This window comes from Neltuma alba, unplaced genomic scaffold, assembly GCF_004799145.2.
Source record: "Neltuma alba isolate B1F8T4 unplaced genomic scaffold, ASM479914v2 tig00010187_pilon, whole genome shotgun sequence".
Classification (NCBI taxonomy): Eukaryota; Viridiplantae; Streptophyta; class Magnoliopsida; order Fabales; family Fabaceae; genus Neltuma; species Neltuma alba.
The window spans coordinates 136,813-197,760 of NW_021635127.1; the positions used below are offsets into that span (position 1 = coordinate 136,813).

Below are 60,948 nucleotides of genomic sequence, written 5' to 3' on the forward strand. Positions count from 1 at the left end.
TTTTTTTAGACTGAGAATAATGTGACTTGTTTATGATGAGATTTCAAGCAACATGTATCGTACATTAGTGCAAATGTAACAAGTTCATTTTCATGGCTGTTAATTATATGGAGAACAGAAGCAGTAATACTAATTTCATATTTTAGTGTATGCTATTTTTTAACAGACGCTAGCTGTAATAATTATTATTAAACTTAATGTTTTTATTTTATGAAGAAGTTGTACCTAGGAAGGGTTAGTATATATGCGTTCAAACACACAAAGAAGTACTAGAGTGATCCCATATACATTTGTATGAAGTTTGAAATGATTTGTATTGCTCATAGCTTGTAAATTTGATGTCTAAAAGTTTAGCAAAATTAAATGTGTACCACCTTATTTTTATAAACCCTGATATACTTCAGATATTTCACAAATCAATACCGTAGCGAGAGTTAGGTATAAACAATTGGCTTAGGCTACCTTGAGGTACAAAAGTTATCGCCTTCCACCCTTATCCTGTTGATTGAATAAACCATAGGCTAACCTGTAGGCTAATACCCACTCCAATAGTATTTTGTATATCCATCCACGTGAATGAAACTATCCAAGTTCACCAATACATGATATATATATATATATATATATGCATATATATATATATATAGGGCCATATGTATAGAGCATAGGATCATAAAATGATCCCCTTTCTTAAAGAACCAACCTAGAAAGTGTCACATGTCTCAAAATTCTAATATAATCCAACTAAAAGAGGACCTTAATAGTTACCATTGACTATGCATTGAGTGAGCATACACCACGTAGTAAAAGAATTCGTCATATTTGCAGCAACAACATCGTCAACTCAATAACAACCCAACTGAGTGCATCAATAACACATATAATCAAGCAATGTCCTAGAATGTTTCAAACCATAATGGTTGGTTTTAACACAATATTCCTCCTATAGGGTGTCTTATTTGCGAAAAGGTATATCCCTAGGAGTGTGCATAGACCAGACTGGACTAGGTTTGTTATCAACTCGAAGTCTGGCCCAGTAAAGACCTCGGACTGAAAAAGACAACCCAAGGTATGGTCCGGTTCAATACCAATCTGAGATCAGGTTGGACTGGATTTGGTCCTCTGGACTGCCTAGACTGGGACCTAAATTTTTTTTTTTTTAAAATTTTTTTTTTCAATAGTAGACAAGATTGTAACTTACTATATAAAATTTTGCACATATTTTAATCCAAAGTTCATCAAATTTGATCATCCCCTTCCAATTTCCAAATAATGTCATGTTTTATTAATTAATCCTCATTAATATAGATCTTATATTGTAGAAAATATATACGCATACTCATTACTTAGGAAGTTAATAGATAAATCTTGATTATTTGAATAGACAAAAAACTTATATAGAAAAATTAAATCAAATTAAAATTACATAAATAAGAATTTTAAAAAAAAGGGGCTAGATTGGACTGGATTGGACCAACTGGATTGAGGGGCCAGTCCCTAGTCCAGTCTAGCCTGATGAGACCAGCATGATCCAGTCGTTTTCAGGCTAATTTTTTTGGACCAAACTGGATCGGGTTTGCTCGGGTTGGACTGGACCATACCAGACCATTGGGTTTTTACATAGCCCCATGTATCCCTACTACACTTTCTTTTTTCCACCTACAATCATATTTAAATTTAAATTTCTACTAAACTAATTAATTGCTGGAAAAGAAAAATAGGGTGTTACAGAAGAATTCATGTATTTTGCTTTAAAAGTTCATGAAAATGCGCTTAAAATTAATATATCACAATGTGGACGTATAAATTAAATGAAGATGCCTTAAGTTAGTAGATATGACGATTAGATTATTTTAAATTTTGCAAGTTAATAAGTGAAGCTTGCTTTTATCTTTTGAGAAATTAATAGAAGGACAAATTGCAAATTATCCGGTAATTTGGCTAATTTGATTGTGTTAGGAATTTGGAGACCTCATTTTATTTTTCATTTTTTCCGCATAATTCTTATTTATGATAAATTAAAATTTTCACAAATTTGACAAACAATTTTCTAAAATAAACTTGATGAAAAATTTAATCATAGATAACAATTATATTGAATGCGCAAATGGAAAGAGAGGGGGGGAAAATAGAAATCAAGTTTGAATAATTAAAGCATAATCATCATATAGCTAGCTCTAAATATATACAAATAGCATCATTATTCAATAACAATTATGTATCAATTTGGCAGCTGGGAAAAATCTGTCCTTCACTTTCAATACCTTGGAGGAGATTATATTCTGTTGTTGTAGAATATTATTGTACCTCATAAAAAAAAAAAAGAATACTTATCCTATTATTATTTTTACGTACATCTTCCAAATTGAGAAAATGAAAATTTATAAGCTCGTGTGTGCGTATGTGTGTGTGTATAAACAGAAAAAGTAATAATTTCCGAATTTAATATGCTAACGCCGCCTGCTCAATATGGCACAAATAAAAATCTCAAGATCATAGAAAATAGATAATATTAATTCTTAATCAAAATATTTTTCAGAAAACATTATTTGGGCCAACGAAATGTAGGCAAAATACCCAAATTATCACCGTATTGTCTGTATAAAATATGAACCCATCACTATCACTCTGCATGTTCTTACAAGAAGAATTCATTTAATCTTGGAGAATGTTGCATCCTCATTTATGAGTCCAGTATGTTCTTTAAAATAATTCAAAATATAAATTATAATTAAAAGGTAGCATTTCCTGTCAGAAATGTTTTTTTTTTTATCCAGAGAATTTAGAAATACTACTAGATCTATGCCGTTTTTTTTTTCCCCGCCAACTACTGGATGTATGCTGCTCACTACAAAGTAACTTTTTGTAGTAGTGATATTTAAATGGTTAATAATTTTTTTTAAAAGATTGAAGGTATTAAAAAAAATGATGGTATTATTAAAATAAGCCATGTCATCGTTCTTTGGCCTAAAAACGCATAGACACTTGAATGATCACCTGAGAACCAGTTTCAGTGTGATATTTATCAAATCCCAACTGTTCAGATTTAATATGAACGGCCAAGAGATGTAAATTTTTAAATTTGTATTTTTGAAAAATATTTTCATTCATAATCCAAAATAAATGTAATCTTTTAATCCTAAGTTTTTCAAAAACTAATTTTTTATTGAAAAATCATTAGTTAAAAATTTTAAATCTATATCATTAAATCTATATTTGAGTGGTGCATATTTCACCACTATGGTCAGCATTATGGTGCTCATTACTACAATGAATACTGAAACTGATTCAGATCACCTACAAGGATGCAAACTCTTTGTGAAGCTTATCAAATAAAAGGAAAAAAGAAAGGGAGAATTACCATAAGGTTCATAAACCAATTGTCATTTCTGTAGGAAAATGGGCCAGTCCACTCGTGGTGGATTGGACCCAAGCCCATTAAGCTTGGGGTTCTAGTGAAAATAACAAGAAATACGGGTCCTTGGTTGTGATTTTTCTCTTCTTGTTTTTTGAACTGCACAGTGTGGAGGGAACAGTTATGAGAATCATGGATAAGTGAAGGTAGTTAGAATATGAGAAAACTACTGCGCGTATATTTCCCCTTCCCTCCTTTAGTTCATAACAATTACTTTCCGTTATTCTGGCTCTTCCTTCTTCTTTGGCGTATTTGCTGTGAAAATACAGTTTGACTCCGTTACCATGACCAAACTTTCGCGCGTGGCTATTTGAATCTGAGATCATTCGACACTTCAGGTATGCCTGAAACCCATTATTGGTATCAGAGCCTGGTTCATTTTTTTGCTGCCTTATCTATCTGCAAAGCCCGCGTTTTCTTCTCATTTTTACTGCTGCGTTTGTTTTTCTGAGTAATCATCCGGTTATGCGATTTGCTTCAATTAATTATGCAAATCCTCCATTTTATTTCTAGTATGATAGTTTTTCGTGTCTTATATTTGTAATTGGACATACTTGGGTTGAATCTCTGCCTCCAATAAAGTCATCAGTACACCTTTCCTTTTCGGCTGTTGGTTTTTTCATTTTTGGGTTTGCTTAAAATCAATTTTTTAAGCTCCAAAACCTATCCCATTCTGTAGAGGATGAAAAAACAAAGAAGACGATATAAAATGCGTAAAAAACAGACACCAGAAGGCCAAGATACGGAGGAGAGAAGTTTCTAGGTCTGACGGGTTTGTCGAACCTGACCCATCAATCCATCCGGGTCGGTTTGACCCGGTTGGAGGTTGAAGGTGAACAGTGATCAAAACAGCATTATTTTGATCACTGCCCCAAAAAAAAGTTTTAAAAAGAAAAACAAAAGGGGGATAATGAGCTGGTTGGGCTCACTTATTCAGGATTGGACCTGGCCCAATCGGTCCAAAAAAAAATAATTAAATTAAAATTAAAATAATAAAAAATTTTGGTCTAGAAATGCCACGTGACGCATGCCGCCCCATGGCACACCCCTCCGCCACATGGACACCACCACCTGAGAGGTGATGGCGTGCGGAGGCTATTGGCACAACGCGTGTCGCCAGCGGTAGGCTAAAATACACGTGCCAACAACGCGAGTGGGACTTAAAATTTCTTTATTTTCTCGGATTTTATGCTTCTTGGGGCACGTGTAGGCACGTGGGAGCTCCGTTTGAGGTGCAATTTGTCTCTAAAAATCCCTAAAATCAATATCTTCGTTTTGATATATAATTTGCTAATTTTGAGACAATTAAGGATCCATTTATGAGTATTACAGTATATTTTCTGGTATTTTTATATGGATTTAAAAATTCTAGAATATTCAAAATGATTTATATTATTTTGTTTTGGGTGAAAATGAAGAGACTTCTGGTAGCACTAAAAACATCAAACATGGTTCATTAGAATACTCGTACATAGATAATGCAGTTCCAAAATATGAACCTGAGAATGAGGATCCTGAGGAGGACTCTGAAGAGGTTCCTTAAGAAGACCCGGAAGAGTTAATGGATTCCGGACCTGAGTCAGAAACTTTATTCCCCGTTAAACCCCTCCTTGCCGAACCTCATTTGGTCTTTAATGATTCACTTAGTCTTCCCCATCAAACTGAAGTTGAGGAAGGAGAAAAGGTGAATCAACCCTGTACCCCTATTTTAGCTATGAGTATAACTGAAAGAGATGCGGCCAAACTGACAAATATAAAAGGCATCAATGGTGCGCTTGCCAATTACATCTGATACATGACCGATAGGGGTGGAAACAGGCCAGGCCTCACCCTTAACAGGCTCGGCTTGTGGTATTTTCATATGGATCGGCCTGTCAAAGGCTTTTTATTCGGCCTGGACCTAGCTTGTAATAAGACCTGACCTGGTCTGTGGCCTGTTAAAAAGCCTGTTTTTTTAACAAATTTCTAACACACATAAATCAATTTAAAATTACAATAACTCAACCTAAATTATCTAAAATACAAACAGAAAATATGAAATTATCAAATTAACACAATTTGTTCTTGCTAGTTGCTACAATTACAACAAATAATCAAACCACAAATTAAAGCATTAAATCTTCAACACAATTTCTTCTTCTTGTTCAAATACCTAAGAAGAAGAAATCAAATATGCATTAGATCATAACAAAATTTAATAACTAATAAATACAAGAAATAGTATTATTTTTAGAATTCAAAATTTGTATCTTTGGTGGAGTTGACATTAACTAGAACTCAATAACAACAAAAAATCAAAAATATGAAGAATATGTAAATTAATACACTAAATAATCAAAATCCTTGAGAAAAGATAAGACTGCTTGAGAAATGAAAACTTATGCATAATTCAGGAGAGTGAACACTGTCTAATTAACTGCAAGATCTTAGTGAAAAGGGACAATGGCAGTTTGAGACAAATCCGAAGTGAAAACAATCAACAATTGATTCCTGAAGCATACACAAATGGACTTGGCATCTAAGCCCAAAAGGTGGAAAAGTGGTGGTTGGATAACTTCAACCGCTCTAACTTAATATTATGGAAAAAGACATTACATTTATAATAATAATAATAATAATTGAAAAAATTCAAAGATGTATCTGTATATATAGTAGTTGTCTCTTGCAGAAATTCAGTTCAACGCAAAGCGATGAATTGTGCTCTGCTATCGTTCTGATTATTTCCAAATAAATTGCTTCAAGAGGAAAAAGTTACAGACAGGATCGCCTAACAATACAGTTAGTTACAAAAGCTAAGAAATAAAGAAAGAAAAGGGCTTCCAACATTCATGGCTGTTGAGCTGTACCCAGCCCGCAGTACGCAGCAGCATAAAGGAAAGAAGTTTTTGTTCTGTTCCTCACTTATCAAACAAATAACATCTTAAAACAGAGAAGAAAAGAAGAACAAGGTAATAAAAAGAATGCATCAGGTCACAGAAAATTATGCTCACAGCTCAAACTCAAGATCGTCAAAGAATTTTCAAAGACATTAATTTTCAATACCAAGAGAAGGAAACCCATTCTTTTGAAATTACAGATAGAGAACCAAGAAAGGCAGACTGATAATGATGGGGAAAAAGAACTAATGACAAAGACAGTTCAAACTAAAGATTGTCATTGAAGATAAACCAGCATCTATCTATATGTGAAATGAGCCACATACATGAGAATCAAAGAATGGAAGAAACGAATCAATCGATTCAAGTGAACAAGAAGGTGGTGACTAGCTATGTGCATGTGCGACCAGCTGAAAACATCGCTGTAATGCAGTCCGCTGTGAGCCTCTGGTGCTCCGTTCAGTAACTGGCGAGAAGCGATTACCGAAGAAGAATGGAAGAAGAGATCAAGCGAATCAATCGATTCAGCAACCAAGAAGATTCGAAGAAGAATAGAAAAAGCTGAATGTGCCGCTGTGAGCCTCTGGACTCTGGTGCTCCGTTTAGCGATGAAGAACGGATGAATAGATCAAGCCTCTGAATGCAAAGAAGAATGGACAAAGAGATCGAGCCTCTAAATACAAAGAAGAATAGACAAAGTGAGTCTGTGACTATGAGACTCTGGTGCCGTGGTGCGCCGTTTAGCAAATAGGAGTGGGAAGATTCAAAGAAGAATGGAAGAAGCAAATGACCTTGGTGCAGCAAATTTACAATTTTAACCTTACAAAATAATAACAGGCCCAGGCCGCCTAACAATCCTAACATACCTGTTATCAAGCCTAAGCCTGGCCTGATAAGGCAAATAGGCCTTTTTCCAGGCCTGAGCCTGCTTCTATATTTAAATAGGTCAGGCCACAGGCTCCTGACAGGCCGCCTGACCTATTCCCACCCCTAATGACCGATAAGAAGAATACCGAATTCTACCTTAAAGTTATAATAGAATACATAAGAGCAATAAGGGTCAAAGGCAAACCTAAAGAAAAACCCATAAGGAAGTCTTATTGGATTTGGACTATAGAATTAGTATCCTCCTCTATGACCAAAACGCGCAAACTTAGGAAATTGAGGAAAGCAATACTTGATTACCTTTATGTTCATATCAAATGATGTAATATTTGTATTTGCTTTATTAATGTTTGTTATGTTAATTTTTTTGGTTTCATGCATTGTAAACAGACTATATGCTTATTTTATTTAAATGAAATTACTTCAATTATTGTTAAATGATTATTTTGTGAATAATATATGTATGATTTTTATAAGTAGGAGCTTTTAGAAGATAAGACTTCTAAGAGTCATAATTTTTGAAGTGCTTATATAGAATTCTTGATAGGACATAATGATTATTGCTTGTATTTGTGTGATGGGAGGTACAAACGTATGCTCTTGATCATGGATCTTGCAGTGTTATTATTTTCTAATCAAGAACATTATAAGTACATGATATTGTATACTTCACTGTACTATATAACTGAAATGTTCTATAATACGTCTCTTTTTTAGAGAGAACGTAGAATAATATGGGATAAATTTGTCACAGAACTAAAAATATAATTGTTAAACTTAATAAAGGGGAAAAGCTCAACTAGAACAACTGGGACATATGGCACTGAAAGGTCCAATACATCTTGGAGGAACAAGATGTTGTTGAACCTTTAACCACTGCAATGGTCGAACCTGAAGCTAGGAATACAGCCCAACATAGGAGAGGCCAAGAGGCATACCAAGTTTGGAAGAGGAAAAACAGCATAACAAGAATTACGCTTCTAAGTGCAATGACTGATGACATAATGTGCGAATTTGAGAGGCACAAAACTGCACAAGCTATGTGGATAGCATTAGGATAAGTTTGGTGATACTTCTACTACTAAACTTAGGAGGTTAACGATTAAGTTCGATATCTACAAACTTAAGCCAAACAATCCTATGAAGCAACATCTGAGAGAGATGGCCAACATGATCAGAGAACTTAAGGAAGCTGGACACATTTTGTCTGATGAATAGCAGGTACAGGCTGTTATCAGATCACTCCCTGCTAGCTGGGAGCACATGAAGGTTAATCTAACCCATAATGAAAATATCGTTACTTTTAACGATGTAGCTAAGCACTTGGAGCTGAAGGATGAATGTTTAGAGGCTTCTAAGACCTCTGGACAAGGTTATTACACCGAGGATACTGGCACTTCCCAATTAAGACCTAATTCCAAGAAGGGTAAGAAGTTCTAAAAGAAAGGGAAGAAGGGTGGTCCTCAACCCAAAAAGGGAAAGAAACAATTCAAAAGGAAGGGAAAGAAAGGCAGGAAGAATAAGCTAGACCTGAAGAAGGTCAAGTGCTTTGCCTGCTAGAGAATAGGCCATTTCGCATGTGACTGTTCAAAACAAATTGAGAGCGAAAAGGTATTAGTGAATTATATGAATTCACATGTTTCATATGTTTCTAGTACTGTTTTTTTAACGGAACATGTTTCTTCTTCTTGGATTATAGACTCAGGCTCCACAGACCACGTAACCAGGGATCGAGGATCCTTTATCGAGTACCATCAGGTGCCGTATCAAAGCAAGTGGCCGTACGTTGGGAACAACGCGAGGATCAAGGTTAAAGGTTTGGGCACCTACAAATTTACTTTGTGTGGTGGGAAGACCTTGATACTCCATGATGTACTCTATGCTCCCGACATTCGGTAGAACTTGGTTTCTGCTTTATGCCTTTTAGAGTTTGGGTTTGATGTAAACTTTCTTGGTAAAGTTACAGACATTTTAAGCAACTCAGTCCTTTATGGTTCAGCTTTCTTGTTTAAAAAGTTCTTTGTTTTGGATATTGTTGGTGATTTTAATAGTAATGAATGCTTTGCTGTTTCTTCGAGTAACGTTGACATAAACACCTGGCATGCTAGACTAGGACATATTAATCAAAATGGAATGATTAAATTAGCCAAAAAAGGGTTGTTAGGTGCCATTCTAAATATGAAAATTTCACTATGTGAGAATTGTCTAGCTGATGAGGTAACAAGAAAGCCTTTCGATAAAGGAACAAGAGCTGAAAATCCATTGCAATTAATCCATTCTGATATATGCGGTCTAATGAGTATGAGGGCAAGACATAGAGCTTGGTATTTTATTACCTTCATTGATGATTTTTCACGATATGGTCATGTCTATTTGATCTAGCATAAGTCTGATGCTTTTGAGTGCTTTAGACGATACATAAACAAGGTAAAGAATCAAACAGACAATAAGATTAAAGTATTATGCACTAATCAAGGTCATGAATATTTATCTAAACAGTTCAAACAGCTCTGTGAAGAGAAAGGGATAATTAGACAATTGACTATCCCTGGCACTCCACAACAAAATGGAGTTGCCGAAAGAAGAAACAGAACTCTTCTGGACATAGTTAGGTCTATGATGGCCCAAGCAAACCTGCCAATTTCATATTGGGGTGATGCTTTGTTAACAGAAACCTTCATACTTAACCGTGTGCCATCAAAATCAATCGCTTCCATAACCTACGGGTTATGGACAAAACGCAAACCAGATTTGAGCATCCTAAGACCTTAGGAGTCAGCGACGTATATCCATGACGGTTCCCATAAGTATGGGAAATTGGGTCCTAGAGGAAAGAAATGTATCTTCATAAGGTACTCTAAACAATCAAAGGGATATGTTTTCATAGGTGAAAACGAAGATGGAACGGTGACTAAAATAGAATCAAGAGATGTAACATTCATTGAAACTGAATTTCCTAATAGAAGAGATGTTGATTGCACTGTTTCTTTTTATGAGACACAGGAACAAGACAGTGTAGAACAAATTAACAAACCAGAATTGTCTAGGTCTGTCAATTTGACTGGGAGCCAAGAAAGGTTAACACTAAGACCTGAACAAAGAAAGAAAGATAAGCAAATAGCTCCCGTCAGAAGAAGTAACAGGGAAAGTGTTCCCAAAAGACGCTTTCAAATTGAAGGCAAATCTTTTTTAGTTACTCTAGGAGGGGATGATGAGCCCCATTCTGTACGAGAAGCCTTGTCAAGTCTTGCCAAGGAGGAATGGAAGAAAGCGATGGAAGAAGAAATGGACTCAATGAAAAAGAATCAAGTTTGGGTGTTAGTTGATTTTTTTAAAAGACATGAAGCCATTGGGAACAAGTGGGTTCTCAAGATTAAAAGAAAAGTGGATGGATCAATTGACAAATATAAGGCTCGATTAGTGGCAAAGGGATACACACAACAGGAAGGCATAGATTATGAAGATACATTCTCACCTATTATGCGTTTCAACTCTATTAGACTTATTCTGACAATAGTAAACAGTTTAGACCTGGAATTACATCGGATAGATGTAGAAACTGCATTCCTAAATGGTGATCCAAATGAAGAAATCTATATGGAACAACTATTAGGTATCATTGAAAAAGGAAAGGAGAACAAAGTTTGTAAACTTAAAAAGTCTATTTATGGATTGAAACAATCATCCAAACAGTAGTATTTGAGGTTTCACAAAGCAATAACCTCATATGACTTCCAAATGATAAAGGAAGACCACTGCATCTACATTAAGTGGTTTGAAGTTGTCATATTATCCTTATATATAGATGATATACTATTGGCCGGAAATAGTCTAGATTCAGTGGTAGCTATTAAAGAATTGCTTTCATCGAATTTTGAAATGAAATATATGGGTAAAGCAGAGCATATACTTGGAGTTAAGATCCAAAGAAATCACTCAAAATGAATCCTCTCTCTTTCACAAGAGAATTACATCAACAAGATTCTTGAGCGATTTAACATGAAAGACTGCAATCCCATGAGTACCCCTGTTGCTACTAGAGTGGCTTTGAGTCCTGACATGTGTCCCAAAACCAAGTTTGACAAAAAGAAGATGGAAAGAGTTCCATATGCTAGTGCTGTTGGTAGTCTAATGTATGCAATGATGTGTACAAGACTAGATATTGGCTATGTAGTGGGACTAGTAAGCAGATTCTAGTCTAACCCCAGTGAAAAGCATTAGAAAGTAGTGAAGAGGATCTTGAGATACTTAAAGGGCACTTCTAATTATGCACTATGCTACGAAGGAAGCAACCTATGCCTTGTTGGGTACTCTGATACTGATGTAGGTAGAGATGAAGAAGAACGAAGGTCAACTTCAGGTTATGCCTTCTTGCTAAATAATGGTGTTATATGTTGTAGTAACAAGAAGCAAACGTGTATTGCCTTACATTTAATAGAAACTGAGTTTGTGGCATGCACCGTAGCAGTGCAAGAGGCTTTACAGCTGAAAAGGTTTATAGAACACCTTGGATTTGGCAACAAGAGTACCAATCCAGTGTTAGTACACTGTGACAATACTACAGCCATAGCCTATACTAAAGATCCTAAGTATCACAGCAAAACCAAGTACATTGACATCAAGTATAATTTTGTTAGAGATTATATAGCACAAAAGATTGTTACTGTGCAATACATTTTGACCAAATGTATAGTAGCAGATCCTCTGACAAAGCCAATAGGTGAAAAAGTTGTTAAAGAACATGTGCAAGCCCTTGGCATGCATAAAGTGTAATATGTAAACCTCATTGATGAAATTATATTTTTCTGTCATCACTTTATGTGTCTGTCCGAAAGTATACATTGTCTAGTATGTCATACAGGTTAAAAAAGGTTGACTCTCTCACACGACCAACCACCTTTGACACTCAGGTAGAGTGAGCAAAGATGAGATATTTGTGTTCACCAATAAGGCAGCAAAGAGTGCTGATATGGTAGGAAAGAAACGCAAACTTTATGTCGCCTTTGACTAAAGTGTAGCAAGTCAAGATTGTGCTGGCCCTTTAAAAGGAATTTCTAGTACAAGCACCTAAGTGAAGACATCATGCCCACGCGATCAGGGCAAAGCACTAAGTATGAAGTTGAAAGGAGAAAAAGAGACAAGACCCAAAACATCTAATCCACCAAGTGTGAGTGGGAGATGTAGGAAAATAGGTCAGTCCACCCATGGTGGATTGGACCCAAGCCCATTAAGCTTAGGGTTCTAGTGAAAATAACAAGAAATACGAGTCTGTGGTTGCGATTTTTCCCTTCTTGTTTTTTGAACTGCACAGTGTGGGGGGAACGGTTATGAGAACCATGGATAAGTGAAGGTAGTTAGAATATGAGAAAACTACCGCACGTATATATCCCCTTCCCTCCTTCAGTTCATAACAATCACTTTCTGTTATTCTGGCTTTTCCTTCTTCTCTGGCGCATTTGCTGTGAAAATACAGTCTAACTCTATTATCGTGACCGGACTTCTGTTTGTGGCTATCTGAATCTGAGATCATTCGACACTTCAGGTATGCCAAAAACCTATTAATTTCTTATACTGAAACTTGTCATTGCATGCTACTCAATTATTAACAGATTTTAGGGTAATTAAATTCTTTCCTTGCAATTCCCCCAAAAAGAAATAACATATATGGATTGTGCAAAGTCGTTTGAATAGATAAACAAAAAGCTTTGGAGTATGAACTTATGATTTTTCTTCTCATTGATCAGCATCATCAATTAATTACCATGAAACTCTTTCTCCTCCATCGAGTTATTTTTAAACAAAAAAATATGTGTCGGTTTTTTTCAAAATACTCATCATTTTAATTATTAACATATGAAACTATTCTTATTAAATGTACAATAATTTAGGAAAAAAGTTAATAAACATAAAAAAAAGATTGAGATATTATATTTTGAACCAAAACAAATTTCTTAACTAATTTATATAATTAGAATCAAAGGAAGAAGATGATGAGGCTCAAAAAAACACATTCATTGTCTTAAAAAAAAAAAGAAGAAGAGGGGTCATTATTTTTTTTAGTGACAAAAGTTATAACCATGTACACTATTCATTTAAATTAACATAAATATCAAAGACTTCACATGTTGTTCATAGGAATTTTTTTTTTGGGATAAAATATTCATAGGAATTATTATCAAAAAGAGGGGTCATTATTAAATGGGCACATTGTGTACACAGGAATAAATACGTACCATGGTTGGAATCTTGGAGATTCCGTAGGGAGTGAATCTTTTCTTTTTTCGACATCAGGGAGTGAATCATTAATTTATTGACCATTGAATCTTAATTAGAAAGGGGGAATGAATTTTTCATTTATGATGGTCATTAATTCAAATTCATTTTGGTCTACTATTATGCCTTTTTTTTTTGTTGCCAAATGAGATCATGGTTTTTAAAAGCAAGGATGAAAGACAAGTAGTTATTATAGGAATTTCATTAATGCTTTTCCGTTTTATTTTAGGAATTATAGAGATATCTCTTGTAATTTTGAAAAACCTGCATGTTCGTTAAAGATTCTACAATTCCCTCTATCGATGATTAAATTGTAGTAGTACATCAAAACAACTCAAAATTAAATTACTAATTTATGCAACATTCATTTAACATATAAATCCTAATAACTAATTTGTATTAATCATGTACTCTATTCATTTGAATTAAAATAAATATCAAAGACTTCACATATTCATTAGCTCATGCCAACAAATATAGGCTTTAATAATTATCAATAATGCGTTACGAAAATGCGAACGGCTTCTCTACATAAAAGGGACAATCCATTATAAAAGGTGGACGTGGGGATTAAATTTGATAATTGGAATTTGGTAACTTTTATATAAATATAAATGAGTATATATTATTAAAATTTTATTTAAAAGAGCAACAAATATAAAGTAACTTCCTAACATAATTAATTTCATGCATATTGAGCTGCATAGCATATAATTATTCAACATTCAACTAATTAATGCATTTACCCACTTTCTCTTTTTAGTCCTGCTTGAACAAAATGAAAATTTGAAAGCATATATATAACAAAAAAAAACCAATAATTTTATATTTAACATTATTGTGTTTTAAATATTAGATATATCTATGTGTTAGAAAAAATTGAGAAAAAATAAAAAAAGAAATAGAATTCGATTGAGAAAACTTTTCTCTAAAGTGACAATTATTTCAGATCTGAAAATATAAAGTGTCAGGCTCGTTATTCAAGTAGGTACACACTCCACACACACAATTTATGTTAAAAAAATGGACACAATTTTTTATTCATGGCTTAGAATTTAATGAGTGAATCATATCGTTCAAATTATTTACCGTTATTTTCACTATAATGCTACATAGAAAAACAAACCAGAAATGGTTGACTAGGAAATAATTTGGCTAATAAGAGCTTTTGATAACTATAATTATATTCAAACATGGAATTAAATTCTGTCAGGAGTTTATGAACAAAGTCAACTTTATCTTTTAATGAAAACAATGTTACTATATATCCATTTATCCTCCGCGCGTATCTCTACTCATATTTTAGTTAAATTTTCTTTTTTACCATATTAACAATTTTTTTTGGCCAAAGATTAATAATACTTTTAACTCATAAAAGAATAAAACCAACAGTGTTGAAATAAGCAATGGCAAAAAAAAAAACAAAAAACAAAGAAAAGAAAGAGTTGAAATAAGCGACTCTTTATTACTATTTTAAAATAAGCCTCCATCGATATCCTTTTCCATACTTTCACCTGAAGTATGGAAAAGGATTTTAGTAAACTAAGATTTTTCTAAACTCCCCATTGCACTACTACAAAATGTAGCTTCCTAAACATCTTTTTACGTTAGTTATGAGAAGAAACAACCTAGCTAAACAAAAAAGTGGTAGCATTTTTATGAATAAGCCGTAAGTTTTTAGATACTTTCTTTGTGTAGGTTGACAAATAATCAACATAACATCCCTTCATAACGGCTAAAAAGGATGTGAAAAAAAAAAAGTGCCTCAACATGGACAATGATGTTTCACTTTACATCGGTTGCCTTTTATAACCGACATACTACATCCGGTTCTAATTATAAAATCTCGCTTATAGACTATGAATGAGGTCTTATAATTAGGACCAAAGATAATAAAAAGTAGCTTTTTATGATATTAAAATGTTTACAAAAAGTTCTCCCAAGGTTAAAGTGTTTCCTACACAGTGGTTTGTCTTCCTTAATTAATCTGCAACTTCTGCTACCTGCTCCTCCTCTTCTTCTAAAATTGAAATACGTCAAATTGCGTTCCTTATTAAGGGAACTTTTCAAAAGCTTAATTCCTTCTGTTATAGTTATATTATAAAAAATTATGAAGAATTCCTTACGAGCTCCGCCTGCATAAAATGTATCTTACGTGAACTTTTGTTCGGATTCGTCTTTATGCTGACAAATCTCACACAAATCATTCTATGACAAACAGAGCTCATAATTTTTGTACAAATTTACTGTGTGAAGAAGAAATTTCTTCAGCTTCCTTCTAATGACTCTTCTGTTCTTAACATCACTTGGCGAAAAATACTTGCCCTCATCTATAATTTATCTTATTTTAATATCATTATTATCTCTAGACTGTGTTTTTTTTACTTTTAATTCTGCCAACGTAGGACTGTTAAGTATATGTAACTTAGAAGTGTTTTTTTATTATGAATATCATTTTGTCTTTGGTTAAAAAAAACAGGGTTCATTAAAAAAAACTGAATAGAGAAGATTATAAGAATTAATGTTTAATTAACCTTGCAAATATTTACAAAGAAGCTATGGATATCAATGAGAGGTTTTTTTTTTTCTTGGCTCAATGTTATTTCAAAAGAAATGAAACAGGACCAATGTTGCTTTTTCTGTTAAAAAAACACTTTTAATGGAAATTGCAACATTGCTCCTTTTTTAAACCCTTTTGGTACAACTTAAGCTCAAAACAAACAAACAAAAACTTTCAAATACCTACAATTCATTCGCAAATACTTTCAGGACAAAAATAATCTTTAACCCTTTAATTAAACTAAGAGGTTAATATAGGCATATATGCTCACAACATTCTCATCTTCAATCTCACTGTGAAGCCTAGATAAATGAAAAGTACAGAAGGAGAAAAGATGTAACAATGTTATGCTCTTAGTTCAGAATAGTACTGTCAACAATGTTATGCTCCGAGGAAGATGCTAATTTTCGATGGAAAATAGATCCAAAAAAGCCCTAAATATAAACTCATGATTTTTCTTGTGATTAACAACCAAGTAACAAGTTAATAACTCCTCCAATTTCTCCCAGTCCTTCACTTCATGAAACTCCACCATTTCTTGCATTGATTTCTTAAAGTCCTCGTAAGGATCATTTGATTCCAACGCCATAAACACACTATCACAGAAACCAACCTCACTTTCACCATCATCATCTTCATCTTCATCAACCTTCTCTTTTCCTTTCAGTTTTCTTATCTCTATCTCAGATTGTAATTTCGAACCTTCATCATCAGTCACTGAGGCAACTCCTTCATCCGTCGCCGGCTCAGCTACCACTAACAGTGGGCTCTTGTTGCCGCCGTTAGGCTCGAAAAACAGCTTCTCCGATGACCGGACGACGTCGCGAACTAACTTCTCCAACGAGTACTCGCCGTTGTTGTTGCAATAGTCAAGAAGGTCTGATGACTCAACTGATAATGAGGTTGCTTGAATTTGGCTATCATCACCTAATAAATGATTAGGCTTTCGAAAAGAGAGGGTGTTTGGCTGTCCGCAATAGGGCAAGAACTGACATGGATGAAGGAGTTTTGGAGCTCGCTTGGTTCTGAAAAAAGATGAAAGCTTCATGGATTTCCTCATCATTCTAGACCTCTCTGAAACCCTAGCTAATAGTAACTTGCGGTGGCTAGCTAGGAGGGTGGGTTCTTTTTAAAATGATGGATGCATTAATTTTGGTCTCCGCAATTAATGATTGTTCAGAGAACATTAATCAGAGAACCTTATAAATTTTGAAATTGAAATTTAGTTTAGTCATTTAACTCTTTTAAGAATATTACTTTGAAAAATAAAAAATATATATGTCTTTCATTAATTACAGTTTATATATCACAATATGCTAATTATTTACCAAAGATTCAATTAACCTAATAATGAACCCTGCTGCCTGTTGCTCAGAACACGATTCCATAAATTCATCTTCCCCTTCAGCTACAAATAAACTGTAGGGTCCAGCCACGGGCAATGTCACCAGAAAGAAAGAATCAGTACTTTGAAATGTTTTTTGGGCAGCCAGAAAGGACCTGGTTTTAGTGCCCCAAGATGCATGTCGCGTTGGCAGCACTGTATATGGACAGTTTATATTTTATTATTTTATTTATTTTTTGTATATTTTAAAGTCAAATTATTTTTTTTGTTTTTAGCCAAGGCTATCTATCACTGATTGCAGTAACTAATCCTCACGTATTGTAGACTTCCCAAAGGGACTTTAGTTGTTGGTCACGAGACCCTTTTCATACATACCATCAAGAATTGAACATTTGACTAGATGCTCAAGGAACTCAGGTAAATGCCAACTTTGCCCAGCCTCATGGTTCAAATTATTATATTTTTATAATTTGATAGTTAGGGCATTGCCGTTTTATTTTTCAATAAATTTCATTTAAGATATAAGTAGTGCAAATATGTAATTAAAAATTCATACGTAGATTCTCCAAATCTCATATAGATAATTGCAAGATAATTATATTTTTGAAAAGTTATAGCATCACCCATGCATATAGAAACAACAAGCCGTTGATCCTTATCATATACAGGATCACATTCCTACAATGGCAAATTATCCAGTACATAGAATTAGATAATGCAAATTATGCAATTAACATAAGGGGAAGGGAATTTTCAATTCATTTAAAATTTAAACAAAACTAGAAATCAAAGAGTGAAAAGTATAAAGTAGTAGTAGTCTAGTTGAATTAGCAAAGTCTTACAGCCCAAGGAAAGAAAAACAAAACAAATTAGTGACCTAGAAAGGGTGAATATGAGACGGAAACAACATCATTTATTGATTTGCTTCCAAGAAACGTGAGTTGCTTGTTAAACTGAACATAATTAAAGGCCGATGTAAGTTTTTAGAGTCTTCGTCCCCATTCTCTCCCTATGCTGAGAGCGATTTGAATTTCCACTATGTTGATGGAAGTTATGGTCGAAAGATTACCAGTGAGATGGTAAATCTTGAGTTTCTTGGCTTCTCGTCGATCTAAATCTAGGAAGTCCTCTACTTTCAATATTTTCGATCTACGTCTATTTGAGCTTGCAGTGGATTCCAGCTAGTTGATTTGCACACATATGATAGTGTCCAATTGGTGGGGTGAATTTGATGGATGCGATTGATGTTGTATTTGATCAACATGCTGTTGTTGCGCAACAACATTATTGGTGCTCTTCACCTTGCAACGATGGTTGTGTGGTTCTTTTAAAATTGCTCTAAGGATAGTGATTTTGTCACCACTAAAAGGGACGGATTGATGGTTGTTAGTGGCAAACTTCACTTAGAAAGGAATGAATTGGGTGATATATAAACAAATTAAACAAGTTAAAACTTAAGCATAGAAATGAACAAAGTAAAGTATTGAGCAAAGGAGGCATATAATATCACCATCATAGGCTAAGAGAAAGTAGAGAAAGTACACAAGCAATCCTATCATGGTTTAACCTCTCCTCTAACCCATCCAATCCCCTAGAGCCTCCTAAAATTTCCAATCTACTGTTCCGCAAGTTTGAACCAGGCAATTGTGAGCCTCAGTACATCAACTCCACAGATCGTGCAGGTCAAGAATTCTCAGTTATAGCTTTTAAGGTAACATCCAATTCCATCAAGATCTTACTATCTTGAGTAACTCTCCAAACTAATAAATGGATACAATTAATGAGCTCTCTCACAAAGAATTGAATTGACCACCGAAGTACAATAAAGAGTAGATGTTTATCTATACTTAATGAGCAATTAGTGTATCAGCACTTAGTAATGAGTCGGTGTGTATCAAGACCCCCACAGGCATCGCTATTTGGGAACCCATGGACTCTTATGATGCTTTGCGGCTTTGGTCCGTTCACATCAGATAGTTGGTGAGCTTATCAAGGTGACTAGTAATAACAAGGTTGGGTACTTCATGGGTTCACTCAATAGAAATAAGAAGGACATAAAGTTGGTTTGGGATTGAGTATCATGTTATGATAAATTAAGCTAGAGTTCCCAGTGAATTGATGTGCATATGATTTGCTTGTGGTATCATTTACGCTTTATCATTCAAACTTGCATGCCATTGATGATGACTTGTGGTGCTACTTGTTTTAGACTGAATTTATTAGGTTAATTGATTTGTGTTTCAATTGATTCATTAAGATGTTGACTGGAAGTTAAGGCTTAAAAGGTATAAACTGTGATTACATGTTAATGTTAATCAGGGGCATAATTCCTAATAATCATGTTAGACAGGTGATATTCCTATCTAACATGGTTTTATACGTGAAAGTATATATGTGAAAGTAACTGTTGCAATAAACCATATATTCTGTGTGATGGTTGATAGCAGTGAAATTTATAGGTTGCCAATAATAGTTTGCACCCTCTCTAATCATCGATAGTGTCGCATGCTCCTAGGTAAATTCTTTTCTAACGTTGATAGCATGTGTATGAATATCTTATTAAGTCTATGAATATCTTATTATGTGCTGAATATGCCAAGTATTTGTTAGTAATTAGGAAGGTTATGAGAAAATCAATCCTTATGATAATCTCGATGCACAAAAAACGTGGAGGAACTGAGCAAAATGTGAAGCTAACACCTCAAAAGATATAGAAGACCTTATTCTGTATTTGTTTAGCTATGGAAACTTTTCTATTGACACTTTATTTTACATTTAATCTGGGGCTAATTCCTCAATTTCCACCCATTGACCCATGTGTTACCATGAGATTCCTCAGTGCTTCATGATATAGTGGACTCAACGGAACAAACAATGAGATTTTAAAATCATTCACATCAACTACTACCTCTAATCCTAAATATCAGACCTAGTTTATATGGTGCAATTTGCATTACAAATTAGATCTTATATGTAAGACTAGAAGTAGTACCATCTATGGCGGGCCCTATGGTGTCTCCCCCCCCCCCAATATAATATTCATATGGCGTCTGATTTATATCCATAATGGTTTCAAATGGAACTATTCTGTGCTTTGGCAGATCTACATCCACAGAGTATGCCAGGAGATTTTGAAGACTTTATTTTCTTCCCTTGATTTTAAGGAGAGACTGGTATGGTGAGTATTCAATTCCAAAGCCTATAAATTAGCGGCAACTCTGGAGATGCCCACTGGCCTCTACCTTTATAGGAGATAATTGCAAGTTTATCAGAGTGTTTTATGAGGGAGGTTTCATGTGGGCGAAGTTCTTTTTTTTTTTCTTTTTTTTTTTGGGAGGTGCTATGTTCTTGGGGAAGCCATTATCCAGAAAAGGAAGCTCCTTTACTGTAATATGCAGTTCCAAAAGTTCCAAGCCAAAACTGTTTCAGCATCGTCCAAAAGGTGCAGAAGGTACCTTCAGAATAACTTATAAATAATTACAATTGAAAAGTTACTTATAAATAATTCTAAATGGACTGATATCTTATAGCTATTGGACCCTTTTGATAATTTATGGGCAATTGTAGCCGTAAGGATGCGTTACTTTTATCTTGCACGTCTTCTAGGGCTGCACATGAAACCCGGTAAACCCGATAAACCCGGCCTCACCCAATCCATTTTTTGAAGCAGTCCAAAAAACCCGGTAACAATCAGGCCAAACTGGGTCTGACCCGCAGACCGGGTAGGACCGGGTTACGGGTTGACATGTTGGATTGATAACCCGGTCCTACCCGGTGATTTTTTTGTGAGGCATAAAAAAAATACTGCATAGGCCCATGACCCCATGTTACAGTTATATGTTATAGTTTCTTTTCGTTTTTTTCCTGCCAAGTCAGTCCATTTCTGATTTAGGCCCATATTGAAGCTTTTTTTGTTTTTTTCCAGATCCAATTCTGATTTCACCCGTTCACTACTTCACCGAACCGAATGTCCATCAAAGATTCAGAGTGATGAGTGATCAGACTATCAGAGTGACTAGTTCAGACCATCACGCACCCCGCACCCAATTCATTCCCAAATTTCCTCTCCCTCCAAACCTAGCGACGGCGTCAGTGTCTGCGTCTCAGACTCTCAGGCTCTTCGGCTCCGCGATTAGCAAAGACAGCGAACGGGCGAAGTGGCGAGTGGCGACCTTATTCACGCAGCCCTACCCTTTTGTGATTCGGTCCTAGTCCGTCGATTCGGTCCTCACTCAGCGTCGGCGTCTGTGTCTTAGAGTGATTCGGTCCTAGTCCGTCGATTGACTCCATTCGTATCAGCCTTTTGTGATTCACCCAGCGCCGATGACCCCATTCCCGAGCAACTAGCAACCAAGCTTGCCCCCTAGTCCGTCGATTTGCAGCTCACTAGTTGCTCGCCAGTTGCCGGCTCGCCGCTGCTCTCCACTCTCCAGCTCCGTCAGACCGTCACCGTCAAGTAAGTTCGACTCTCCTCTTCTATTATTAATATTTCATTCTCCCTATCCAGCTTAGCTTCGTGTAATACTGTGATAGTGTGATCATCGGTCTGTCGGTCAAATACTATATGTGTTTTTTTTTTAATTTACCAACGAAGCTATGTGATCCTCGATTCCTCGGTCAAATATGATGTCTAGATTCAGATACTATATCTGTGATAAATTGACAGTAGTGAAAGGATGTTAATATACACAATTGAGGCAGGGACAACGTAAATTACTCCAAGATAGCACACCATTTTATTGCTGAATCGGTTCATTTTATCAACACCATTGCAGCAGAAAACTATCAAAATTTGTCTACTTAATTGCTGAACTAACTTGTCCGATTTATGTATCTTTGTTTATCTGATTATTGTGAACAATTATGATAGGCTTGCCATAGTTAATTATTGTTCCTAAAGTTGAAATAATTTGTCTACTTCATTATTCTCATTGTGATTGTATTCTTATTTCTTGTTCAATTTATTATAGATATATTATCCATTTATTAGTTTGAAATGGAGGAGCAAGATTCCATGTTGTAATATCCTGAGTTTTATCGAGTTTTAATAGCCTCTTTTGGATTGATTTTGAGGATAGATTAGCAATTTAATCTTGATCTTGGTGTTTAGGTTGAATTTGAGGTATGTTGGAGGAATAGGTGAACGTACCCCTCTCAGGGTATGTTCGCCAAGGCGCACCGGGAGTTCCAGGTAGGGGTTGTCTTTCGGGCAGGTTTGGCCGCGGCGAAGTCTTGGGAACGCCGCGGCGAAGTTGTTTAGGTGAGCAGGGTTTCCCTCTCGGGAAGGTTTCACCGCGGTGAAGGTAGGGGTATGCCGCGGCGAATGTTTTCTGGGCGAGCGAGAGTTTCCTTTCGGGAAGCTTTCGCCGCGGCGAAGTGGGGTTTTCAAGCGAGTAATCCCTATTGGGATTAGTTCACCGCGGCAAAAGGTCGCGAATCTATATAGTCGCAGGAGGGGTTCAGTGTGCGAAAATTAGAAAATCTGAAGGAGGAGAGAGGAGCTCTGCTAGGGTTTCGAATTTCTGGCTTGGAGGGGGCATTTCTAAGGATCCATTACCTCAAGTAAGTGATTTTAACCTCTAATCTACTTTCTTTCTTGGAATTTCTGAGGATTTTTGGTGGAACCCTAGGATTTTCTAGGTTGTGATGGAATTGAGGTTTTTGACTGATTGTTTTGAGTTTAATTGATTGCTTTGGGTTAGTCTAAGTATTTAATCGGTGTAGTTTTCTTGGATTTAAAGAATCTTGAATTTTTGGAGTTGGGGTTTATGGAAATAGGTGATTTGGGATTGAGGATGACAATGTAGAGGTTGATTCTGGGTTTTGTGATTTGGGTTATGTTAAGGAGGGTTAAATTGGATGTTTAATCGGTTTAGATTTGTTGTTGGAACCTTAATTGCTCAAATGGGATGTTTGGGTGTAGAATTCCTATAGTGGGTCCTTAAGGTTATGAATTTTAATTGATGTTTGGAAAGGGATTAAGGTTTTTATGGATTGGTATGACCTTGGAGTGTGCCTTGATAGATTTACCCTTTGAGTTGGGTAGAGTTTTGATGGGAGATAGGAATTTTGTGTCCCCAAGTGTTGTTTTGGCCACATTATTAGTTTGAAAGCTAATACATGATGGTAGTGTGTTTGTGTGCTTGTGTAGACCGGTTGTGAGTCTTAGTGGTGCACGGGGCCACATTGTCGGTTTGTTATTCCTTGCTCAGGCGAGAGGTAACCACTTTCCAATCCTTAGTACTTGCTTCTGTGGTATTGTGAGTAAATTTATGTTTTGTGCTCCAAGTAGTAATTATGTTCAAACTATATGTTGTATATAAAAAGGGAAAACCGTCTTGTGGGATTTCGATTGATGATGAATAAATCTTGAAATTGTGAAGGATATGCCACTGAATGAAGTTACTTATGAAATGTTCAATTACTATTTGATTATGGTTTGAACATGATGCATGAATTGGGAATTGGTGAGAGTTTTTGATATTTACTACCACGTGGTAAGGCCTCCATTAGTGCATGATGGTTGGCTCAGTACGTCCCCCATAGTGAGGGATAGGCTTTTTGGCTCCTTACGTCCCCCAGAGTGAGGGATAGGCCTTTTATGGCTCCTTACATCCCCCATAGTGAGGGATAGGCCGGCTTCGGCTCCTGAAAATCCCCCAAAGTGAGGGATTTGGTTGATGGGATTACATCATTGCACTTGCATAACTTGTTATGGCTATCTTGTTATCATATTATTTGTGAACTGCCCCACTTGACACCTCACGAGCACCTATTTAGTAGTACCTAGTATTGGAAAGGCTGGTTACTGGGAGTTTGTCTCACCTCGTGGTTTACAATGTTTTCAGGTGAAGGTTCCGGGCGTGGGCCATTGGGAAGAGACGCAGAGGCTTGAGCTTGGTTAGCTTTAGGCCTCTAGCACTTGTATATGTATGGCTAGTATATATTGCCACAATTAGGACTGCTTTTGAAAATATTTTGATTGCCCAGCTTTATGGTAAACCGGAGGAAGTGTATCTTCTCACTTGTAATTGGCCGGAGGCCTTTTCTATTGTTTGTAGAACTTCGATTTATGTTGTTGGAAACTATTTATATGGGCTGATGTAGATGTGTTTTGTTACCCGGGCCGAAGGCTCGGAGGCCCAGTAGATATGAATGAATGATTTTAGTTGCATGCAATGGATTACGGGTTGACCCGAGTTTAAAAGTCAATTTTTAAAAATATGAAATTTTCCTTCTACTATGGTAGCTCATTTTAACAGCTTTCCTTTTTCACCATAGTAGTGGTTTTATGACGGGTTATAATGTTTTGAGGTTAAGGGTCTTACACATGTCAAGTCAAAGGGGCTCAGTGACTCCCCAATTGGGTGATAACCTAACACAAAGTAGCTCTGGACCTTCACTAATTCCTTCTCAAAGTCCTATTTCTCCCACACCAACATCATCAACTCCTCCTATTGCCCCTACTACTGCTGCAGCACCCACTGCCCAATTAACACAAGAAGCTGTAATTGAGGGTGAGAATCTTAGGAAGAGAAAAGAACCAGAAAGAAAGCCTCCAAAAACATCTCATGTTTGGGACCATTTTGTAAAGCTACCATTGGAAGAAACTAATGGAGAGATTAGAGCATCTTGCAAGTACTGCAACCTAAGTTATGCCTGTGACCCTAATAAGCATGGTACAACTTCTTTGAAAAGGCATTTGCTTAAATGTACAAAGAACCCACATAAAGCCGATAAAGATAAGAAGCAATCAATGTTGGGTTACCTTTCAAATACTTCTCAAGGAAATGCCTTAGTCCCTTATATATACAATGAGAAACGAATACGAAGAGCCTTGGCTGAGTTTATTATTTGTGATGAGCTACCTTTCAGAATAGTTGAGAAGCCAGGATTCAAAAAATTTGTGAAGGCCTTAGAGCCTCGATTTCCTATCCCATCTAGAATGACTGTTGGTAGGGATTGTTGGCAGCTATTTCTTGGTGAGGTTAAGACTTTGAAGAAGATTTTAAAGAGTTGTGCATCTCGTGTTTGTCTTACAACTGATTGTTGGACGTCAAATCAGAATTTCAATTACCTCTGCTTGACAGCTCATTTCATTGATCCTAATTGGCATCTACACAAGAGGATTCTCAATTTTTGTATGGTTGAGAATCACAAAGGAGAAACCATAGGGAAGACAATTGAGAAGTGTTTGCTGGATTGGGGAATTGATAAGGTTTTCACAATTACTATGGATAATGCATCTTCAAATGCCTCGGCATTGTCATACTTGAAGAAGCGATTAAAGAATTGGAAGGGATTGGTTTGTGGTGGGGATTACCTACACATTAGGTGTTGTGCTCATATCCTTAACTTGATTGTTTGTGAAGGCCTAAAGGATTTGAAAGAGAACTTTGAAAGCATTAGAAGTGTTGTTAGATATGTGCGCTCATCTCCTGCACGTTTTGCAAAGTTTAAGTCTTTTGCTGAGGCTGAAAAAATTGACACAAAAAGCCTAGTTTGTTTGGATGTGTCAACTAGGTGGAATTCAACCTTTTTGATGTTGGAGGCAGCATTGAAGTTTCAAAAAGTGTTTGAAAGAATGAATGATGAGGATGATGACTACTGTGCACACTTTAGCCCCCCTCCAAGGCATGAATCAGAAGCACATGATATCAAAGAGAAAAAACGTGATGGCCCCCCAATGGTAGAAGATTGGAATCGTGCACGGGTCTTCTTAAAATTCTTGAAGGTTTTTTATGATATCACATTGATGTTTTCAGCTTCCCTTAGTGTGACATCAAACTCATGCTTCCATCAAATTGCTCGTGTTCAACAGATGTTGGAAAGAAATATTTTGAATTCAGATTCCCTCTTATCTGATATGTCTTTCAACATGAATATGAAATATGAAAAATATTGGGGCAAAGCTGAAATTATGAATCCTTTGTTGATTGTGGCAGTTATACTAGATCCACGTTACAAGCTGGCATATGTTAATCACATATTTGAGAATTTGTTCCATGACAGTGAAGTTTGCTTGGCTATGAAGGATAGGGTCAATGATTGCTTATATCGTATGTTTGAAGAATATTCTGCCTTTGTTGGGATATCTTCTGAATCCAACACTGCTTCATCTCCTACTATGCCTTCATCTTCAGTAAGTGCTATAGCAAATGTGGATGATCATGATCCAGGCCTTCAATGGTTGGCAACAATCAAGCAAAGAAATTCAAATGATTCTCAAACTGAGTTGGATAAGTATCTTGCTGCTGATTCTGATGACATCCCTGCTGATTTCAATATACTAGCTTGGTGGAAGGCAAATTCTGTTAAGTATAGAATCCTCTCTTGCATGGCACGTGATGTATTAGCCATCCCAGTCTCAACAGTTGCCTTTGAATCTGCTTTTAGAACAGGAGGTCGTGTGGTTGATCAATATCGAAGCTCATTGTCACCTAGGATGATGAAGCATTAATTTGTTCACAAAATTGGCTTCTTCCTGGTCAATCACTATCAGAAGTTGTTGACAAGCTTCGTGAATTTGATAATTTTGAGGAGTCTGGTGATGTTTTAAACATAACAAGCTTTTATTTAAATTTATCATATCACTATAAAATTATAATGTTTTTGTTTTGTGTTTTTTTTCCTAGATGCTTCATGTGTCACTGATGGTGGAGATGCTGCTATGTCCATGGGAATAGAGTAAAGTAAGGATTGAGTTCATAGTTTGCTGCCATGTGCTGTGTCACTGATTATCATTCTATGTTTTAATATTTGTTGTTGTGTGATGGACCTATAATATTTGATATTGGCATGCATTTTGGTTTTATTATTAGCTATGACATTTGATTAGCTTGTGGCCTTTAAATCAGCAAACTTTGAGACTGATTATATTCTCATTTGACATTTGATTAGCTTGTGGCCTTTAGTAAGGGACTTTCTTTCTACATGCGGTTTTGCACTTCTACTTATTTCATTTTGCATTTTGTTGAAAAGTCCAGCACGCACAAACCAGGTTGTAAGCTTTCAAGGCTGTGTAATACTGTAATGGACTTGTCAAGGCCGTGTAATGGACTTGTTTGATAGTATATTATGGACTTTGATGGCTGCTTACTTGCTTTGCAGTTTTATTTTGTTATTGTATTGTTTACAGCTGTTTATACTTGATTTTAATTTGTAAATTGTTTTAAAGTTGTTCTTTTTTGGAATTTGGTATTCTCATGATGTTATTCTGTTTTGGACAAGTAGATAGGAATTTTTTATGTAATATATTGGAAATTATTGATTAGGAATTTAAAAAAAAAAATAGGACAAGGTATATGGACTGGACTGGACTGGACTGGATCTACTGGACCAGTAACTCGGTCCAGTCTGGTCCAGTCCGCCCAACCCGAGGAATAGCGGGTTCCTCACCAGGCTGGACCAGTCTTCGGGCTGGGGTGACCAGCCCGAAGACCAAAATGGACCAGACCACGGGCTAATGTCCTGCCCGGCCCGGTCTGGTCCTTGTTCAGCCCTAACATCTTCAGCTAGTACGTCCTTAGCTTTAATTAGAAGATATTCCATAATAATATAATGTTGAACTTTTTGATTGGCTATTGTACAAAGAAGAACTAGAGATATATATCTTGAGGGGAATATATTACACACACACATATATAAAATGCTCAGTGGGGAAGAAATGGAGCAAATTAAGTGTAGGGACCATAACAAAGTTCTCAGAAGGGCTTCCAACAAAGAGTTGGTCTAAATAATGTAAGGTCCTATTGGATTTTTTTGGGTTTCAAGTTTGAGTCCTAGAGAAGACACCTTTATAAAGAGGGGAGGAAAGCCACGAACCCGAACAAAATTGGCCGAATGATAATATCAAAAAAATAAAGGTTCTCAGACGGGCCTTATATGTTTATATATAGTCATGATAATTCGATTAGGATATACTTATTGGAAAAATATAATGACATTTAGGGACCATTATAGAAAATTAAATACAATTAAGACAACTGATATTCTGAATATATCGCAAATATTAAAAAATTAATTAAAATTTATGAGGCTTACCAATTTAATCTTTTGGTTTTTAAAATATGCTAATTATTTTAGATCTACAATTGATATCCGAGATAAAAAAAATTAAATACAAATTTTAATATTTATTCATAAATCATAGATAAAAAAGGGAAAATCACTATGACATCTCAAGAAAAGAATATAATTAGAAAAAATTTCAATGATAAATAAGTAATATGGACCTTATTGTCATTTTATGCCTGTAACTTTTCATTCACTGGTTATAACTTTTTTTGCAATTGTATTACCTTCTCAGAAACGCAATGATTTCTCCTTTAAAAAAAAATTAAAGACCGATAAATTTCTTGAACGGAAAATCCTTAAAAACTACCATTTGAATTTGGAAATTTAAAAAGGGTAACATCAATTTCCAAAATCCTAAGTCCATATTCACAATGAAACAAGGATTTTAAAATGTTGGTGTTTTTACAATTGTTTTCCCTTACTTTAAAAAAGTAGTGAAAAAAGCCTAAGGCTTCCTTGATAGAGAACCCCACTGGCTGGTTGACCATCAGAGCTCTGGTACCAGCGACCCGGTCACTGAAACTCCAATGAGTACTCTTATTTAACTGTTGAATGCATTTGTGAAGCATTTGACAACTATTTTTGTTTTTAGAATTCTAATAATTATTTTTGTTTAGCTATTTACTACTTTAATTAATTTTGTAGCTTACTACTTTTAATTTTAAAATTTTGATAACTACTTTTGTTTAGCTATTAACTGCTTCATTTTCAATATTAATTACTTTTGTTTCAAAAATTTAAAAATGTATTAAAAGCTGCCAGAAATCCAATGAGTATTTGGTTATTTACTACTCTAGTTTTGATATTTATTATTTTTGTTTAACAAATTTGGAAAATGTATTATGAGCTCATGCTACTACTTTCAAAGAATAAGAGTAGCCAATAGTAAAATTAGAGTAGCCAATAACTAAATAAGAATAGTCACTATAGTTCTGAAAATAAAAGTAGTTAATATTGAAATTAAAATAGTTAATAGCTAAACAAAAACTATTATTGCAGCTATGAACATAAAAATAGTCAATAGCTAAATAATAGTAATCTTTGGAACTCTGTTGGCTAGCAGCTGAAATTTCAATGACTAGTTGCCAGTATCGGAGCGTCGGTGGGCAACCTTTGGGTAGGGTGTTTAGGTTGCATTCTACTTTTTTTGAGGAGCGAATTTGTAAAAGCACCAACATTTTAAAATCCCGATTTAGTCATAGTATGGATTTGGGATCTTGGAAATGGGTCATGCTTTAATGGAATTTAGAAATTCAAATTGTATTTTTTTAGGGATTTTCCCTTGAATTTTATTTAATGCTAAAATGTCACAAGAGAATTTTTTTTAAAATAAAAATGTATGTTACAAGAGATTTAATATTAATCTTTGATGGCCTTTATCTAATCAACCCTTGGCTGTAAATCTCAAGGTTGGAAGGGTCTCTAATCTTTTAACCCACGATCCTAACAATTGGCTTTCACCTCCTATAACGGTCCCTACTTAAAGCCATCTACTGTTTAGGGGTCACAGATTCCATTCTTAAAACACTTGCTTCCCTTCATAATAGCAAAGATGAATTTCATTGGGAACGTGGCATTTCTAGCAAGTTTGTTGTTACAGTGTTAAACAGGGCTGTGCGCTATCTATTTAGAATGCTACGAGTAGGCGGTATCTTTCATTAAATTTTCAGATTTTGTATGTAAAATTTAAGGGAGAATTAATGTAGACCCCTACAGAAAACATTTTACTACTAAAAAGTCTTATGAAATAACAAAACAAATCTGAAATCCCTAGAGACCTAAGTGTGAATAATCTGAAATGATCAATTACAAATTTGCCCTTAATGACTAAAGAAAAAAAATTCACTCATTTGTTTGAATCCCACCTCCTCCTTCGGCCCTCATTTCTTACTTCGTCGGCATCCAGCAACATGACCTCCCCATTGTTTTCACCAAAAGTCGTGATCATCTTGGTCCACTCATGACAATCAAGGTCTTCCTCAAGAAGCTGTTTTTAAGGCCATTTGAGATTTTTTTTATTTTATTATTTTTTCTTGCAATTATTTAATTTATCAAATAGAAATTGATGCTCTGTTTCTGATAAAAATAAATGAAAATGACAGGTTTTTACTGTCATAACCCTTGTAATGCGATGGTTAAATATCTTATTAATGGGTACATTGAAGATTGTTAATGTAACTATATAACTTGTCATTAACAAGTGATTGTGACAGGTTGATATAAAGGATAGCAACTTCAAGTAGGAAGTATTTATTCTATTACCTCCATATAAGGGGACAATTTATTAATGGTGTAGAAGATGAAATGCAATATGTTGGTGGTGGTGTGAGAACAAGAATGATAAAGGAAGGCACATCATATGAAGCATTTAGAATAATGGTCGCATCAATTATGGGAAAAGAGAGTAATGGAATAATTATGAAATTTACAGTAACCTTTGATGAATTTACATTTATGGACCTTGTAGATAAAGTGTAAATTTGGTGTAGTTGCATTGTACATATATATAAAGTGGTAAATGACATCTGATTATAATCTGATATAATATCATATCTCTATTTTGCTATACTTATCAATAGGTTGCCATGGACTTGTTATCAGACGTCATGGATGTTGTTATTGGCAGTCTGAATTAAGTTACTGATATAAAGTGACAATTTCTCCTATTTGCAGTGTTTAATGATTTCTTAACACGTAATTTTAGTATTTAAGTTGTAATATGATATGATTTAGTCATAATTTAATTTTTGTAGAAGCTATGGTATCCCATAGAGTAAGTTGTCAGGGGCACTATTGAGGTTGTTAATCACATCTCCTTGGGTTGTCAATAGCCACTGTTGAAGTTGTAAATAAATCTATGCAATAAAAATCTACTTTAATCTTATTGGGTTCACTTAAAACTGTTAATGACTTCAAAATGCTTCCTATTATATTGTTAAGGTCGTTATATATGTCGATAATATAATTTTTTTTCGAAGCTGTGGTATATCACAGAGTGAGTTGTCAAGGGCACTACCGAGGTTGTTAATCACATCGCCTCGAGTTGTCAACAGCCGCCGTTAAGGTTGTAAATGAATTTCTACAATAAAAATTTGTTGTAATCCTATTGAGTTCACTTAAAGCTGTTAATGACTTTAAAATGCTTCCCATTATATTGTTAAGGTTGTTATATGTGCTAATAATATAATTTTTTTTAGAAGCTGTGGTATCCCATAGAGTAACTTGTTGGGGGCACTACCCAAAAAAAAAAAGAACAAGTTTGATAGTAGTAAATGACAAGTAATCAGTAGGCATTAAAAACCTTGACAGTAGTGAATGACAAGTAATCAACAGGCATTAATAACCTTGACAATAGTAAATGACAAGTAATCAGCAGGCATTAACAATCTTGACAGTAGTAGATGACAAATAATAAGCAAGTATTAATTGACAATTTATCAAAAACAATTCTTTTAAGCCTTTTCATCTCATCTTTACTTTTCTTTGAGTGCTTGCAAACTTCCATAAATTGTCCCAAAGCACACTGTGTGTGGAAGGGAACAATATGATTCTTCCCTTTTGGTGGGACTCTAATTTCTTTAGCTCTTTCACCGTATTGTTCTTTCTCTTTTTTTGTTAACTTCTCCCAAGCCTTTATCATTTTTATTCTCACACCACCTCCAACATATTACATTTTACCTTCTACACCATTAATAAATTATCCCCCTATATGAAAGTAACAGAACAAATGCTTCCCACTTAAAGTTGTCATCTTTCATATCAACCTGTCACAATCACTTGTTAATGACAAGTCATATAATTACATTAACAACTTTCGATGTACTCATTAACAAGACATTTAATCATTGCATTACAAGGGTTATGATAATAACAACCTATCATTTTCATTCATTTTTATCAGAAACAGAGCATCAATTGCTATATGATGAATTAAATAATTGCAAGCAAAAACAATAAAATAAAAAACCTGAAATGGCCTTGAGAACAGCTTCTTGAGGAAGATCTTGATTGTCATGAGAAGACCAAAACGACCGCAACTCTCTGTGAGAACAGTGGAGAGGTCATGTTGGGAGATGAGTGCCAAAGGAGGAGGGTGGGATTTAAACAGATGGGTGAATTTTTTTTCCTTTAGTCATTAAGGGCAAATTCGTAATTGATTGTTTCAAATTATTCACACTTAGGTCTCTAGGAACTTCATATTTGTTTTGCCATTTTGTGGGATCTTTTAGTAGTAAAATGTTTTCTGTGAGACTCTACAGTAATTTTTCCAAAATTTAATTACTGCATAAACAACTCTTGTCATTCTGTGACCACTGGAGAGAATTTTCCTAGTCAGCACAGGGCTGGATAATTCACATGAGGAAGGTTAATTTTATAAGGCAGACCTGTTGCATAGCCACAATTTTTCTTGGTGACAATGAAATATAGTTATTCAAATGAGTGAAACAATATCATCAGATGCAGGAAAAATATGCTAACCATTCTGACTTCAGTGGCATGTTGAAAAAGGAAGTTAGTATACTATCTAAATCTTTCTCTATTAATCCCTTTCACAAAAATTAAGTTCTATTAACTCTTACGAATCACTCATTTTAATTTTATATTATTGATATTTTATAAAAAAAGATAAACTTTCATAATGAAAATTTTAAATTGCATTGTTTACAAGTCAAATTCATAAATTAATGAATTTTTTGCCAGCTAAATGCATATATTAAATTTCTAAATTTTAAGTTTTCTTAGAACCTGTTAATATTAAACAAATTTCTACGAGTAAAATTTTGTTACCTGAAAAGCCATAGCAAATTTTCCCGTAAAATATGTGTAAGCAAAATTACAAAATACTATCTCCAGTTTTAAATATAAAGACTAATTGACTAATTTAAATAGATTAAAAAAATAAATTAAATTATTTATTTATAATAAATATTATTTTTTTAAAAATACTTTTAGAAATAATGTGTCCTTGCTGAAACTATGTTATTAACCTTTGGTTGGAGCAGTATCTCCTGTGGCGCGGATAAATGGACAGGGCAGGCTGAGAATCAGAAAAGCTTTCTGCGCGCGTTCTTCTGCTTGCAGCAGGGATAATGGAAGCCTTCTCGTTCTCTACCTCACAGTACCCAATTCCAACCACGAGCACTCCTTTTCCCTTGTCTTCCTCTGTATTCTCTGCGAAACCATTTCCCTCTACCACCATCACCGCTTCCTCCTCCTCTTCTGTCTTAGTTTGCCTCAAACCACCGCCTGATTCTACTGACTCTACTAATTCCTCCTCTCTCCCTGGTAACCCGCTCCGTCGACCCAGTAAATCCCTTCAAAGCTCAACTCCCTCCTCGCAGCGGAATCCTGTAACTCCATCAAAGTCGAATCCTCTCAAGAAGAATCCCCTCAATTCTTCTGCAAATGTCACTACTAACAATCCGAATCATCCCTACTCGCATTCTCTAACGAACAAGCTATGGCTCACGAGCAAGCTCTCTCCACCACCACCACCACCTCCTCCTCCATCATCCCAGCAAAACCGAGACGAAGAAGAAACAGGAAGCATGGATAACCGTGAAATTGGGAGCTCTGAAGCTGATGACTCTGATAATGATACTTCACATCCGGCAACTCAGTTCCGGCAAGAGGGGAAAATCTTTGTGGGTAATTTGCCCAATTGGGTTAAGAAAAAAGAGGTTACTGAGTTCTTTCGGCAGTTTGGGCCGATACAGAATGTGATTCTTATTAAAGGTCATAATAATACAGAGAAGAATGCGGGTTTCGGGTTTGTGATTTATGGAGGTCCTACTGCGGACAAATCAGCCATGAAGGCTATTGAGTTCGATGGTGTGGAATTCCACGGTAGAATTCTGACTGTGAAGTTGGATAATGGAAAGAGACTGAAGGAGAAAGCGGAAGAGAGGGCACGGTGGGTGGAAGGGGACGAGGGAGTTGAGTATCGTTCGAAGTGGCATGAGGAGAGGGAGAGCTCTAGAAAAGAATTCAGAAAGATACTGGAGACGGAACCAGAGAACTGGCAGGCTGTTGTTCGGTCCTTCGAGAGAATTAAGAAGGTTGAGCATCTTTCCATTGCCTTTCGATCGCTATGTCTATTAACACTTGAGTTCGATAGTAGCGCAATATTTTCTTGATTTTAGTATCATCTGAGCTTGCAAAAATTGAAAAGAAAGCCTATTCGGCTCAAGGTTCTAATTTGGTTCGGCCTGGCCTTTGTTGGGATAAAGGCAGTAAGATAATGTCCATGTTAAGCTCTTTCCTGAAACTTACGTGGTGTGCAATCTATCATAATCAGTTTTACTATTAAGTTTAATTCATAGATATTCCCTTGGTTATTTTTTTATTTTTTATTTTACTTTTGTCTCACATGAGTGGGTTCAAAATAAAAAGCCTGTTGCTATGCCTTAAACAGCTGGATCTACGTTTTGTTTTTAATATTTAATACACTTAAATCAATGCGAGCATTTTAGCATTGCCTTATTGTTGGTGTATTACAATTTTAATTGTTGGTTTCATGTCCTATTTAGATGGGAAGTATAAATTCTTTACCAGCATGATAATGATTATGCCTTGTAAATTACATCAAATCTTAAATGAAATTATTTCTACTTGTGAGTTTTTCTTTTAATATCTTTTTTTTCTTTTTTTTTTCTTTTTTTTTCAAAAGATTTTGAGGCTGCCTATATCTTCATATGATTTACTTTAACCGCTGCTTTACTTCTTTTTGACTTAAGATATGGCTATTATGTTCATCCGGCAACCTGGTATGCTCTGTTAGACAATTTCAACAACCAATCCTTTAAAACTGACAAGGTTACATGATTTTTTTTTTTCCTACTTAAAGTCCCTGTAGGCTGTAGCTATTTCAGTTATGTTTGTCTGCTATTGCACAGAGATAAAGTGGCATATATGGGGCTCTGACAGCTGACAATTATTTTTGGCATGTTAAATTAGCTCTAATTCAACTGCCTAGCTCTTATGATAATTCTACTTTCATGTTAATGCGCATGGAGAATATCTTCTACTATGTTGCTTATAGTACCATAAATATCTATATGGATATTTCTCTTAATTACATTAGACTTGTTATTTTGGAGATGGACGTCATTTTATGGGACCGGAAAGTCATCGGTCATTTTTTGGAAACATGAAAGTTTACAATTTGAAATATGTGGGCCTTGATCAATTCAGCAGAACACAACTTTGTTGTTTAATTTAGTGAGACAAGGGGGATAGCAAGGATGAAACTCCATTTTAGTTGATTACATACCAAAATTTGGTTGTTGATAGAGCATAATGGCATTGTGCGGTTTATGTACCCGATAAGGCTTGTTGTTGTTGTATAAGGCTTGCCTACCATGTTAGGATCACTTCTTGCCAAGCTTAAGTTTTTCAAAGAAGACCTATGAATGTTTTATTGTGTTCAAATGGACCCAATATGTTTTCATTCATCTACTGAATAATGTATTTACACACTGTCATAAATAATAGCAGGGAAACCATCTCTGACCAATGTAATGAACATAATTACAAACAGACTCTAACTATACTGACCTCCTAACTACGCTTACAAATTTAAGTTTTCAGGTTTTGATGCCACCTCTGGTATTATGACTCTGTTAGTAATTTCATATGGTTTTCTAGAGTCAATATTGTAACTGAAAAAGAGAATTCTATTTTTAAAATTGGATCAATCTGAATGATTGGATTATCAATTATGCATGAGTAAACAGAATTTTATGATTAATTAGTTTGTATTCTACTTATTTTACATAATATATTAGTAATAGTAGTACCATTAGAAGGGGTTCTAGTTAAAAAGTTAATAAGCTACTTTTTTGTAATCGTCTTTTCCTTCATATTCTTGTGTATAATTCTGTTTTGTAATTTGAAGATTTCTTACCCTGTTTATATTCTTCCCATTCAAATAAACTTTCTTTTATAAGAACTGTTTTCTATGTATTTGTAGATTATATATTGCCTGAGCATGAACAAAACTACATTTATGAAAAGTTTTAGAGACTGAACTTTAACATTTTGCTGTGGGTGCTTTTTCTTATGGTTTTATTTTGTTTTATTTATGTTGTCAGCCTTCTAGAAAAGAATATGGGTTAATGGTTAAGTATTATGCAAGACGAGGGGACATGCATCGTGCTCGTCAAACATTTGAGAGCATGCGAGCAAGAGGAATTGAGCCATCCTCTCATGTCTACACTAGGTAATATCTATAAGCAAAAAAATTCTGTACTAGAGCTTCCGTATCTAATATTTTGATGGGCATGTGTTTTCTCTTGAGCGATGAATGTCCACTCATGGAAATTTTTTACCGACAAAAAGTTTCACTTTTTTGGCTCTGAAAACTTTTACTACTTCAAATTATTATCCTTGAAAAGAAACTCTATATAGGATTTTTAAACAGTTCAAACTGGATATTTTTCCATCTCCTTTCACATTTATATTGATGCACAGTGATTTTTCTTCTGATGTTAATGTATGTTAAATCCTTGCAGTCTTATTCATGCTTATGCAGTTGGTAGAGATATGGAAGAAGCTTTACATTGTGTTAGGAAGATGAAGGAAGAGGGCATTGAAATGAGTTTGGTGACATATAGCATCATTGTGGGGGGATTTGCCAGAGTGGGCCATGCTGAGTAAGGATATCTGACCCATGTCCTGCAGTGCTATATCTTTTTATTGAAATAGTTGCCCTTTAGTTTCTGGCTGTAAGATTTACTTTTAAGTATGATTAATGAAAAAATAGAAGAGAGAGGATGTAAACTCTTTAAACGATATGGCTTAGAGACATAGACTATGAGGGAGACCAAAACCATAACTGGAAAGCCAGTCTGGTGCAACATACAGTTTTCTAATTTACCCATTGTGGGGATCCATCAGCAGTTATTTTTCATGTTTTGAGTAACTGGAAATTTTACAAATATGGCATGGAATTACAGGACTGAAAAACTGATGAAAAACGAGTTAGCAGATCATAAAACCTTATAAAACAAAAAAGATCATTTTGTTGCAAGTGATTATGTCAGGTAACAAACCCTCATAACATGTGCCATTTCAAGATGCCCGAACTATGGCTAGCATGAAGAAAATAAACCCATGCGCATGTAGAAAACCTTACAGCAAACAAGCTTCTTTCTCCAATAATGAAAGGAAACTACATCAATCAAATGAGGTGACTATTTTCATTTAACAATATCACATCTTGGGCCCAAAGAATTTGGTCTAAAAGCAATGTGATTTTGATTTAAAAGGCTATTCTAGGCCTTGAATTTTATTTGGACTTTCAGTTCACAAAAAGTTGGTGAAACTTCCATTTATCGTGATTAAAACTGATATTTTTACTTCTCAAAAAATATTTGTATTATAATCACAATTCTTGTTCTGTGTGATTGCTCATTCAACTGAACTGTTCTCCTTTGTTCAGCTTCACTGATATGGAGCGGAATTGAAACTGTCCTATGCAGAAGATAATAGAAAAGAATAATTGATGAGAGTATATAATTAAAACCTTAAACTTTAAAATTGCGATGCTGATACTTCAAACATTGAGGTTAAACAATTTGAAACCAAGTTTGTCACCAGTACGGAGAGAGAAATATCTTGGATGTTATGTGCTTGCTACTATCAGAACAGGGTGTTGGATTATTGTTCCTATTTTTTGGTTTTTTCTCTTTTTTGGCGGGGGCTGGGGGAGGCATATGCTTTTTAAATATGAATTTGGGGTTCACTTGCTACAGTTTTGAGCGAGTTATTATTTTAATATATACATTAAAACTTACATTTCTTTATTTAGGCTCTTTGTCGTAGAAACTGCAAGAACTTAGCTGTTGCATCAATTTTTTGGGCGCTTATTTATTATTCTCATTCCCTTTCTTTTTTTCCCCCCTACGAATATTCTCACCATTCTTTAAACTGTCAAGTCGGCAACAAGGATTGCTTTTGGTTTCATTTCTGACATTTAAATTGTTGCATTAACTAATCATGCATATCATACTTTGATAGTCCTCTGTCTCTGTTTGTGGTGGAATGTTCATTGTCTAATTTGTTATATCAATGTCTTTTTGATGGTCTTTTCTTTTTCTTTTGTGTGTGTGTGTGTGTGTGTGTTTTTTTTTTTTTTGCCAATTCTTTTGTGGTCTTTCCATATATACGTGAAGGTTGAGTGATATGCAAAGATTGAAGGGAGAACAGAAGAGGGTAGGCAGAAGAGAGATTGGGGAAACAGAAGAAAGGGAGAATAGGAGAGTGAATAATGCGCTGTACATTTCACATTCAACAACATAACATTTGTGAGGCCCTGTGTCTTATATAGCCTAGGGCTGACTCTAACTGAAACCAACTACTCTGATTCATATCCCCTTTTTATGTTATTTACAGAACATTGACGTCTTAAATCTTTATCATATGAATAACCCTATTTAATCTTGTTTTGGAAGTGCTGCAGATCACTGGTTTAAGGAGGCCAGAGAGAGGCATCCATCCTTGAATGCAATCATTTATGGGAACATAATTTATGCACACTGGTGAGTGGTTTATCATGGAATCATTGACCTGCCAATACATATTTATTGTGTGTTTGTTCATGTGAACGTTCAAATTCCACTATGTATATATATAAATTCTAGCCTCCGCACTCTTATGTTGAGGTAGAAGCTAGCATCTTCACATTGGCACGAGATGAAAACTATTTCTCCATCTTAAGATTGGGTTTCAGATAATGCAGGGCCATCTAAATTCATTTGGAAAATCAGGTTTTAAGATGACCTATGTATGGCCTTGCATTTATTGTATCTTCAGAGGGATTTTTGGTTCATTATCAAATTGGGGGTTGCTAACTATTACTCAAACTGAGGAATTTCCCATAGATATGTGATAGCAACTGAGAGTCATAGATAATTAATCATCTCTGTCTGATATATTGCTCTTTTGACTTCTGGTATCCTGTGGTATATCGCAGCCAAACTCGGAATATGGAAAAAGCTGAAGCCTTGGTGAGGGAAATGGAAGAACAAGGAATAGATGCTCCCATTGACATATATCATACCATGATGGATGGTTATACTATGATTGACAATGAAGAAAAATGCTTGATTGTTTTTGACAGGCTTAAGGTAAAAGCTTGTTCATGATCTTCTTCAATATAAATGCTGTACGATGCTGTTACTATTTGTGGGCCTTAGCAGCTTAATTTTTTCTGGGTTGGATTATTTACCGGCATGCTATTGAAGGCTTTATGACCAAGAAGTTAAAAATTTGTATCTTGCTGCTTCGGTTCTCTTAATTAAAATTAAATATAAGTGCAAACGATAGTGGGTTTGTGCCTCGTCCATGCTTCAAGCCCAAAGGGCTTTTATGTTAGGCTGAAGCACTTTATTGCTAAATGCAAGACGTATCATACCTGTTATAGGCATATCTTGGGTATGAAAGGTGCCGATCCTTTATTATTATTTTGAGTAGAAGTTTGAATAGGAGACCACTTTGTGAGATCCCCTCCCCCCCTTTATTCTTATATCCTTTGAGTGGCATGCTTAGCCGCTACCAGGTTTGTGATTTAGCCCTTCTTTCTCCCTCTCTGTCTTTCCTCTGTTTTTTTTTTTTTTAATATTTAGGATAAAACCAACTCCCTAACTAGCTCCTGCATTTAGGACCAGAATTATATTATTTTTCTTTTTTAAGAGACCATACATAAAGTGTCTAAATTTTGTACTTCTTAATCTTTATTCTTACAGGCGAACTGATTACTTTTTGAGTCAGCATTTTATGATAGTGTTTGTACTTTGATATTGTAGGATGCAGTATTTAAAGTATTGAAATTGAATTGCTCAGTAACTCTTGTTTTTCTTTTGGTCCCCCCTCAAGGAATGTGGTCTCACACCCTCAGTCGTCACCTATGGCTGTCTTATTAATCTTTATACCAAGGTAAGGCATATTCCAATTCTTTAATTTAATTCAACTTGAATGTTTTTCTGATTTTCAGAATAGAGTTTGCTAGGTGCTGATGCTGATGCTCTCATGAACTTCTCACACCATTTCTCATTCTTTTTGTACCTTCTGTTAACTTGCACCTTGCCGCAGGGAGGTGGAAGTTGATGATGGGTTTTTTAGATCTCTCTCCTCTATCGTTTGCTGTTGTAAATACTTTCTGATTAATGAGTTTTTTTTTTTTGGTCCATGAAAAAAGTAATTCAACTGTATATTCCCCTGTTGACCTTTGCCTTTGTTGCTTTCTATGTGAATGGACAGATGCTAAACTATATCTGTTTTAATTAAATTTATATTAATAAGTTGTTGTTGTTGTTGTTGTTGTTGTTATTTTTTAAAATAGCCGTTTTGGGGCTTTTGGCATGGAAACTTCCTTTTCTCATTTCAATGTCTTTTTTAAAAGTTATATAATGAATGTAATTAGTTTCTGTTTCCAGAAATTCTTACCTGAGTTTCTAAGTTTCTTGACATTAAGACGTTACCTTCCTTACAAGTTATGAGTCTGCCTTGCATTCAACTAGATGCAATTGTTGCATATATGAGTTTTTCCTCAGCTTCTTATACAAGGCCTTCATACGTGTCCAAGGGTCCATGTTTTTACTTCTAATTATTTCTAATACACTTTCCTGTCTATGTGGTTTGATTTGAATAAACATGCTGAAAATTTCTATTTAGATAGGTTGATTCCAGTTACTTGTGTGATATATTGTGAATTTATTATTTCATGCAATTCCCATATTGTAACGGGCTTTCCTAATGCTTTACTTTTTCTACCACAAGATGCTTTTTTTTTTTAATACTTTTTTGATCTGGCAATCATCAATTAAATAATTCATAAGAACATGGTATTCTTAACTTCTTTTCCAGATTGGGAAAGTTTCTGAGGCATTGGAGATTAGCAAAATGATGAAAATGGCTGGAATAAAACATAACATGAAGACATACTCTATGTTGATCAATGGATTCTTAAAGTTAAAAGACTGGGCTAATGCCTTTGCTGTTTTTGAAGATGTTTCTAAAGATGGTTTGAAGCCTGATGTAGTGCTCTACAATAATATCATAAGAGCATTTTGTGGGATGGGTAATATGGATCGTGCTATTCGTATTGTGATGGAAATGCAGAAGGAGAGGCATAGACCTACAACACGGACATTTATGCCTATTATACATGGTTTTGCAAGGGCGGGAGACATGAGAAGAGCGCTAGATGTTTTTGATATGATGAGAAGGAGTGGCTGCATTCCCTCTGTGCACACATATAATGCTCTTATTCTTGGCCTTGTTGAGAAGCGTCAGGTAACTTGTGCTTGATGAATGATAACAAATTTGTGATGCTTTAGGTGTATTCAGATGCTTAGATGACATGCTGATATTTTAGTTTTTAAAGTTCATGAATATAAATTTTCTTGATTCTTTCTTTATTTATTTGATAAATGAAGTGTGACGGGGGAGTTATTTTGAAACATAGAATTAGTTAGCCAAATTATTATTTCAGCAGAAGTAACAAACTCAGCAATAACAGTTCCACTTCATATACATCAGGAATATCTGAAGAATATGATGAGAATTGGAAGATCAGTGAGTTACTTGCATCTATTTATATTTGATTATGATTGATTAGGCAGATCTGATTTTGTAATTGTCTACTATTAATTTTGTCTCGTACATCAACTCTAAGATAACATGCACATTCAAGATAACATGACTACATTTCTCCCATTCTGCATTTATTGCATTCACTCTTCATAATCTCTTCATGGTACCAACCCAATGTTTACAAAAAATTTCATACGAACCTATTATTTTCGTGAGGCTGAAATTATGCTTGAAAATAGGAATATTAAAACCTTTGTACTTTATCCGAATTGTTTCTTATTCATTTAATATTTTTAAAGTATATGCTGATTTATTTATGTTTAATTTCTATCAACATGTACCATTTTGTGTGAATATGTTGCGTTTCTTGCAGATGGAAAAGGCTGTGGGAATATTGGATGAAATGAATCTGGCAGGCATTAGCCCTAATGAACACACATACACAAGTATCATGCATGGCTATGCATCATTGGGTGATATAGGAAAGGCCTTCGAGTACTTCTCCATATTGAAGAATGAGGGACTTGAGGTTGATGTATATACATACGAGGCATTGTTGAAGGCATGTTGCAAGTCAGGCAGAATGCAGAGTGCCCTAGCAGTCACAAAAGAAATGCATGCAAGAAAGATTCCAAGAAATACTTTTGTCTATAACATACTGGTTGATGGGTATAAATAACCACAATTGATGTTTTCACATTTATTTTGCACTTTTCTTTCTTTCTCGAATCATTGCAGTGTCTATATTCCTCTATCTTACCACTGTTTCATGTGCATGTACTCTTATCCAATTTCTTGATTTTTCCCTTCAATGGTTTATCGGCCTGCTTGTCCTTCGTATTCAAGTAGTCCTTGTTAAACTTGCTTAGGTGGGCTCGGAGAGGTGATGTTTGGGAGGCTGCAGACCTGATGCAACAAATGAAAAGGGAAGGGGTTCAACCTGACGTTCATACGTACACATCGTTTATAAATGCTTGTTCTAAAGCTGGGGATATGATGGTATGATATTGAATGATTTGCTTGCCATAGTTGAACTTGAAAGCACAAGTCTACAGTTCATATGACAATGGAAATATTGAATCACCTTAGCTCATGTTATGTTTGCTGTACATGTTGCTTGATTGATAGTGTAATTTTATTGGCTGTTGAACATAAAATTTTACATGTGTGATCATCATCATATGCCATTATAAGAATGAACAATTGATTATATTGCAGGCTAAAATTGCTACTGTCATGCGACTCATTATGAGATTCTGATGTGCTGAGATCACATTCCAAGCTAAATTGAAATCTTTAACAAGCCCAATTGTTTACGAGTCATGAAAAATGTTGCTTCTCTCTATAATTAATTGTTTACAAGCCTGGCTTATAGTACGACTCTTGTATCAGATTCCATTTATCTCTTTATTCTCACTCAACTTCTCCAACTCTCCAACTCAATTTATCTTTTCAGTCTGAAAATTTCATCTGATGGTTACGGCGTTGAAAATAAATCTAATTTGTATTGTAACCGCTTTTGATCAATCAACTTGTTTTACCCCACAGAGAGCTACCCAGATTATTCAGGAAATGGAAGCTTGCGGTATAAAACCAAATGTGAAGACCTACACCACGGTAATACATGGTTGGGCTCGTGCTTCTCTTCCAGAGAAGGCGTTGAAGTGCTTTGAAGAGATGAAAGCTTCAGGGTTGAAGCCTGATAAAGCAGTGTACCACTGTCTGGTGACTTCTTTGCTTTCCAGAGCAACTTTTGCTGAAGCATACATTTACAATGGACTCTTGTCCATATGTAGAGAGATGGTAGAGTCTGAGATGACTGTAGACATGGGAACTGCTGTACACTGGTCGAAATGCTTAAGGAAGATTGAAAGATCTGGTGGGGAACTGACACAAATCTTGCAGAAGACATTTCCCCCCGATTGGACCTCCCATTCTGTTGTTGATTTCAATTCTGAGGCTGAAAGCGATGATGATCATATGTATGAGAACAGTGATGACGAGGATTATCATATGTATGAGAACAGTGATGACGAGGATTCTGATTATGATGATGTTGCGTCTAACAGTTCGTGGCGTTGAATGTTGATGTAAATAGCCGTGAATGGCTTTTTGTTTGTATTTTCAATCCGTTTTCCCTTTATGCATAGGCAAGTATAATGTGCTTAATACTCTCTCCGATCCAAAATATAAGATCCATTTTGTAGATCTTATATTTAGGACCAGAGGAGTACTATATAGTTTTCGACTGAAAAGAAAAGGGACATGAAATTGTCAGAAATAATGATTGAAATAGGTTGAGATTGGTTGGCCCAAAAAAAAAAAGGAAAACAAAGAAAGAAAGAGTTGCAATTTTTAAGAACCAATTTGGATTTATATTAGGAAGGTCTACGGTAGAAATGATTAATTTACTAAAAGCATCAGAGTGAAATACGGGACTTATATATGGTATTTATTGACTCAAAGAAAGTAAATGATGTATTAAGAAACATGTTAGATTTTGATGATAACAAATTTAGGAAAGTTTTTTTTTTTTGGTTAAAACATAGGTATCCTCCTATTGAAAGCAATCCTATTCGAAGCACAATTAGGCACTAAATGTGGGCACCTCTCCCAGTGAGGATTTAAAGCTTGGTTCGTCATGTTATAAGGGATTAACTTCTGCTAGATCCTTTTCGCTAGACCCAACCTTGTTGGTAAATTTAGGAAAGATTTGTTTTACGAAATATTTAGTTTAAATAATTTTATTTTAATGAAAAATGTTTTAAAATTTATCTTCTAAAATTTTAGAGGGAAAATTCTAATTAAATCCATTTGGAATAGCAAAATTCTAATTTAAGCCTATACTTTTAACAAATTCTTAATTGGGTTGAAAGACCTAATATGGGATTTCTAAATGTTGCTAAAAGATCAAAAGACCCTTCGTAATTAAAAAGCGTAATTTTAGTTTTAATTCTTTTAATTGAATTTAACTAACATGTTTTTTCTTTAAACATTATCATATGAAAATTTGGCCAAAAATAATTGAAAAGTCAAGTTAAAAAAAAATACATAATTTCTAGGTATCCATAGAATTACAAAAATACAGGAACTAATAAAAATTTCACGACTTCAAATGTTAAGATTAATAGGATCAAAGTTTTTTTTTTTTTGTGAGAAAAAATCAAATCAAAGATTTATGGAATTCTTGAATATCTATCAAAATTAATTTTACTATTTCACAAATTACATTGAGACTCATCAATTCATCTTCAATTTTTCGGTCTCCAAGATTTATTCATTATCAAATTTTTATTATATAAAAAATAACTAAAAGGTCATAAATTCTAGAGTTGACAATACATTTACAATTATGAAACAACTTTGATATAAAATCTAAGAAAGACCATGTTCTCATTAGTCATCACTTGCACCAATGATCACATTACATATGCCCCAAAAAAAAAATCAGCTATTTGCTAGACCAATTTCAACTAGGATTTGGATTCTTGCAAGTCTTTTTTGTGTGACCATGTTGATGGCATCTTGAATAGTGGTATGTTTTTGTGTTTTGGAATTGTGATTCACATCTCGTAGTTCTTGGTTTTCCAAGAGGTTTACTGGTCTAAGGTGGTTGGAGAAAATTTGTTCCATTATATTTTTCATTATTAAGTTATTTGGGTTTGTCATGTCAATAGTTATAACAAGTATTATACTCCTTCTATAAATCTTCCCGTGTTATAATCTTGTAACAGTCTTATTCATAAATTTAATATTGATAGATATGAAAGAATTCTATGAATCTTTAATTCATTATCATATATTTTTTTATCTTGATTTTTAATTTTTTTAATTAAAAAATTTTAAGTAACTCTACTAGAATAATTAAAACTAAAATCAGGCTTACACCTACATTCAATTTTCCTTTTTGATTACAAAGAGGCATTCTGGTCTTTTAGCAACATTTGAAAATCCCTAATCAGGCCTCTTGGTCTAATTAAGAATTTATTAAAAGTATAAGCTTTAATTAGAATTTCATTATTTCAGATGGATTTAATTGGGATTTTCCCAATTTTATATGATTTGGTTGTTGTTATTGTTCATTACAACTCAAGCTACTCTTTTATTTTTAAAAAAAAAAAAAACTAGAATCCAACTGGAAGTTATGTCGAGTTTTATAACTCGAATCATCATTTTTAGCAACTGGCATCGATATTTGTTAGCTTATCTTAGATTCCACATAACTTGAGGTTATACTTCAAATAACCCGAGTTAGTCTAACTACGTTTCTTTTTCAGGATCTTCACAACTTGTAATTAATTTTTATTCAACAATTTGAGTCTTGAAGCCTATAATTAAAAATTGCATTTTCTAAGATAATTGGGAGTTATCCTTCTTACAAATTCTGTTCGTTTCTGAGAAGTTTTATCATAATAACTCGAGTTTTAGTGACCACAACAAGCAGTTAGTATCCCTCGAGTTAGAAAAGTAGAAGTTATACTCCAATCATATCTTATGCCAATTTAGAAATATTGTGCTATCTTAGTCAAAATTCAAATATTGTTTTCCTTTGTCATCTATAATTATACTCCTCCGGTCCTTAATACAAAACCTATTTAACTAATTTGATTAGATTAAAAAAGTTAGGTAAGTTAATTAATTATAAAAAAATATGACATGTTTTTTGTAAAACACCATAATCATCTTTCCTAATATCCTTCCTCCCTCACTTAATTATAATTGAGGGAATATCTATAAGGGTAATTTAGAAAAAAAAAATGATAAATATAATAAATAAGTCTTATATTTAAGACCAAAATTAACTTAACAATCAGGTCCTACTAACAAGTGTTGGTCCTAGTAGAAGGAACTTGGACACCTTAAGTATTATGTCCTGGGTTCAATCCTTAGAACGGTGTGTATGGAGAAAAACATCGTTAGGAGGGGTCACTGCTACGGTGCTTGACAATACCCCGAGAGATTAGTCTCTTACCGTTCGGGTGATGGATACTCTGGGCAATCAAAAAAAAATTAGGTGCTATGTTAAGGACTAGAGGAGAATTAAATTGAGTATATCTTATGAAAATTTTCAAGATTCGATGCTTACATTCATGAATAACTGGAGTCAAGCATTCATGTTGTGACATTACCAAAACTTCCCACACGTATACTTGCTAAGTACGATAGCTAAGTTAGATGATGATTGAAGGATAGGAAATTAAAAAAAAAAAAAAAAAAAACCATAGATAGATACCTGAGATATACAAGACTGGATTCCCATAAAACAAATAAAAAGTTGGGGGAAAAATTTAGACGCTTCTCTGTATGAATTTTTACCATTTTAAGGTAATAATGAAAGTTAGAAGTTAAAAATAGGAAATATAATTAAATTAAAAGATTAGGTGTCAGCCCAACACTTAATGGCGGAAAATGTTTAACAGTTACCAATTTTAGGCAAAGTGAATCCTCAAGTCATTACATCGTGTGCTTAGGATGAATTATAATCTTTCAAAAGCTAGGTGTTGAGGTGTCAAAATTATAGTATATGTGGCGATTAAGGGGACTAGATGTCATAGTTAGGTTCATTAGTGGCCATTAAATTGATGAGATGTCAAGGAAAGGAAATTATGTAATCTCTTCGTGACACGTAGATAGATAAGGTGTCGAGCAACTAAAAATCATGTGATCCCTATATGACATGCAGCAAGATGCATGCTTATTAGTTTCCTTCCCCTATAAATATCCCATTCCATTAGCATATTCTTCAAACAATTCCTCTGGCTCTTCATGAATACTCTCCTATTCCTTAGAATTTCTCTTTAGCTAGATCAAATCCTCTTATGCAAGTCTAGGCTTTAGGACTTGGAAGGAGAGTCCATAAGCTACATCAATACAATTCAATTGGTGGTAGAGCCTAGAAAAAGTCAACTAAATATCTGTGCGAGTCAAGAATACCAAGGGTAGGGCATGGCGTTCTCTCCTTAACAAAGAGTTAGTGTATGGTATTCCTCACCCAACAAAAGGGTTAGGGCATTATGTTTCTGTTAGGGGCAGATTTCACCCAAGAAAGGTGAACCGGGTGAAATATAAAAATTAAACGATTTAAAAACTCAAGTACTTGAATGAATAGATGATATAAAGAAAGGAGAATATCACCAATGTAAGCTAAGAATGAAGAGAGAAAATGCATAGATGAACTTCCATGCTTCGCACAAACTATGAAAATAGTCCATATTAGAAAAAGCACTTGATATTGAGAAATTTTACCTGATGAAAATCTATGACAAATGTTATACCAGCAAGCAATAAGAGGAACCAAAGCGAAATAAATAAGCTTACTAACAAAAAATAAGTCAGCTTCCAATATGGAAGCCTTTCCGTAAACATAACCACCGCTTTTACCTTATTGCAAAACAATCAGCGCACACAATCAAAAGATGCAACCAAAAAATAGAAAGCACAAAATAAACTGCACAAGAAAAAAATTTCTGGATGAATATCAGCATAAAAAGATTCATCAAATACAAGATCCCTAATCAAGTATGTTCTTTCCAGTTCGTGATTCAATCCATTGCCTCACTCTCTTGATTCTATGCTTCAAGTGTTTCTGGCTGTCAATTTCGTGAACGCTGAAAACTCATCTGCATAAAGCAAACACACTATGTTCGGCGTGGGGGAAGTGCAAAGGATAGGAACCATAGTGGAAAGCATTTGAACACACTTCAGCCTTCCATTTTCCAGAAGAAAGACAGACGCAGAAGAAACAGATTGAAGAAAAACAAAGAGAGAATGATGCTACATTCTAATTTTCAAATTGAGAAGGAAGAAGAGGAAAGTGAATAAGAGATAGATAGAGGCAGCTGAGCATTCCAAATTTCAAATGGAAAGAAAGGGGCAAAGAAATTTTTTTTTTTCCCTATCTCTTTTTTGTAGACACGGACAAAGAAGCATTGGGAGAGAAATAAGAATGAGAGATGAAAGCTATGAATGGAAAATAGCAAGGCAGCTAAATATATATAGAGAAGGTTATAATAATTAATAATGTTATGATATGCTTCTGTCAGCAAGCTACCCGGGGGGGGGGGGTTACAAGATTAAAAGAGAAACCATTGAGGGACCTGATAACATTGTATTTCTGAAACCACACTCATAACATGGGCCAGCAAAAGTTTAATCAATATAAAACCACACCACCGATTACACCATACCTCAAGGACACCATGCATTGATTGCGCCATTAATTGCCTTGGTTCTAACATGACCCGCTCCACAAAGTTCAAGCATGGTAGAACACACTATTCGCTGTATTGAACTTTTATAGAGATAATAGGTTGCCAATTCAAAAGTCAAGAATAATGTAACTTCCTTAAAGTCCATGCATTGCACAAAAAATATGTCTAATAGAATGAAATACAAGTAAAGCACTTCAATGACACTAATGCAGTCATATGAAGCCCTAATTTTTCTCCTACTATCAAACACACTATGTCCTAATTTAGTTAAGATCAACTCAGAAAGAACATGAAAATCATTCTTTACATTTTAAATCTTCAAGTTGCCCGATAATGAAATATACAATCAGGTAGAAGCCATACCAACGCTATCACTAGGATTTCAGTGAGTATAGCGATGTATGCCACAAGCGTCGAGGTATAAAAGAATAATAAAATTATTCATCTTTGTATCTCCTGCTCCAATAACCAAAGCTGTGCATGAACATCTTCTAATTACAGACTGAAGTTCTCTAAGCTGCCTTGACAACCAAAAATCTATTATAAAACAGGCCTGTCCAACAAGGCTTCATATGCATTACTAATCTTCATAGCCCAACATAATCATATTCATGATTAATGAGAGCATAAAATATTCAGATTCGAAGCCTTTGTGACCAAAGGCTACTAATGTGGAAATTAAGGAGGGCACACATAACGACCAATAACATCGGCTCAAATGTTGGAACTTAGATCCCCTAACTGCATTCCACAGGTCTCTCAATTTTACATCACAGTGTACTTAAATCTCAAATATGCCCCTGTTGTATACAGCCAAGTGATTGATGATCAAGGAAATTAAAATGTGATCACCAAGCCTTTCACTATTGATGGCTTGAATATGGTTGAAGGAAGCAGAAAAATATGTAAATCCAATGATAGTCAGACCAGAGGAAATATAAAGGAAGATAAATTAGACGTTCACCAAAAATCCCCACAAGAACAGATGCCATCCTTCAAGTGGTGAAAACGATTTGTATCTCGGATAATGATTTCCCTGTTCGCAAACTTTGATGCTAGTTTCATGAAAGTGTGGCAATCACCACAGATTCTAAGGTTTTTCATAATTCTGATGGGCATATCACAAGGCAAACACATCAATCCAAGGGTAAGAGCAAGCTTCTCACTGTGATGCCTCAAAAGAACCTGTTTTGTGCCCTCCTCCAGATCATGAAGTTCATGATTAGTTTCCACTTTGTAACCAATCTTCTTCAACTCTTCTATCAAAATATCCAAATACGCATGAATCCCATCTATTTTTGGATGATTTCTATCACCAGCTGTAAAAGAATGTACTTTATTCTTAATTTCAATCCAACTCCTACCTCTCTCTTTCTTCAAATCAGTCTCTCTGAGAAGCTTCCTTGCTCTTGCAACTTCCTCCCACTGTTTATTTGCTGCATATATGTTTGACAGCAAGATGTGGTTCCCTGCATTGTTAGGTTCCATTTCAAATAGGTGCCTGGCTGCAACCTCAGCAAGCTCAATATTGCCACATTTCCTACAAGAGGCCAAAAGTGAACCCCACATTGAAGTAGTTGCATTAAATGGCATTTTCTGCATCAACTCATATGCCTCATTAACTAGTCCAGCTCGACCAAGAATGTCAACCATGCATGAATAGTGAATGACGTTGGGAGAATGATTGTGCTGTCTTACCATAAGGTTAAGGTACTTCTGTCCTTCTTCATGCAAGCCCATATGACTACATGAATTTAAAACAGATAAGTATGTTACATCATTAGGGCAGAAGCCTGACTGCTGCAATTTCTCAAACAGAATCATGGCCTCTAGTGCACAAGCATGTCTGGCAAACCCTGATATCATTGCATTCCATAATACAATGCTTCTCTTCTCCACATACTGAAACACAAGGTACGCTTCTTTTATGCAGCCACATTTGGCATACATATCTATAAGGGAGGCAACAATATACAAGTTTGAATAAAATCCTAATTTACATGACATTGCATGCACCTGCTTCCCCTCAATCAAAGTTGACAAACCTGCACAAGCACTAATAGCAGATGAAATCATAAACTGATCTGGCTCCAATCCCATTAACTGATAACTATGAAACAGTAGCAAGGCCTCATCATGGAGCCCATTTTGCACATATCCTGCCACCATAGAACTCCATGTTACAGGATTTCTTTCAGGCATGCTCTGAAATACCTGATTTGCATCTTTTATCATAGAGCACTTAGCATAAACATCAATCAAAGAAGTTCCAACAAAAGCATTGGAATCTATAGAAGCCTTGATGGCAAAAGCATGCAACTGCATGCACTCAACTATAGCACATTTTGTGGAACAAGCACACAGTACACTAGAAATGCTAAACTCATTACATAAGGTTCCATCTCTTTGCATTTTAATGAAAAGAGTGAGAGCTTCCTGCTCCTCCCCATTCTGGGTAAGAGATCCAATCATTGTATTCCAAGAAACTAAGCTTTTCTCTGGCATTTCACTGAACTTCCTGAAAGCGTTGTCCACTAAATCACATTTAGAGTACATATTAATGAGCATATTCGATGTTATTATGTCTATTTCAAAGCCAATACGAATAGTCTGAGCATGACAAGAACTCCCTTCCATCAATGACTGTGTTTTAGCACATAGCTGTATAAGATAATGCAAAGTTGAAATACGAGCAACATCTGCATCCACATGAACAGCTTCGTTCACCTTTAAGAGCTCTAGCTTGGCCCCGGTGATAACTGATAGTTGTCTAGAATGTATGCTGAATCCAAAACTGTCATAGAGTCTTCTAAACGCTCTGAAGGATTTCATGACATTGCATTGACAGTAAAGCAAACCAATATGGTATCAGTTTCCTAACTGACTTAGAAACCACTTGGCTTATTAGAGGATGTAGCCATCCAATTCCACATGCATATTTTTGTAGTTTGTACGAGTTGGAGATGATGCATTTAAGTTGAAGCAAGCTAGTCCTCTCCAGTTACACAACTCTTGACCGGTACTTAGTCAAACTTCAGATTATAAAATAGATTTAGTTAAAGGTAGGCATACATCAAATTCATGTAAATCTTACACATGTTTGGGGAAATTGCAAGGGAACAAAAAATATTAAAAACCAAAACATCACAAATAGATAATGAAACTATCTGGGGAAAATATTAGGAATCCAAGTACGATAAATAACATAATGATTCATAAGCCCAAATAAAAAAAATAAAAAAAAAATAATGAAGGATGTAAAAGTTCATTATCTAATCCCTAAAGATCACTCAAGGTTTCCTGTGAATCACAAAGACTTTCAAAAACTGCAAGAGCAATCAATATTTTCTAGGGCTGAAGTTGCTCTACGCTTTTTCTGCTAATGCCATGTTCATTTCCTTGTAATTAAAGTGGGGTAAGGAAAATTAACGAATTCAAAATAACAACACCAATGTCTCTCTAGTTGTATAAAATGAAGTAGTACTATTTAGAGTAATTCAAGGCGAATATGTAATAGAACAGAATAACGCAGGATTGAAAAAAACAACAAAAAGGACTAGTATTTCTCGATTCAGCTAAGCATTACTGTTCTGAATTCAGGTGAGACTCACATGAAAGGCCCCAACCTCAAGGCTTAAAACTAAAGCCTAAAGTATAACTTTTTTATTTTTGGATAGTTCCCAAAAGTTCATTTTAATTGTTAATTCCCAAAACAATATTAGGGAAAGATGAGTTTCATATATCAATTTAGGCAATTATAGATATGAGAGTATAAGGCACAAATCACCACCAATAACTTGAGTCTTAATGTCTTATTTGCAACTAAGATCTCTTTCGGCGAAAATTGTTGTACCTACCTCTAAATTAATCCATTTCTAGTACCTAACTGTAATTGTAATTCCCCCTTTTTTCTTTCCGAGTTAGGCCCTTCCTTCATTTGGAAGTCTCCCCAAATACTCCGAGTAAACTGTCACTGTGCATTCTCTAGAACTGTTTGCAAAAGCTACAGCTGATTGAATCCTCACGTACAATGCGCTTAAAATAATAATATTAATATGAACGCAATTTGACATTTACCACAGATCATCCCATACTAAGAGGGATAAACATCTTCAAACAAATCGACAAAAGACAAAGAAATACTTCTCAGATTGCGCAGCAAAAGTGCATCAGTAAGCAAAAAAATATGAAGCAATATCGTACCTCCACCGTCACAAGGAGATAGAGTTTGAATAGTTTGCCAAATGCAGAGGTTCCCTCCTGTTTCAGCGGCCAACTGAACAGCGCGAACCGGAGACTTCAGTTTTGAGGATGGCGCAGGACCGACGTCGTTTCAAAAGTTTAGGTGCTGAACATGTATATGCATGTGGACCTTTGCGGCCGTGTTGCATGGTTTATTTGGACTGGACTACGCTTGACTTTATGTGTACATTTTGGATATCGGGTGTTTTAAAGATGACTAGGGTTTAATTGTGGGGATTAATTATTTGGAAATCTATAGCATGTTTTTACCACTGATCATAGTGGTTGGCACCTTTTCAAGCCCACATCCAAGTGGGTGGGAGGCCAAAGAGGAAGTCAGTTGAGTTTATGTGTATAGATGATCTTAGTTAGGTTACTTGACATTAATGGTCTTGATCTCTGTCAAAGAGTCATGAGGAAGAGTTTGATTAGCATGGTCCTATTTATATATTCTTCCAATCCTTAATATAAACCCATTTAACTAATTTGGTTAGATTAAGGAAGTTAGATTAGTTAGTTAATTATAAGAAATATGACATATTTTTCCTATAAACTATAATCATCTTTCTTAATACTCCATCTCCTCTTTTACTTAATTATAGTTGAGGGAGTATCCTATGGGTAATTTAGAAAAAATTGATAAATATGAGAAATAGGTCTTATATTTAGAACAAAAACCAGCTCAAGAATTAGATCCTATATTAAGAACCAGAGGAGTATGTTGTAAATTGACTATTTGGTTAATGGGACTTTATGTGTTATCCCGTGTGGTTGTTCGGTATTTTCAAGCAAAAGTTTTTGTGGTTTGAAGGGGATAGACACTTGTTTATTTTGTAGGGTCCATTCTTATCTTATTTACATGAAATGCGATGTATATGCCAAGTGTTAAGGCGTGCATACTTTGAACTAATCATTGTTATGTTAGGTGGAAGGAGGTTATAGGTTGTTGCATGAGACTTTGTTTTGTGGATCCATATTTACATGCTACTTCTAATTCTAATATACTAAGGACTTACTCAGAAAGTTGCTGCAATGGCCAGGTTCTGTTTTGTTTTATATTTTGTAGCGGATTTGTGGGTGATTTTATGCCTTGAACCAAATGGGTTACTTGTAGATGGGTTTGTAGGTTGCACCCTACACCCTAATGTGTTGTGGATTGTTGTGGCTTAGTGCTAGGGGACTTATGGGCTGGCTTAGAGGTAAAGTTTCATTATCTCTTGTTTTTTTCACTTGTAATGGTGGATTGTTTGGTATGGCTTTTTTTCAATGCTCTTAATTTATTTTATCCTAAATCATTTGAGAACTTAGTTTCAAACTTGAAGCGCATGAATTTGAAATATCTAAGAAATCACAAGTTTGAAGATGATCAGGGTGAACATCTGCCAACGTCATATCCCTTTACTAAATGTTCTATTCCTAGGTGTGCAATTATTGAAATGATTCATCTACTCATGTTCAAGATTTAGAGCAGTTTCCTTGTTTAAAACTTGCTTATTCATCTATCAAAATGTATTTGAATAGTCCTCTGAAGGATTATGAGGGTTTGCTGGCATTATTCATCTACCTCAAGTGTCATACGAAGTTTTATACTCTCTAGAAACTTCTTGCTCGTCTAACTAGATGTTCTTCAAATACAAATGTGAACTTTAAGTAAGCTGATTGATCTAGAAATAGCCGTTAGCCTAGTATTGTAAAAATATTATTTGATTTCTAAAAGAGTATCCCTCTACAATTGCACTAAAAATGTTATTATTATAAAGCTATGTAGATGCTTACTATGATTTATTCGTTTACTCATATTCCAAAAGAATATTTAGGAATTTTTACCAAAACGCTACAAACAGAAAAAATAATTCTTCAAATGCTACATAGTGGGAATTATTTTCCCAAATATTACACTCAAAGTTGTTCAAAAGTTCATCTTAGTAAAAACAATTTTTTCAATAAACATTGTTTTCCATGCAACTGAACTTCATCTTGGCTTGAACAACTTTTAAAGTTCATCTTTAGTAAGAACAATTTCTTCAATAAACCTTGTTTCCCGTCCAACTGAAATTCATCTTGGCATGAACAACTTTCAAACTTCATCAGCATTTGAACAACTTCTTCATAATCTCTCACCACATAAATGTTCCTACAAGGATGTTAATAATGATCATATCATTAGAATAATGAGTTAATCATTATATAATGATAATAGTAATAATTAATACTCCTCCGGTCCTTATTATAAGACCCCATTTGACTTTTTATTTGGTCCTAATTATAAGACCCAAATCCATTTTGTCTCTTACATTATGTATTTTTTCCAAGATAATCCTTCTAATAATGATAGTTTTAGCCAATATACTTAATGAGCAAGGATATTTTAGGAATGACAACACTTATTTATTATAAATAACCAACTTAACTTACTTCCTTAATCTCCTCAAATAAGTCAATGGGTCTTATAATTAGGACGGAGGAGTATTACATTAATTAAAAAAGTGATTAATGAAAATAAGTAATGATTAAGTTTTATAAAATTAATAATAAATAATAATTAAATTGACATGAACAAAAATAAGAATTAATTTACTTCGTGGTGTCTAATCTTGGTCTCCTCCGCGCATGCTGTGGTTGTTGTTGTATATTTACTTCTTGAGTTTGATCTAATATCTCATTTGTCTACATAATTGGTGTATTTAAATCAAACCAAGGTGATTCAACCAAAGAAATTGATTGTCAAAAGGTGGCAAATGCCTCATTTGATGGACCACCTTACTCAAAAGAAAAAGTGTTATATTGATGGATAAATAATGTAAGAGTATCAAATAAGAACATGAATGACTGAAATTGAGAAGGATTAGGTGAGTCAGAATGGGATAATGTCGATGATGATGGCATGTGATGAGGGAAAAAATAAGTTGGATTGGAAGAGGTGATAGGGCTTGATGATAAAACTAGTATGTTATCAGAATGACTAAAATTTTGAGGCTCTTGTTCACTTAAATTTTCATTTACAATTGGTAGTTGAGTAGACAAAAAACTGCCTCACTGTTATTGGATTAAATATATTTAAAAATATTAAATTATCCAACAACTACATGCCTAAATTTTCTCTAACTTATGATCCATTATTGGATATTTTGAATGATTAAATTAGATAAATATTTGATTAAATAAATTAATTTGAAAATGTGAGTTTTTTATTCAAGAAAATTGCCTCTGCTTCATTTTTCTCTTGGTCCCAACTTCATTTTCAAATGTTCAATTTTAATTTATCTATATTATTAAAGAATAATTATATTCCTTTCAACATCTAATTTCTATATTGTGAATAAAGGCTTCTAATGAGATATATATTTTGACTAGCACATAAAGGTAAATTTACATTGAATAATGATAAGCTTACAATGAATGCACTTGTGTAATTTTACATTAAGTACCGTTTAAGTAACCCAAAAAAGCATCATTATGATTGAAAACAAAAATAAATATTAATAACTATTTCACACTAGTTATTTAAAAATTATAATTACTTAATATAATAAAACAATTAGCCATTGCTGTTGAGTAATTTTTTTAAATTTATATTTTATTATTTGGTCTCCCTGAATAATTATAATCTTTAAGATCATCTTTAATAAATATTGTTTTTCCTAGGTCCTCCTCTCTAATTTTTCCAAAAAATTAAATAAAAAAACTCCTCTTTCATTATTATTAACCCCACTATCAGTACTCTTTTTATTAGGAAAATTTTGGCACCATTTAGTGCTAGTTTTCAGTGGCCAGATACAAGATCAGACTAAGCTCACAACTAAATATTATCTAATTAGATACATATTTATTCTGACTATATATTTACTCAAGCACTATCTACTAAAAAAACAGTTATATATTTAATCAAATTATAAAAAAGTAAACTATAATTTATTTTATATGACAATTAATTATATGCCTACATTTTTTAATTAAAACAAACTCAACATGTAAAAATGACTAAATATAAAATTTTTATCCATCGTTTAGCAAAATACATACCAAAATTTAAAAAAAAATTAATCAAGAGGATATACCTTAGTCAAAAGAAAAATAAAACTTCAAGTTGAGATAACATGTATACAATATTTACAAGACCGGACACACCACCTACTTCACACAAAAGTGTAAAAAGAGAAAGAAGAATGGAAGGAGTCGGCGAAGTTCAAGAAGAACTTGAGAAGTGATGAGAAGACAGATTAGAGTGGGAATACCAAATGCCATTATATAAAGAATTTACACTATGCACTACATGTCAAAACAAAACACTTACGCGTGAACTGAGCTGAAGACAATGAATAAGTACTCCCTAAGTGACTTTGTGTATGGGAATATTTGGGGACGGAATTCTTACGTGTAAGTTGAGCTGAAGACAATGAATGACTACTCCCTGAGTGACTTTGCGTGTGTGGCTGGAAAAAGCAAGAATATGGTCTAGTCAAACAGGAAAGTTGAAAAAGTATGAAAGGAAGGAATTTCACGTGGAATGTAAGATAAATATGGATTGTGGGTCCCACTGAAGTTGTTCAGACCAAGAACAACTTTCATTTTATGATGTGGCCTCCACTCAAATTATTCGAACTAAGAACGAGTTCTGTACAAATTTAAAGTCAATCATGATCTGAAATCCAAGTAAATTTTTTACTGTTCATCGTGTTTAAATAAAAAAGCCGAATATTTATCTACAACTGCAAGAATTAAAGTACCCATACTACAAAAAGAAATTGACTTCTCACCACCGAAAGTTTTTAATGGCAATTTTTTTTCACCCAAAAGACCATGCCTCAAATGATTGTTACCGAAAGTTTTCTCCAGTGACAATGAATCATTAAAAACGTCTTTCAACGGTGTTTTTTTTTTTAACATTGACATTTGTCGCCGCTGAAGTAGTCTCAATGACCAAAAAAAAAAAAAACCGCCACTAAAAATATTTGCATCAAAAGTGCCTTTCAAGAAAGTAAAAACTATTGCCGAAAAAAAAAAAAAAAGGGCCATCAATCGCCATGTCACCTAATGACAGTTATATCATGTAACTTTAAAAGTGTCCATGATAATATATATATATATATATATATATTAAAACTCAATTTTAAATATACATATCGTGGTTAAAAGAATCAAATTCCTTTCATATAGTCTTACCCATGATAGGGAAAAAGAAGAAATTGTCATGCAAAATGCCTATCATGAATAAAGAAACTTCACTAAATTATATTAACCATGTTAAAGAAGAGGCACAGCCCACATAATCTAATTATTAGAAACAAACTGCCATCTAATATTCACATTTTTCTGCCCAAAAAAAAAAAAAGCAAATAGGCCTTGGGCAATCAAAGCGCAACATAAAAACGCCAACTAGCCCATAAACACATCTTCTGATAATATTCATTCATTGCTATCTCATCGTTAACACAAGTTTCAAAGTGGATCCATTATTTAAAATATCACATGCATGAACCTAAAGGCCTCGAGCCTATGAACGACACTCCATTATAGATAATCAAAAGATGTCATAGGTATTAAAAGAAATCAAATATATGTATGTGAGCTCTAATACGGCAATATACAATCATCCATCGCATAAAACAAAAAGAAGAAAATACAAGATTAAGTCAGATAATCGAGCCTTCGAAACTTTCTAACGAACCAACCCTAAAGCTATCACACGGAAATATTAAAAATAATGGGATAAGACAAATACCTCAATAACTAACAATTCATCTCACCTTACAAATCAATATGTGTATGTGATATGTCAAATGAGATAATTAAGAAAGTAATACAATAAAGCGGTTAACTCGAGTTCCTAATCATAATGCAACATATAATTCCTCATAGCCTTCCTTATAACTTTCTTATTTTCTCTCATTGAACATATGGGTTAAGTTATCCATCCATGCAACTTGTTACTCAATGAGCCTACTGGTTATGTGATATAGACTGGCCAAAATTATGGTATACAAGAATCAGATCATGGGTTTCTCCTTTGGTATATTAATATATTTTAAATTCTTAAATTGATTATTTTTAAATAAAAATTAATTTTTCAAAGCTCGACAATTAAGAGAGAATATTTTCTTTAAATACAATACATATTAAATATTAAAAATATAAAAATATAAAAATAACATTATATTATATCTACATTGTCCAATGTTGATCTGAACGGTCCATGCCCAAACTGAATCCCGCAACTCATGCATGCTCTTCTGAATGAACAGTGGCCTTCAACTTCAGAATGAGTCACTAATGGGATTTATGTTATAGAGCTCTGGGAACCCAAAGATCCTCCATCTGGGGTGGATTAGCTAGATTATAAACTGAGGGAATTGTGTTCGAATACCACTTTCTTAATTTTTTTAAAAAAAAAACTTGATCCAAATTAGTCGGTTGTTTAGATGCTTGATAATAGAACCCAGAAAAAACACCGAATATTGGATGCCCAAAGAGTTATTAAAAAAAAAAAACTATGAGAACATTACATTTTTTTTATTTATAAAACAACAATACTACTTTCAGTTCTTAATATAAGACCCAATTAAATTTGAGAACATTAAAAAAGATACTAAATTACTTAATCATAATATATGTTACATGATCTCTGTAAAATATTTATATATATCATTATATTATAATCAATTTATAAATGAGTCAAATTAGTTTAGAGAAAAACAATAAATATAAATATTATAAAATAATTTAATAATTTTTTAAATTTCTCTAAATTAGCCAATTGAATCTTAAAGACCAAAGGTTGTATATTATAATCAAAAGATAAAACGTTGCATATAAAACTTCTTAAGCAGGCCTAGATAGATTGGAAAATTATGTTTTATCCTCTGGCTTTAAATTACTCATCTAGTCTAATATGTTAGAAAGAGAAGACATTTTTTTTATTTATAACGCACTAAGAGAATTTTTTTTATATGGATGTACAATTTTACCTTTAATTTATTATTGTATTGACTTTTTTATATGAGTTATAATATATATTAAATAAAGATAAAGTTAGAAAATTACTGAATTTTAAATAAGAGTTAATAAAGTTTAAGTTTTTCTCAATCTGTATAAAACATATTAGAAGTGACTTATAAATAAAATATGAAAACACTTTCTCCATTCTTTCATAAACCACAACCATGTGAATTAAATTAGAGTGGGATGAAAATTAACATAAAAATATTTTGAAACGGTGAAGTGTATTTTTTTAAAATGAAATCTTTAGTTAACTTATTATTATTTACAAGTCCAGAGTATTCGCGATCATAAACTCAAATTTCGAAATAACATTCAAATAGAATAAAAAGAAACTGATAAATGAATAATGTAACGAAGAGCATGTTTGGTTTCCTGCTTTCAAAAGTTTTCGTCTTGAAAAAAGAAAAAAATGTTTAAAAATGTATTTTGGTTACGTATTTTTGGGGGAAAAAAGGTTAAAAGGCCGTTAT

The 60,948-nt window shown here is 34.3% G+C and overlaps 3 protein-coding genes across 5 annotated transcripts; 1 reads left to right on the forward strand and 2 right to left on the reverse strand.

Annotated features, from left to right (window-relative positions):
- Positions 1 to 16,409: 16,409 nt before the first annotated feature.
- On the reverse strand, positions 16,410 to 17,069 carry LOC114754719 (transcription repressor OFP13-like). The gene has a single exon (XM_028943538.1). The coding sequence runs from the start codon at positions 17,067 to 17,069 to the stop codon at positions 16,410 to 16,412; it is 660 nt and encodes a 219-aa protein (XP_028799371.1).
- Positions 17,070 to 33,451: 16,382 nt separating this feature from the next.
- LOC114754720 (pentatricopeptide repeat-containing protein At5g04810, chloroplastic) lies at positions 33,452 to 44,108 on the forward strand. Its single transcript, XM_028943539.1, has 10 exons — positions 33,452 to 34,489; positions 36,524 to 36,651; positions 36,944 to 37,084; positions 38,885 to 38,971; positions 39,406 to 39,559; positions 40,308 to 40,367; positions 41,298 to 41,726; positions 42,400 to 42,695; positions 42,896 to 43,025; positions 43,575 to 44,108. The coding sequence occupies exons 1-10, from the start codon at positions 33,521 to 33,523 to the stop codon at positions 44,106 to 44,108; spliced, it is 2,928 nt and encodes a 975-aa protein (XP_028799372.1). The 5' UTR covers positions 33,452 to 33,520.
- A 4,460-nt stretch (positions 44,109 to 48,568) lies between these two features.
- Positions 48,569 to 53,489, reverse strand: LOC114754738 (pentatricopeptide repeat-containing protein At5g04780, mitochondrial-like). Of its 3 annotated transcripts, none has more exons than XR_003741241.1 (2): positions 49,545 to 49,580; positions 48,569 to 48,646 (listed from the first exon to the last, which is right to left on the reverse strand). XR_003741241.1 is itself a non-coding variant. In XM_028943554.1 (2 exons), the coding sequence occupies exon 2, from the start codon at positions 52,067 to 52,069 to the stop codon at positions 50,198 to 50,200; it is 1,872 nt and encodes a 623-aa protein (XP_028799387.1). In that variant the 5' UTR covers positions 52,070 to 52,269; positions 53,441 to 53,477; the 3' UTR covers positions 49,958 to 50,197. The 3 variants fall into 3 exon arrangements, 1 of the variants encoding a protein (XP_028799387.1); XR_003741242.1 differs by lacking the exon at positions 49,545 to 49,580 and adding an exon at positions 53,441 to 53,489 and having other exon boundaries at positions 48,575 to 48,646; XM_028943554.1 differs by lacking the exons at positions 48,569 to 48,646; positions 49,545 to 49,580 and adding exons at positions 49,958 to 52,269; positions 53,441 to 53,477.
- Positions 53,490 to 60,948: the final 7,459 nt, after the last annotated feature.

Excerpts from the sequence above, each read along its gene's own strand:
- LOC114754720 (XM_028943539.1), top strand. The coding sequence starts at position 33,521 with ATGGAAGCCTTCTCGTTCTCTACCTCACAGTACCCAATTCCAACCACG. Across the intron at positions 34,490-36,523 it reads CCTTCGAGAGAATTAAGAAG|CCTTCTAGAAAAGAATATGG; the intron begins GTTGAGCATCTT and ends TTATGTTGTCAG. Across the intron at positions 38,972-39,405 it reads AACATAATTTATGCACACTG|CCAAACTCGGAATATGGAAA; the intron begins GTGAGTGGTTTA and ends GGTATATCGCAG.
- LOC114754719 (XM_028943538.1), bottom strand. The coding sequence starts at position 17,069 with ATGAGGAAATCCATGAAGCTTTCATCTTTTTTCAGAACCAAGCGAGCT.
- LOC114754738 (XM_028943554.1), bottom strand. The coding sequence starts at position 52,069 with ATGAAATCCTTCAGAGCGTTTAGAAGACTCTATGACAGTTTTGGATTC.